The sequence below is a fragment of the Elaeis guineensis genome, chromosome 2, assembly GCF_000442705.2.
Source record: "Elaeis guineensis isolate ETL-2024a chromosome 2, EG11, whole genome shotgun sequence".
Lineage (NCBI taxonomy): Eukaryota > Viridiplantae > Streptophyta > Magnoliopsida > Arecales > Arecaceae > Elaeis > Elaeis guineensis.
This window is the reverse complement of record NC_025994.2, coordinates 105,394,064-105,446,416: the sequence shown is the minus strand read 5'-3', so window position 1 is coordinate 105,446,416 and position 52,353 is coordinate 105,394,064. Positions and strand designations below refer to the sequence as shown.

The window sequence follows — 52,353 nt, the reverse complement described above, 5'->3', positions numbered from 1 at the left end:
TACACTGTTTTGTGTAAGTTCTGTAAGAGGCTTAGTTGTACTGATCATGTACATTGCTGATTATATATGAAGTTCACTATTCCAACCAACCAAAAAGGAGGAGGGAAAAAAAAAAAGAATAGAAAAACCCAACTTGACCCAATGTTTGGGCCAGTTAGCCAGTGAGGAGGGCCTGAGTCTGGATCTTGCTCGGGTTTACCTGTGGCTAGGATGACTCAATGAGCCCCACGCGCCATGAGATATTTCATCCTAAGGGTGACTCGCTACAATTGGAAACCCTCTAATCCAGGTGGTTAAATAGCAAATACCCAAGAGGGTCGTTGGAAAGCCCGTCTCTCTCTCTCTGTGCGTGTCCGAGCGAGCCAGCAACCCTGCCGGTGTCTTCTTTCTTTCCACTGACACTGCGAGAGACAGAGAGAAAGAACTCGTGAGAGAAGTCCATGCCCATGCCGATGGCCATGTCCATGTCCGGATCCGGCGGGCCGTTTGGGGAGGGGGAGGGGGAGGGGGAGGGGGCGTCGCTGCCGGCGACGTCGGGTGCGGACGCGAAGAAGCGGCGGGTGACCTACTTCTACGAGCCGAGTATCGGGGACTACTACTACGGCCAGGGCCACCCGATGAAGCCCCACCGCATCCGGATGGCCCACAACCTGGTCGTCCACTACTCCCTCCACCGCCTCATGGAGATCTGCCGCCCCTTCCCCGCCTCCGCCGACGACATCCGCCGCTTCCACTCCGATGACTACGTCGACTTCCTCTCCGCCCTCGCCTGCCCCACCCCCGCCCCTCCCCCAGCCGACCCTCGCCTCCTGAAGCGCTTCAACGTCGGCGAGGACTGCCCCGTCTTCGATGGCCTCTTCCAGTTCTGCCAAGCCTCCGCCGGCGGTTCCATCGGCGCCGCCGTCAAGATCAACCGCGGCGACGCTGACATCGCCATCAACTGGGCCGGCGGTCTTCATCACGCCAAGAAGTGCGAGGCCTCCGGCTTCTGCTACGTCAACGACATCGTCCTCGGCATCCTCGAGCTCCTCAAGTTCCACAGGGTGAGTTGCTCTGTCTCTTTCGCTGGTTTTTTTCCCCCTTCTTTTTAACTATAGAGTCTTCTCGTCATTTTTGAACCCTGCTCCCCTTCCTCGCCGTCAATATATTCTTATTCTTCGTCGTCTTCTTTTTTCGAATCTATACTGCGGATTCGTCTTGCCATGGACGATTTGTATCTGTTTTTCTTTTTCTAGGGTTTATGAAAATATCGCAGCGAGCTGATCTAAGTTAAAGAAGATATGGCATTAGCTTTTTTTTTTTTTTTTTTTCTAGGGTTCATCCAATCCCTTCAATCATCGTTTAAGTACGGTTTTTTCAAAATATGGAACTAGGATTTTTTCAAGTGTTTATCTAATCCCTTCAATCATTGTTTAAGTATATATGTAGATTGATGGACTTATTCAAGAATCCGTGGATCTACTGTAGTTAATCATACTTTCTTGGCGGCATGAGAGAAAAACCCAATTCTTGCTTGTTAGAATTGACGAAAAAAAGATTCTAAATTTTGTGCTTTCCTCTTCCAGTGTTTGACTGAGCCTTGATTCTTGTCTGCATCTCATTCTAGTTAGTCTGACCCGGTTCTGGCTTTTGCAAAATGGCCCTAGAAGAGTTTTGGTACTGGAATCAGGAAACGGAATGCATTTAAAGCGGTATAGCTGATTACATATTGGTGTTGCATTTAAACTGGAAAGCATTTATATTTGTCCATATAAACTACATCAATTTGTCATTTTATTATGGCATTTTACTTTTGTAGCCTTGCTTCTTGCTTTTTAGCTGATTCAAATGTTGGGCAGCGTGTGCTCTACGTAGACATTGATGTCCATCATGGAGATGGTGTTGAAGAGGCTTTTTTCACAACAGATAGAGTCATGACTGTCTCATTCCACAAATATGGGGACTTCTTTCCTGGGACAGGGCATATCAAGGACAATGGTTTTGGGAAAGGAAAGTACTATGCTTTGAATGTTCCTTTGAATGATGGCATGGATGATGATAGCTTCCGTGGACTATTTAGGCCAATCGTTCAAAAAGTAATGGAGGTTTATCAGCCAGATGCAGTGGTTCTCCAGTGTGGTGCGGATTCCTTGGCTGGAGATAGGCTAGGTTGCTTCAACTTGTCAGTGAAGGGGCATGCAGATTGTCTACGATATCTCAGATCTTTTAATGTACCTCTGATGGTTTTGGGAGGTGGAGGTTATACTATTAGGAATGTTGCTCGCTGCTGGTGCTATGAGGTCTGTTGCATATTTGCAATCATTAAGCATTGCTGTAATTTGAGATGGTTATAAAATGTTATATGTTACCATGTTGCAGACAGCTGTTGCAGTTGGTGTGGAACCTGATAATAAGTTGCCATACAATGAATATTATGAGTACTTTGGTCCTGACTATAATCTTCATATTGAACCTAAAAACTTGGAGAATCAAAACTCTCCACAAGATCTCGAGAGAATGAGGTAATTGTTAACCATAGGTTCATCTGATTATTTCATTTATATTTCTTGATATTGTTATAAATATACTCTTGATATTGTTATGAAAAATGTATATTTATGAAATTTAATAACTGAATTCTTTTCTTTACTAGTGTTGATATGTATATGGTTTCTGAGAGGAGATGATCTTTCTTTAATGTTGTTGACAGTAGGTCAGATGATATGCAGTGTAACATTTCAATAGGTTATCAAATTGGTCCATGTGATGCAAAAAGGTTGGCAATAAATACTTTCTTGATCAAAAAGTTATAACTGCATGAGAAGTTTGCTAATGGAAAGATGTTGTTCCACATGTTGAACTTCCATTCGCACTTTGTCTTATGGAAAGCAGTGTTTAGTTACTCGAGCATCAGCGAGATTTCTTGTTTATATCTGAATGATTTGTTTACTTACACCATGAGTTAACTTACTGAAATTCAGTTACTCGGAGTAGCCAGGCATATTTGGCCATTCCATGCTTGATTTTTTTATCCATTCTTTTTTCCTTGTATTTTGCCTTTTAGGAAACAAATATTTGTAATTTGATATCATGCTCTTTCTGCATTGATTGGTTTATGACATGCTAGGAATGTTTTGTTGGAGCATCTTTCAAAGATACAACATGTTCCGAGTCCGCAGTTTCAGGCCAGACCTCCAGATGCAGAAACCCCTGAGGAGGTAGCCCCCCCTTGCTGCAACCAAATTTACTTGCATCCTTTTACCTTTTCGTTTTTAAATGATTTTATATGACTCAAAGAATTTCTTTAATGTAGGAAGAGGAGGATATGGATCGCAGGCCTCAAAGTCAACTATGGAGTGGTGAATGTTATGATTCTGAACCAGAAGAGGACCAAAAGCCTCAACATGGACATTCTAGCATTAGTGATATATCTGCAGTGCACTCTGATAATGTGGTAACTGCAACTACTTATTAAACTTTATTTTGAACAGATCTGATATGATGTTTTTTTCTCTCCTCTAAGCAAATTCATCAATGGAACTTTTAGAATGTGTTCTTTTTGAAGCCAACATGCAATTATATCCACAGTAATGACAAACAACCTGTGATTTTAAGCTACACCCTGGCAATAGGATATTGCTCTATCATATGCAACGTGAGAATGATAAAACACAAGTGATATGCATTCATGCATTATGCATCAACATGCATCAGCATCTTCAACATCTTTTAACTTATGGCAGATGTATATACCAAGAGGTTGGTCGTAAAATACTTCTAATGCATGATGGATTAAGAATGTTCCAGATGCCTGGTGCAGGAATAAAAGCTGTTTGAGTTATATTAGAAGCACCATTCATTGTCAGGACTCAGGAGGACATAGAAGTTTTGATAATGATTGCTTGTTGATCTGATGGAAACAATTATGAGGAAAGACATTCTACACATCCATTTTTTAGGAGAGATGACCATAGACCATGACCCAATAATATGCGATCATAATATGAGTTGTTGTTGTCTTTGCCATGACAGCAAAGATAACATCAAGGCAATGGCCTTCAATAACTTGATAAGCTTTACAGTGAATCATCGAAGCATCTATAACTTCCACTTTCCAAATGATGGGGACCTTATAAGCAACTACCATGAATTCTGTAATGCTGTGTTGAACTGTCAAAGTAGCTTTAACCATCTGGAGTTTCTTCCCTGCTGATAGGGATCTTGTGGGAAGAGAATATCTTATCTACATGTATCATGAATGCCTCAGTATCGGTGACTTCCCTTTAGTAATTAGAATCTTTTACTTGTGGCACCATGTCACTTTTTCATGCCTTGTTTCTGCTTTTGCACCTGCTTCCTCATACTTTTACCTTATTTAAAATGAGCAGTGAACATTAATCAGTCCTATAAGAAGTGTGCTATCCATTATGTTATTATTTCCATTTTGGGCCCATTCTTTTGCAGGTAAAAGATTCGCCTAAGAATCCATACTTTTCTGGATAAATATTTTTCAGGCAATATTTAGATAGAAAAAAAATTTACTTATGTTCTTTTACATATAGAAAAGCGGCTTCGGAATTTGTTGCCCATAGTCTTTTACATTACTATATTTCTAGATAAGTTGGTAAAATTTATCCATATTTTTCATGATATCCCTTATGCTTTTTAGATTTGACTAAGTTATTAAGCATTGAATGATGGAGACATTGAAAATGAGGATGGGCATTTTAGGTACAGCATTAAATGCCTACTTTACTGGCTAATGGAAAAATGATTTAACCATCCCTGGATGAGCAAATTTTTTTTTCATTTTATGGATAAATGTTGCCCATGGTAAAGTAACTTACCCATCTTGAAAAGTGTGAGCACATTGGGTAAGTTGGACAACAAAAAAATTGATCAACTTTTCCATGGTATTTACCCACAAAAGAACGATCCTTTTAGGTTTTTATTGCATTTGCTAATACCACCTCAATTTCTTCTTCAATTAATTCAACTTCATCATCTCTCCTTTCTATATTTTTGGCATGTCTACTTCTACATGCTCATTTTTACCACATATCTAGCGTGTTGGGACCCTCTTTATTATCCAGCACAAAGTCGCATAACATTTTGTGCCTTACTTGCATCAGTCACTTAACTCCTTAAAAGTTCTGCAGTCTTAAGTCTACCAATTCTAATTCTATTAGGGTCTGTTTGGTTGGGATATGTCAAATTACGGGATAATCTGACAATTCTTGAGAATCATTTATCTGAAAAAATGATTGCGGAGGAAAACAACTTTTACTATATTTGGTTGGTGAAAAAATTGCTCTAAAAAATGACACTGAAAAAAAATTACTACGTTTGGTTGGAAGGTAAATCTATATAGGAATATGATCAAATTTATAAATATATCCTTCAATATAAAATAATTTTTTGATATTAGGATAGCATTGTCATCTCCAAGTAGTTTTTATATAATGATTATAATTACATAGCTCTTTACATAATGTTATCTTCATCTTAATTTTTTTACAAAAGCTTTTTATTGAATGAATTTGAAAAGATATCAGAACAAATTTATTGATTATATATGCAGCTTTATTGAGGATATTTTCATCAAATATGGATTACCAGCACTTGGGAATTTACCAAATACCAACCTCCCATGGTATTTATTTTACCTTCTCTCTCCGAAAAATAAATAAGGATCCCATCAATTTTTTACCATATCTCTCTTCCATTTTTCATACCAAATATGGTAATTTGACATGGAATTCATTTTCCCATGCTAGATCATCCCTAACCAAACAAACCCTTAGAGATTCTAACATCTATCGCCCCATTATTTGGTATGATAGTTTGAGATACTGAAACTATTTTCATTTCATGCCTATGATCTTTGATCACCTCTTTTTCGTTTATGTTCTTTCCCAATGACTCTGTATATTTTCTATTAGTACTAGGCCCTTATCCCAAATTTATTCTTCCATGGTTTCATTTTTGCATGCAACATTATCTTCACTATCTGCAAATAATATACAGCATATACTACGCAGTCAACTTCCAAATTAGAATAGTAAGTTATCTAGTACATTTTGCTTGATTGTTACTCTTGGTTTATGCCTAGATGATTATGAAATATGACTGTGGTTTGGCCCAACCATCACCATGATCGGAGTTTCTTGTCTTGTGATGGTTACATCACACACCACCGTATATGTGCTTGAAATTTCAATGAAACATCTGCCTGCATGTTTCTTCTTGAATGCCCACCAAATTACTTCATGGTGTGTTCTGTTATTTACTTTCTTCAAATTGGTGAAGTCATGAAATTTTTTTAACTAGAAGCAGGACTTTAGTGGCCTGTAGTTTATCCAAGGTAGAAATGGGACATGATCTTCTGGAATACATAAGATCATGAGGGAAGCTTCCAATGTTTATTAACTTGTAGATTACCACCTTTGTTATTTCATTGATATTTTACCATGTTTGTCAGGATTACCTGTAGCTTTCTAGGAAATTATGTTATGTTTTGTATGTGTTTTGCCATATTAGAATGCTTACTGGGTTCATCAACTGCAGAGTCAAGGGAAGAAAGAATAAATCCAGAATTGTCAAATATAGTGCTGCAGTTGATTGATAATAATTAATAATCTGGAAAACTTCTATTTATTACTTCAGATATCAGTGCCTAAATTTTTGCTAGCCAATTGTAGAAATCTTTTAATGACTCATATCCAACTTTTTCTCCTCGTACCTCAAATGATTCCGCTTATCTACTAGCCAGGCCTTCTGCCAATTCATGATTTAACTTGGTCTTCTTCCTCTCGACCTTTCTTCATGTCCATTATTGAGATGGAGGAGGAATAATCAAATGTACATAGGAGATTTAGTCGAATCAAACTCTTCTTTTGGTTTTCTGCCTAACATAGTTTAAGACATTGAAACTTTTTCAATGTTCTAGTTGATCTTCTGGTTTGTTTTAATCCAAGGCTTAAATATCTGTACCGAACCCCATGCCGTTTTTTCATCAGATGGTATGGTATCAGTATGGCATCAGTTTCGGTGGTACATATTGAAACTGAAGACATCAAAAAGAATAATTTAACCATTAATACCAATCAGTGTGGTCAATACAATATCTCTGGTTTGCCCTGGTGCGGACAGGTACTGCCAGTACATAATAGTACAGACTGCTTCGGCGCCCCAGCATCTGTACTGATGCCAGTTTCGCATTGGAATGGTATAGTACGGTGGTACTGTCCCATTTTGGCAGTTTTGAATCCATGTTTCAATTAGTTATAGGGGTTAGAATGGCTTTAAACTCATGAGTCAAGCTTCCTATTAAAGTTCTTTTTGTTATGCAGCTCTTGAAATATCTTTTTCTTTCTCCTAGTGGCAACTAGGTCAGTGGGTTGGGTCTGATGCTTGAAGACAGCCTCAAGCATCTGAATTATCTGATGCTCATAGACTAGCATGATCCTCAAGAGATGGCACCTCCTCATCCCCCAAAGGACAATGTTGTCTCAACAATGTAGCAGTGGACTTTCTGAGGAAATGTGAAAAAGTTCTATTTGGTGAAGTCATCATACTGCTTTGCTGTTCTATTGATGCATTTGATTTCAGGATAAAGTGGCTGTAATCTACCAAAATTTACAATTTAACCTTATTGTCCTAAAAAGCAATGGCACCTTGCAGAAAATTCTTGTTTAGCTCATAAGGAACATTGTTATGTTGTGTTTGTGACCACTTGGTACCCATGCAAAATATTGTACTGTTTGTAAATTTGACTACGGTATCCTCGTAATCATCATCATCATCATCATTTTTTTTTAAAAGCTTTTATCTGGTCATCAACTAAATGAGTCAGCAATTGTTTACAACCGGAAGATCAGGTTATGTCTATTTGAGATTAAAACTTCAGCTTTAGTTTCAGGGGTAAAAACATGTTCATATTGCAGGACCGGCTATAAAAATTTGAAGCAGCTGAGCAAGCCAATTACCGTTTGTCAAGGATCTACATCAAGAAAGAATATGGACAAACCTTCATCCATGAGATCATCGTTACAATTGTGCACTTATCTGCTTTGTTGTATCTGAAAGATGAAAGACGCTGATGTTCAGCAATGGGAGGCTGTCAATTCTTTTTGCAGTTGAGGTATGTGTCTGGAGAAATTGTTGTGCTATTGCATTTTGCAAACACAAAGCACGCCCCCCAAACACCCGCGCCTCTCCTGAAAAAGGAGAACAGAAAATGGAAAATAAACTCGTACATGTAATGTAGAAGTTGAAGTGCGTATATTCTACTGTCATTGCTCCTTTCCTCTGATGTTAAATGACCTCCATGCTCTTGCAAGAGGACCGCGATTCCAAGTTTTTGCCAGCAGGGATGTAGAAACAGTTGGTAGAGTCTTCTGTGCGTAAATCTAAATCACAGCCCATTTGTTTTTGAAAAATTGAAGCCTAACTGAATTTTAAGCATCTCATGCCATTGGCAAGGGATTTTGTGTGTGGTTGCTTCATTTCCGAGATTATGGAATTGGACCAGTCTAATGTCTTTCTTGTAACAGGAAGGACAGAGAGAGGGTTATATATATATATATATATATTAGAATTAGACCTTGTAAATTGTGTGACATGGTATAGATTTCATTCTAAGACCTTCGTCTTTGAGTTTGGTACCAAGTATAAAGGTCTTTCTACCTTGCATGTGCCATAAAATTCTTTTGTTTTTTTATCGTTCATGTGTTACAAATATAGCATCTCATATTTGGTGGTGGATGCATGATTCTCTTTCTACCTCACTCTCTTCCTTGCATTTTCGTGGAATTTGTTGGCTTCATGAAGATTTGGTGAATATGGCCAATTGATTATAGTATGAAATTTGTTTTCTTGCATTATGTGAGCCCCCTTTAGATTGATTGTGACTGAGCACTGTTGCAGACTTTGAGCAGCATTGCATCTTAGGATCGAGTATGCAAGAACTACATTAAGAACTAATAAAAAGTTTTTAGGTCGAATTTAATTCTGTCGAGTCATTTTGATAGGTTAATGGTGTGTCCTTTATTTTGGGCACAGTTAATGGTGTGTCTTTTGATGTGATGGATAAAATGGATTGAGGGGGGTTTTGGTTGAAAGGAGTTGGGGCTGGAATGGGAATATATGATTCCCATTTGAATTATTTGGTTGAAGAGAGTTCTATTCCATTTGGGGATGAAATGAAAATATTTCAATCCTTCTAAAACTCAATCTCAGCTCTTCTTTAAAGATTCAAATCTTCATTTTGATTTTAATTTCAATCACGAATCAAATACTTTAGAGATATAGCCAATCATAGACCAAATATTTTAAGGTTATGGCTATTTTGATTATGGTTCCAATTGCAATCCAAGATCAAATATTTTAAGGTTATGGCTATTCTGATTCTGGTTTCAATTGCAATCCAAGATCAAAGATGATGTGAGTGGGGGTAATGGGATTACAATATTTGGTTATACTATGATGATCTTACATGGTAGTAATTATAAATTATCTACACTCTTCAAATCATCGTCCAATTTAGTGATGGGATATTCATCCTTGAAGTGGAGAATTTAAGATTCTTGGTTAGTGATCTTAAGTTGAAATTTGAGGATAAAAAATATTTCTCAATCTAATGAAAAAAATTTATATATCAATATATTATATTATATTATATATTATATTTTTAATATATATTATTAGTCATAATATTGTCATATTATGATTCAATGTTAATTTGAAATTAGAATAAAAATATCTTATTTTACTTTATATTTATGTAATAAAATTATTTAATATATTACTTCTATTTATCTTACTTTTTAATCGAAATAAATATTTGTGTTAATAAATAATATATTGTAAATATAAATAAAAATATTAATTCTATAATAATAATTAATATATTTTTATAAGATTAATAATTTAATGATCAATAAATATATCTTTATAGAATATATTAATAGTTAATACATTGATAAATATATTAATATTTTATTATAATATATTTTATATTATTAATAAATCTATTTTATGGAATATATGAGGGATGGTTTTGGTATTATATAAACAGTAATTTTAGATTTCTATAGGTTACTAAACAAGTTACTTGTGGATATTTGGAGATTTTTAATCACTGAATTATGGTCTATCAAAAATAGTGATATTTGATCATTAAGAATCAAATCACTTCAGGATTTGGATCATTGGTGATTTTATATCACCATGATGATCCTATTTGGATTACCAAACACCACCTAAATATATTAAATTATATCTAACAGGTTGGTTGTGTTTGGTTTCAAGTTTTTGACTTATTTATTCAATAGATTAGATTGGAATTGATAATTTTGCTAGAATGTCATTGTGATATAGGGGTTGTTTGGAGTCCTACGCAAGCGGAGGCGAACGTAGCTTAAAGTGCAGATGCGGGCCCGCCTATTTATTTGGATGCTTACAACTCGAATTAAATATTGAGTTACATGTTGGGTTACAATTCTGGGCAATCTTGCAGTAGGTCGATTGCATTCAAAATGATCGTGAGATGACTTAGTGTTGTTTGAATATATATATATATATATATATATATATATATATATATATATATATATATATATTGAAAAGAATCTCTTTATTCTATCTCTAACAAAGACTTAATATCTCACTTTATGTCATCATCTCCCTCCTCCCCATTGCCCCACCTTAACCTCGTCTCATACCAAACTTCTGCTTTGTTTCACATCTCTTCTATAGACCTTGTTTACAACACCTTCATATCCATGTACTTTGAGTGCTTCAACCTGATATTGTGCTTGTAAGGTGCTCAATAGAAATGTCCCATTTTTTCTTCAAAGTCTCTTCTAAATATAAGAAATTGCAGTTCCACTTAAAGTTTTTTTTTTTTTTTTTGATGTAACAGTTCCACTCAAGCTACAGTCCAACTTCAACTACAAGGCTTTAAACAGCTCCATAATTTTTCAGATCTTTCTATTGTCGATACAAGCACAATACAAGATATTCCCGTGCTACCTTTGGTTGGGAGCAATGCTGTAGCTCTAGGAGTGGAAGAAAGACCACAATACCCCTATTGCAACGCTTAATTCTTTTAAAAGCCGTACAGCCATAGATAGGCACCTTTCCTTGCAATACTAGGACTTATACAGGAGAAATAATTAATAAAATGAAAAATGATTAATCAATCACTTTCAATTAAATGCATCCAAGAGATCTTATATCATGAATACTTCACAATTTTTTATTTTTATTTTTTTTTTGTAACCCATAATGTCATGTATGATGTATGCACTAATTCTTGTGAGTCAGCATGGCGCATGAAAACTAGGTTGTATAAGTAATTCTCTCATTCACGTCTAAAAAAACTATAATTTGTCTTGGTGTGGACCTGCTATCTCAATTAGATCAACAAAAAAAAAAAAAAAAATATTTACAAAACAAAGAAAAAAAGAAAAACCTTATAAACATATATGGTTCAACAAACAAGAAGGTGAAATCCGGCTCTCTTCTGCGTTATTTCTCTAGCTCTTGCTTGCACAGAGGACAAGAAGATATGATTCTCAGCCATTGATCAACACATCGTAGATGGAAAAGATGCGAGCACGGCAGTTGTCTCACCTCCTCCCTGTCTCTATACTTGGCTAGACATATGCAACACTCCTGCCCACACAAAAAAAAAAAAGAAAAGAAAAATCAAACAACATCAAATAGTCATACAGACCTGTGGATTGCTACCATAAAGGTTCTTTCTGATGATCCAAAGAATGTTTGCGGTCATCCAACTTACTGTGTTCTCGCTTGCAGTGTCACTCATAGGCTCGACTTTTTTGAATTGCCAGTGGGGTAGCCTCGATATCTGATCATCAGAGGCTCCTCGGTCCGCAGAAGCCAAGTTCATGTTATATCCTAGCGTGTTACTTATAAACGGGACACAGCAGCAGAGCAGCACAAACAGCAGGAAGGGGAAGGAGTAGACAATAGCATTCCAAGCAAGTAGCGTCAGGCAAAGGACATGCAGCTTTGGTGCTCTGTCGAAGGACCCATTCCGGGAGTCGAACATCCATACATTGCCCATCACGAACCATATCGCAAAAAATAGCTCGAGGAGCGTCCTGGACTTGTTCATCAAATTAGAACTTCTGGTACACATAACGGTAGATATGTTGGCATAAAGTTCGGCTGAATTAAATAAGAATTTTCCTTCATTCGTGGATGGAAAGATTACCTCGATTCCTCGGTGTTCATCTGCTGCTCTAAATCAGAGACATGGCTGACGTTAGAGTGGCGGTAACGCCAATATAGAAGGGGAAAGCTGAGGAGATTCCCCAGGTTGTACCCAGACAGCCAGATTCTGAGAGGCCAAACTGGATTCTCCTTCTGAGATACGGCCATCGTTACTGTGATGACAACTATCTGGAATACCAGAAGTAGGAACTCAAGGGCCAACCATGGGTTGGAATTGAATGGGTTCGAGACTAAATCGGACCTCGACCCGTTCTGATACTGAAAGACTCTTCTCAGGAAGCTGAACCATCTGGCTCTAGACATCCTCATAACCATCCTCATTAGGAATGCGAGAGGCAGAGATCGGGCTGCATTCTGGTGGCCCTCCATGATCGGCATCTGGCCTTCTCTGGCCAGAGATGGTGTATATGTGGGTGGGAAGTAGTAACGGGTGTTCATCCAGATAACAGTGCTTCCTAGAAGCCGAAGGACCACCACCAAAATTCCCAGTTCTTACAGAAGATTGGCTAGGAATCTCTCAAAGGTCCCATCTCCTCCGAGGACTGCATTGGAGATCCTACGATGAATAATAGTTTACTGCTTTGTTTGGAAGGCTTGAGATTTTGAATTTGAGACCACTGAGGAATTTAGAATACTCCTTCGTTGGGGTAAGAGATGAAGAGGAACGGAACTGACAAATTCTTCTACGGCAAGATGAAATATAAGCTACACATGTGGGTCTTGTTAAGTTGAATACTGGTAAGGTGGGATTGAAGGGAAAGGAAGGTAGGGAGTTGGGTCGAGATGGTGACCAAAAATCTAACGATTTGCTTCCGTTCCAAGGGTATCAGGGAACTAACCGTTGGCCTAACCATCTCCCTCCACTTCTCCATTTTGTTTGTTTGTTTGAAACGCAAACCGGATTTAATTGGTGACAACCACCACCTCTTAGCTTTTCCTGGATTTGTGGGATCGTGGAGGACGCGTTTGAATAGATCGAGAAAGACACGATGGGTCGACGAGGCTCTCAAATGAATCTAGATCATCTCGTCGATAGGACTCCAAATGACATACGGGTTGTCCGTCGGGACTCAAATAATCTATTGAACTCGTGGGACAACCTTTTGCTTTTTTCATGTTGGTAATTTTGGAAGCTTTCATGAATGGACATGTTACAGGTAGATCGAGAATTTGGCAGGTGGGGGACAATGAGATCCTATCGCATAATTACAAGCATTTTTATGAAATGATCCGCCACTAAATTTTTTAGAAGAAAAAGTACAAAATGATAGAAAACTAATAGGTTAGTCGGGCGTATGGTACTATAGAAGTGCAGGTAGACTCTGAACTCTGGTGTTCTATTTGATAAGCTCATGGCAATCGAGGATCATCAATTCAAGTTGTAATCACAAGTAAATTTTTCTTTGTAACATATCGTCTAAGGCAGCAATACCAGAGTCTGCAATTAAATGCTACCACCGACTAATGCCATATATATTTCGTGCGAAGACCGTTCTCAGAGTTTACAAAGGTACAGCATGCTGAACTTGGCTTGCAGATCTGTCCAGCGACACAACATAAACCTGCACTTTAATAATGATAAAATCTAATCGAACACAATTTTTCCATTGAAAACAAGACATCAGGGCGTTTCCTGCTATAAATCCCAAGGAAGTACGAACGGCCAACTGGAGAGTCAAGGCCATTGAGACTAATTCTCACACTTCCCTATTAAAAAATTAGAGAGAGAGAGAGAGAGAGAGAGGGGTCTCGTAACAAGGGAACCGTAAGCCAGAATGCTTTCAAAGAACCATTATAGATGGCGAAGGCGAACCCATATGGACCCATATAGACCTGACATGGGCCGGGCAGCCCGTCCGGCCCATTAGTGTCGGCCTGTGATTTAAACGGGCTTGGATATGAAGAATTTATATGAGGCCCGACCCAACTTGAGGTTATGATCGGGCCTGAAAACCTATGCAAAAATTAGTCCAACCCGGCCCGAGAGATCCATATGATTTGTCACATAGAATCTTTACTGATTGAGAGAGAAAAAAATAGACAGACCTCTTGGACGGGTTTAGATAGCCCGTCCATCATCTAGCCAGACCTAAACCCAATGATCGGGCCGGGCCAGATCTGGATTGAAAAAAAAAACTGCTAATATTTTAGCAAGGCCCAAACTAAGCCCGTCCAAGTCCACCCATTGCTCAGGTCTAGGCCCATACTTCAAGATTATTGTCATCATTATCGTCCAAGAGAATCTTCCATTACTGCTCACTTCTAAGCATTCGGATGTATTCAACTTAACAAGATGAATAAGTAAAAAAGCAATTTGATAAGAACAACACCAATCATTATTTAAGACACTTTCGGTCTCCCAATCTAACCCCATGACATCTGTTTGAGCTTTCAGACCCCTTAAAACGAAGCAGTTGACCCAATTACCGATCAGTGTTGCTACAACATTTGTTTATATACAATTTCAGAGAATGGAAGAATTAAAGTCACTGTTGCTAGCTTTTAAACATCGAAGAAAATTAAACGGCTCATACACTTGATGACAAATAATAATAATAATAATGGAAGCCTCTCTTAAAGACATTTAGAGTCAGCTGTTCTAATAGAATAAGTTACCGGCTAATTAAATTCAAGTGATAAACAATAAAATAGTTATTATTATTATTATTATTATTATAGGGGAGGCGTTGAGAAGTGCCACCCGGCCTTTATTACAGAGAATTAAAAAAATGCAGTGAGTGTTTTACACACGTGTAACACTAAGAAGATAAGCAATAAAATGGTGAAAGCAGTATCACTAAAGATATTACACCTCAAGCTAAAGGCTTTCCATGTTGCAGGATTACCACCCACTGAAATTTATAAGATCAGAGACATTTTTCCTCTTGCACATTGACCATTGGCGTCTAACTGCATTGCACATTGACCATTAGCGTCTAACTACAAGATCGGAACAGTGGTGTCGCAACTAAAGAATATTAATCAATAGGTACTTATTTAAGGTCATTTTATTCCGTAATACTATCATCAAAGAAAATGAACCTGAAGCTGCACATGCCTAAATAAAAAAGAATAAGGAACCTTGTCGTAAAATAACAAAACTGTCAGTGATATGTGACTGAAATCTAATGGGAGCAAAAGTGGGGGCAAAGACATATAAAAAAAGCAATATATATATATATTTTTTTTAAAAAAAGAACTTGGATCCAAGTCATTTAAACAAACTCTCCAGTGCAGCAGAATTCACCTTCTGTAATAACCACTGTCAAGGCAGTATCGAATAGGCAAAATCAAAGTAGATGGCGTATGACTTTATTGGTGATTATGGTTATGCCCACATAGGTTTAGAAGCCAGAAAAAGGTTCCAAAGGCACAAAAGCAATTACAACTAACAAGCAAAATGACATGAACCTCATGATATTTATCAGACCAGGACATCGGATGCATTTACTTTGGGATCTTCCAGCAAAGGATGAGTCTGATAACAGTAGCATGTATCAGAAACATCAGCCGACCTTTCCCTGTAAGCATCCCAAACAATTAGGGGCCTTCAGCCGGTGGATGCACATAGCTTTGCAACATATTTATGGTATTGGAAGACATAATTATACCAGATTAAGGTTTTGATAAATTTTTAACGATTTGAACCATGATATTACTAAAAGACACTTGGATGAATGGATGTCCATGTCTTTAGACCAAATTCACACTTCTCCACGACTGGTTAAACTAGATGAACATTTTTGACATATTGACATATTTCTTTGCACATCCACTACTTGTACGATAACTAACATGTTTACATTCACAATTTCTTGAACAAAACATATTTGCCTTTGTCATATTGATTCTACTAAATTTATCTATTTCCATGGTCAACTCCCATTATAATGCATACATTTCTTAAAGAAAAAAATCATGATGTAATTTCTCCTCCAACCACTTCACAACAAGCAATACCGCTTCTGATCTCTGCCAGAACAAATAGAATAGACATTAAATGGAGATCTTTGTCATAAAGCCAAACCATGCCCTATCCCTCTTATATCACCATCTGATCTCAACTTTTCTGTTATAAGAAATAATCTGCACCTAGGCTGCCCTAGAGAGAATGCTAGTTCGAAAACTTCTACTGCAAATGGAAAGTTTCTGTAGCCAGGATACATTGCAATAATCCTAAATACTTTTTGGATATTGTCAAGTTATGGGTCAAGCTGGCTTAGGAAGTAACATCGGAATCTGCAATCATTTAGAATGTAAAACCCCCCCTGGACTTCATCATCATTCATGCCCAAACTGAGATAATGCACCTTTAAAGATTGGGGAGACCTAAGCCCATATAATCTTTAATAGACTAAAGAATTAGTATTTGTCATATATATCAACAACCTCAAAATTATTGGATACAGTATCCTTGTGATATAGATCTATCTTAGTATAATTACCACTAATGGATATATCTTCTATATATTGTTCCAAGGGAAAAGGTTGGGCAAGGTGATTATAAAAATGTTTAGTGTCAAGAACGGAAACAACTGAGTCATAGCTGAATGAGAGAGTGAAGGATTTGGCTCGAAATAAATACCCAGTCATTGAAGCATATAAACAATCTATGCATATAATAGCAATCGACCTTTTGATTCATTTCAATACACAGTCCCCTTGAAGGTTTTTCTATGAACATGGTCCTTTTGAAGTTTTTTCTATAACAATCACTCAAAGTAAAGCACTTTGGATAGAACGTGCCATTGCTCCAGCAGAGAGTGTTCATTTGTGCAGATTCTTGCTACATTACTAAATTTATGCACTGATAACAGGATAGCTAACAGTAAAATAAAAGGGTTCATGAGGTCAAGCCGATAGAAAGATGATTCTACTTGGAAAAGAGCAATGGAGAGAGAAAAAGAAAAACAAGGATATATCAAAATCTACCAAGAGCAGAGAGAGAGAGAGAGTCAAAGCTTGATAATTGATTTGATTCCACATTCTTTAGTCTCTAAATCAAGTTGGTAGCCATATATAGGGGAAGGTACACAAACCATAAGTAAATTGATCTCAAACCAGAGATTATTCATTACCATCCTAAACTATACAAAGGAAACCTGAAGTTGTCCTGACACAGACCAAGTTCCTCGTTTAACCTTACTTCAAACTTCGAGCAAATTGTCAACACCCATAACCACTTATTAAGAAAAGGTTTATAAATGAAAAGTAATGGGACTGGAATTTAGCTTCCAATATTTGTTCATATCTTTATGACCTAGAAAAAAAAAATTAAGTTTCAAGATTACACTGTGCCAATACTCTTAGAATCTCAAACATGACACAACAGCACTTGGAATTTTCAAAAGGTAAATGTCTTGCTTACTTTACTCTTATCTAGAGAGCAATTAATGCAAATGATGACACTACAATATGCTAGTCGAAAATACAAGCATAGAACCAACATGATACTTATTGACTTCTGCCTCCACAAAGAAATGAAATATCCTAATTGCAGAACAGTGACATTAAATACCATACTGATAAATCTCAAGTTCCTATACATGAGCATATAACTTCTATATGCATTCACATTTTATGCGATGTATTTTGTTGGAAAGAGTACAAATTTAGAGACAAAAGAACAAAATAGCAAATAATATCTTCTATTAAGGTATCAATATGTCATTGTTAAGGTTTTCGATATCTCAAACATACATGTTCACATAGAATCCTGTTTAATATTTTTTGTCGGATAATAAGCAATTTGAATAATATAAAACACAGGTTGTTGGTTATAACAATGGTATTGCAAATGAACAATCAGAAAAACATCAAACAAGAGCTATAAGATGGAACAAGATGGTACCTGAGTTCCTTATAAATAGACAGCAAGTGATCCATAGCAGATGCAATGGCATGTTAATTGATCATGTGAATGCTCAAACAAACAAGGACCTCTAGGCCCTATCTGCTTAGATTTCTTTGATCACAGAGATTCAAAGAGCATTATCATGCTCAAATTGTTCTTTCTTCTTAGACCACAAAAGGTTAATAAGAACACCTATCTCCATTAACGATCGGATAAAGGACAATGTACTTCTTGCAAAATCTATACTTCAGCTTCATCATCGGGATAGGATATGAAACTCGCTAGTTTTCATATCCCCAAGCTTTTTTTTTTTTTTTAAAATAATCTTACCTGTTATATATGCAAGAACCCTACAAAGGCTAATGTATATAATAATTCCAACTGTTTCCTCAACTTCCAAAAGAAATTCAACATCCAGTAACAATGCAGAACACATGGTACCATGATAATGCACTGATACATTACAGACAGACTAAAAGATATAAATTTAATCATTTCACATACCATGCAAGAGGAACAATTACTATGTTTCTGTGCTGTATAAAAGATCGATTTCCAAAACAAGGGAATCCTTGCTACATAACAAGCAAACCCTTTTTCAGTTGGTTTGTGAAATAGCAAATTTGTCCCTTCTTTTATTTCGAACAGCACAGCTGTCCGTGTTACTAGGTGCAATAATTATATCGCAATCAATAAATTTTCTAACATTTCAAACTATTCAAAACAGTGATATGAGAAAGGAGAAAGATAAGAAATGATTAGAAGAAGTTGTTCCCATTTTCATAAAGTTTAACTTTCACTCAACCATTATGGAAATAATATATGCAGTGTTAAACTACTTCAAAGAGAGGAATGAATCCACTATAGAAAACGCCCAGCACTACTAAGTTTGCCCCATCAACAGGACAGCAACGATGAAAAGCCCTAAGAAAACTCTGAAAGCTGTAACAAGACCTACTACTTTTGCTTGGATGCCTTCTTCTTTGAAGCCGCAGCGGTGGCCTGTGGCTTCGGGTGGCGATCAGCCTCGCTCGGGTCCAACCATTTCAGCGGGTGGCGATTGAAAAAGGGCCAATTGGGCACCGTAATCAATGCAGTCAGGAAAACTCCAGAGGCATAGATAAGCATCATCATCTGGAAGGATTCGATAGCATATCCGACCGCGAAAGCAACAACCGCGAACACTACGAGCAAAATCTGCATCAAAAATTCCGAGTGCTTCTGTCCTTGCCAATCCATCTAGCAAAAAAGAAGGGAAGAAAATATCTAAATTCAAAAAAAAAAAAAAAATCAGAGCTTTGCATAAAAACCCTAAAAATTTCAAAATACAATTAAAAGAACCAAATCGTAGCAGGATTGGCGATCCATTAACTGAAATTAAGGGATCAAACACCCTAAGATCACAAAGGTCAAGAAAAGAAACAAAGGGATCAATCCATAGCTCTTGATTTGAAAGCGTGAATTGAACGTTTGTTCACGATTCGAACTGATGTTTGAGAGTACAACAACAGGAAAAACAAAGCCTGATTAGTTTGGGTCGGATCGAAGAATGAGAAGAAGAGGGCATCGTGAACTTTGAGAACTGGATCAGAGAGAAGCCTAACCCTAACCGCCCCATGGCCATAGATGAAGAGGGTAGCTTCTTACCGCGAGAGGCTGAGGGGGAACTGCGGGGTCGGAACGAGGAGATGAGGAAAGCGTCGGGACGACCGGCTTCACAAGCAGGGGGATGGTTGTAATTTAGCTGGCATACGTTTCCTACGCTTTCACAGTTGCTGTAACGCGCCAGACTGCGGCCAGGGTCGGGTTTGATTAGACGTCACCAAAAACCGGCGCGTTTTGGACGGGCTAGACCTGATTTTTTTCAGCCCGACGAACCGAATCGGACCAAAATTTTTGGCCCGGCCTAAAATTTGTGCCCATCCTTTGAGCAAGCCTGATTTGTATTTACATCCATCCAGCATGCATCCGATTTGAATCTAATTATATATATATATTTTAAATTTTATTATAGTTTTACAAATTTATATCTCTAATCTAATCCTTAAATCAACCTTCTTGCCTTACCATGCCTCCTCTTTGCATTGTCCGTTTCATCTCTCACCACTGTTGCATCATCTCCTCCCTCTCTAGCCACCACCATGTTATCCACTCTTTCTCTCACCATAGTCACATCATCTTCTCCTCCTCTTGCTGCCATTATGATTTTAAAAGCTCGAGGGCTAGCTCGACATTCGAAGCTGCTAAACTTGAGCCTAAGAAGTAAATCGGAAGCCTAGACCGGATCGGATTTGAGCCCAGCTATTTTTAGTTATATATGGGGTTGAACTCGGCCCCATCCTAACTCAACCCATCCGATAACCATGTTTGTATATCATCGGGGATATAACATCAATACTTTGTGAGCCTAATCTAAACACGAACCAATTTGCTAGGACATCAACAATGATTGATCCAAATCCTAGATATAATCGATCAGATAACTTGTTAGTCAATTGAGTATTCAGTGTCATCAAACAAATAAGCAAGCAAAAGATATATAGGGAAAAAAGAAACAATAGAAGAACAAAAAAATCAAAAGAGAGATGCATAGAGTTACCAAACCAAACCTACACTTGTTATGTAAAATATCCTACGTGAATCTATAAATCAAAATATAAGAGCATAGAAGTTTAATATATCTAATTTTTTAATATTTTTCTCTCTTCTTTTTTGTTAGGATTATAGAAAGATATCTTAATTTCAGTGTTATCGTATGAGAGATAGATTATGTACATAAGAGCAGTTGTAGGTTGAGTGGAAAAAAAAAATCCAGAAGCCCTACCAAAAACAAACTAATTATTTTTTGATATTAAAATAAAAAATCCGTATCTATCCATCTACTTCAATAATATCATTTAGCAAAAAATATTTTTCTTTCACAAGTAAAAGATATGAAATAAAAAGAATCTATAGATGAAAAATATTATGCACAAAATCCCTTGAGTTGGAATTGGACGAGGCTTCGAGCAATACCTTGAAAGCTATAATAAGATGAAGTGAATTACAAGAGAGAAGAGGAGATGATAGTGGAGAGGTAAGAGTGAAGCCAATGGATTTGAGAGGCTAACCGAATGTTGGTCAAATTACATGGTTATATGGCTGGTTGAATGTTGTTAATGAGGATAGTAAATTCATTTTTCTTAATAATAGGTCTTACATATTGCTTAGTTCACTATGCTATGTCTTAGATCCGCATACAACTACATAAATTTTACTAGGTGCATTGGATATGCATGGTTTCAAATTAATGTGAGAGAGAGAGAGAGATTCCATTTTGTGGTTTCCCCCGTGATGGTGGAAAGGAGTAAACAAGCAAAGCAAGTAGCAGGGATTGTAGGGAAAGAGAGGGAAGCAAAGAAGTGATTTGGAGGAGAAGGATAAAGAGAATGGCTAGTAGAGTGAAAGGATACAAAGGATTGGCAATGAAGATGACATTATAAAGAGGCCAGCAAAGGTGAAGGTGGGAGGAGGTACTAAGTGGCTCATAAGAGTAAAATTAGAAGAGAAGAATAGAAGAGGGTTAAGCATGGTTGGTGATTCCTTTTCTTTTTAAGAGTACTACTATGCTTATCCAAGAATCTTGTTGTAATGGATGCAATCTAGAGCTTTAATCCAATAAATAAGGTTTGATTGTTAGTCCATGGCCAACGAATTTAGCTATTGCTGATTTATGGAGATTTGTAAACTATAGTCTTGTCAAAAAGATCTTGGTAAAAGATCATATTTTTTTCTTCTCATGTAAAACATTCATCCTCTTATCATGTTTGAATTATGCTTTACACTTTTTTGGGTAAACCATAGTCTTTTTTGGCCATTTTTTAAATTTTTTTTGTGACATATAATATTTCATATTGCAATATAAATAAATTATATCTCTATTGATTTTCTCCAAAGTTTACATGCAAATATTAGTACTGAGTGTTTATTCATTGAACTTGAAAATTATGTCGAATTTTACCTGAATATACATATTGCTGCTTAAATCAGTTGAGGCCGGAAGACAGACGTTTGAGGTTGGAAATCAAACACCTGGTCCTAGTGCAGGGATGCTTGCGCTAGAGCGACCTGCAAAATAAATCTCAAATCGGAGGTTGTGGCTCCGACGAAGATCCTTTGATGCTCCAGTCAGAAAAACAAAGAACAAAAAAGTAGCAACAAATTTTCTGAGAGAGATTCGATTTGACTTACCTGGGTCATCGAAGCTCTGATTGTTTTATATAGAAAGATGTCAGACAGCTGGATTGTTAGCTGTGAGATCGCATGATTCCGAGATTGCTGGACCGTTGGACATGCCAAATTGGATGAGATAATTCAGCCCTTGATCACTCCCATGAAGTGAGGAGATCGTTGCCGATAGCATACTGAGTGAAAAATTTGAATATCCCTTTTGAATAATCTTGAAGTTTGTGCCTAATTTTTTTGACCTTGTTGAATGAGTGGTGTCACCTCATGACAGATGAGAGTCCCATCTATTAATTACATAGGTTGTCAATCAGAAGAGATTTTAGCCTTCATGTGTTCTCCACGTAGGGGCATTTATTACTTTTGACCTCAGCTCATATTAGCATAGATGTTCAGGATATCTTGTATCAGCATAGAGGAGCTCATATCAAGATCAGCTCAACTCATATGAAGATAGCTCTTCACAGTATGCCTCTTCATAGCATAGTCATAGCTCATAGAGCTGTAAATCAGAGGCATCCATGATACCACCGTAACATATCCCCCTACTCCTGAGTCTGAGAATCAAGCAAAAGAAGTACTATTGACATGATATCTCGATCCATACACTGTCTTTTTTATTCTTCCTCTAGCATCCGATTAGTTATCTCTTACGAGTGGCATTGTGTACCTGCGACGATCTTGTGCCTACGGCATCTAGCTTTTTTCGTCTTCGTGAGAGATAGTGTGTGTCAGTGGTGAGCTTGTGCCTGCTGCATCTTACACTTTTCATCTTCTCGAGTGACTCAGACTCTTCAAGAATTTTATAAATTAGCCCCATCTCAGAATCGTCGAGGTCTTCTCGAAGATTTGATAAATTAACCCTCACGAGTGACGTTGTGTGCCTGCTACATCTAGCACTTCTTGTCTTTTCGAACGACTTAGGCTCTGTAGGGATCTTGTAAGTTAATCCTGCCTCAAAGTCATCGAGGTCTTCTCGAAAGTCTAATAAGTTAGTCCTCACGAGTGACGTTGTATGCCTGCGGCATCTCGTACTTTTCATCTTTGCACGAGAGGTATTGTGTGCCAGTGGTAAGCTTGTGCCTATGGCACGCACTCTCGACGGCCTTTTGAGGATCTGATTAATTATCCTTCATGAGTGGCATTGTATGCCTACGATGATTTTGTGCTGCGATATCTAGTATGTCTCATCTTCGCACGAGAGGCATTGTGTGCCGGCGACGAGCTTGTGCCTGTGGCATGAACTCTCGACGGTCTTCTGAGGGTCTTATTAGTTATTCCTCCGAAGATTTTCTAAGGATCTCCCTCTGCTTCTCGAATAATTTAGGCTTTGCAGGAGTCTTGTAAGTTAGCTCCGTCTCGGAGTCGTCAAGGTCTTAAATTGTGGATCTGCACACAAAAAATGAGGAAATTTGTCAAACCAGCTCTAACTGGGCCTTTTGATTTTTTAGTCAAATCATACTTTTGGAGGTAAATGGATTGTTGTTACCCATTTGAGCTAGTTTGCTTCTCCTTGGCTTGCTCAGATTTATCTTCTGATGATATTGACCCTATGAGGCTAATTTTTTGGAGGTCGTCTCATGCGTTTCACCTCATCTTTATGGCTTTGGTTTGATCTTTACTTCAATTTAAATGCTTGAAGACCTGTTGTTCAAAAAGAACGACGCAGAATAATAGATAAGGTTCAAAAGCTTTTTACCATGAGAGTTGTGAGCACTGTTTGTAAGCTTTTTGGATTTTGCTTGACTCCTGTTGTTTGCCTCAATTTAGGCTTATTTTTAGCTTTGGATTAGCCTGATTTTTACCTTAGATCTGCATGCTTGGACCTTGGATTTGCATGTTTTACCTCGGTTCTACATGCTTGGACATCGGATTCACATGCTTTTACCTTGATTTTGAAGGATTTACCTCGGATTTGAAGGATTTAACCTCGGATTTGAAGGATTTATCTCAGATTTGAAGGAGTTTACTTCAGATTTGAAGGATTTATCTTCGGATTTGAAGGATTTACCTCAGATTTGAAGGATTGATCCTCGAATTTGAATGATGTATCTTGAATTTGAAGGATTTATCTTCGGATTTGAAGGATTTACCTCGAAATTCAATCAGAGGTCGAGAGCTCGGATGTTCGAAGAAAGCATGGAGTGGCGTAAGCTCGGAGGAAGAAGCTTAGAGCGACGCGAGCTCAGAGGAAGAGCACTTATGGCCGGCTCAGTGGGGATCAGGGCGATGCTGATGAGAGCACCGGCAAAGAGATTGCAGACGTTGCTGCTGAAGGCGGTGCACAAATAGGCCTTCATCAAATGAGGACGAAACAGAAGAGAAGGAGGTGGAGCTTCACTACGTGGTGGCCCTTGCTATCGCTGGTGGTACCGGCCGCCCTCAGAAGATCGAGCTGGTCGACAAGTGTCTCCATCTGGGCTCGCTTCTTCGTGCAACAACCAAAATTTGGCCTAGAACATCAACATCTCTGCCAGTGGGAAGGCTGCCCATGCTGCTGAGCTCGAGGATATGGGGGGAAGGGGAGGACCTCAAGGTCGCTCGCAAGCTGAGTTCTCCGATGCTGTCGAAGGTGAAGCACATGAGTGGGGGAGGCTTTAAAGCCTTCGAGCCTAGCTCTGATATTGAGAGGAGCTCGCACGCCACAGGAGATGCCAGTGGCACCGCCAAGAGAGGTATCGATTGTGTCACTGAAAGGGATGCGCGAGCAGTTTGGACTGTCTGAACAGTGGCCATCAAAATCTGGACCTGCTGGAAGAGTAGGTCAAAATGATCTACCGTGACCAGCACTAATTGGGTTGGCGGAGGAGTCTCCATCATTGGTGGCTGCGCCAATGGTGCATGACTTTCTTCAGCACCAACGGTGGTTCAAAAGGCGGTATATTGCCTCGATCATTTGGTGGCAGTTTTTATTGATCACATGTTACGAAAAGTAGGCCGTTCCTCTATCTGCTGCTGCTTAAATCGGTCAAGATCGAAAAACAGACATCTGAGGTCGGAAGACGGATGTCTGATCCTCGTGCATGGATGCTGGTACTGGAGCGACCTGCAAAATAAGTCTTAAATCGGAGGTTGTGGCTCCGACGAGGAATCTCTGATGCTCAAATTAGAAAAGCAGAGAATAAAGGAGCAGCAACTGATTCTCTTAGAGGGATTCGATTTGACTTACCTGGGTTCTCGGAGATCTGGTTGCTTTATATAGAAAGATGTCAAACAGCTGGATTGTTAGCTGTGAGATCGCACAATCCCGAGATTACTGGACCGTTCGACATGCCAAATTGGGTGAGATAATTCAGCCCTCGATCACTCCCGTGAAGTGAGGACATCGTTGCTGGTAGCATACTGAGTGGAGAATTTGAATAACCCCGAAGTCTGTGTTTGATTTTTTTGATATTGTTGAATGAGTGGTGTCACCTCATGGCAGATGAGGGTCCTATTTATAAATTGCATAGGTTGTCAATCAGAAGAGATTTTAGCCTTCATGTGCTATTCACATGGGGATATTTATTGCTTTTGGCCTCAGCTCATATCAGCATAGATGCTCAGGATATCTCGTATCAGCATAGAGGAGCTCATATCAGGATCAGCTCAGTTCATATGAAGGTAGTCTTTCACAGCATCCTTCTTCATAGTATAGTCATAGCTCATAGAGCTATAAATTCGAAGCATTATGATGTCCACTATAACAATACATATCTGAACTTTGGCTATATATATTTTAATTTATGGCCGAATTTTATCCGTATTTTATTTTTAAATACAATTATACCTGAACGTTTATCATACGAATTTCTGCTAAATGCTAAACGGCGACGGTGCTGAAAGTGGGTCGGATCCCCTGCCCCGGATTCGGGTTTGCACTATCGGCATCAGTAGTTGGTTGGTAAATGAACCCAGTGCCCGTCCCCGTGTCGGTTGGCGAGTTTCCGTGCCCTAGCTAGTTTCCCCCCTCTCCATCCCCCGATCGCCGACCTCCGCGCTCCGGCCGCCGGTTTCGGACCCCCGACCGCCGACCGACGACCACCGACGGCGAGCGTCCAGTCCCGTGGACCAACCGGTTTCCATCAGCTTTTGTGCCAGGTACCTGCCCCTCTTTCCTCATCCCTTTCTCTCTCAGCCTTCCCTTGTCTTCCCTTTTCCCTTTCCCGTATCTTCACGTCACGATCCTTTTTCTTCTCACATTGCCAAGCTTTTGCTCCTCTTCTTGGAATCTCTTTGGAGGGGAGGAAGCCCCATGGAATGACTCTGGTATTTCATAATGAAAACTAGTAACCTACCATGTTAAATTTTTGCCAGGAGTGAAATCATTTGGTCATTATGTAGGGGTCTGTTGGTTCACTGAACTAAAAGAATGTTTTGTGGGCTGTTAAGACATTCAGCTAGTATTGGATGAAACTACCATGTTTTGGGTAGTACTAGTGATAACTGGGTTGATTTTATGTTAGCTGCTATGAATAGATTTTAGATGCAAATCCTTGTAGGGCAACTTGCTTGGTAGCTTTCCTTTTCTTAGTTGATACTTGAACTTTTTTATGTATGTGACTACTCAAGTGAAGCATCAAACACTATACTTGCACACACAAAAGACTTGGACTTGACCAAGATAAGATATGTTAAAATATCCTACACTTTCTCTATTCCACGATGTTGGTATATAAGCGGTCAAGACTGGTTATCAATCTGCTCTTTGGAACAATCGGAATTTTGAAAGATAGCACGCACATTTTCTTTAAAAGAAACCCTATTTGGCTTTGATAGAGCTGGATGACTTGATTTGATTCTCCAAAGCCATGGTGATCTTTTTCACAAGGAAATTCTAGATTCATTGCTTAAGGGTGAAAATTGACTTAGTTACAGGAACTTATACTGATGGAAAGGGCATCTTTAGCAAAGGAAACCGCATTTCATCAAAAAAGGAGCTCATCTAGTAGTTAAGTTGGAGTTGGAAGAAAATAATAGGTGGATAAAATGGTTTTGTCCCAACTTAAAAAGAGGTTCGACAATTGCCACAACCAACAAATTGGATGAAATTATTAGATTAACTGGATCAAATGAATGATTATGTTTATTCACCAATTAAATAGGAGAAGACTTGGAATGAATTTGGATCTAAGCCACCAGTCCATCTTGCTTTGACCAAGAGAACAGGGACAAGCTTTTGCCCATTCCCCTGGAAAATCCAATCTGTTTTACTTTGGTGGCCATTACAAGTAAAATAGTCCCCAGTTTTTGCGAGCTTCAAATCCTCAATCCGCTGCCAAGACAAATCTTTATGGTAGATAAAGACACCGGCCTTATCTTGCTATGTGCACACTTATTCATCACTAAACGTTGCAATTTTAAGCTACACAACTAATTTGATGGGATTGCTGGCAAATGCTTTCCTTTGCTTAATGATACCCCCCTTGCCAAGTTGGGCATGTAATGCTCGACAATCATGCTCGAAAGTGGTTTTGTTTCTACCAAGAGATTCTTTAGTAGCAGATGAGTGGATTTTGACGTCTTGAAAGACGTCCTTCCCCAACGTAATATGTTCTCTTTATTTAAGGTTCTCCATATTCTGATCACAGTTGTATATTTTGAGGGAAAGAATAACACTTTGGACATGCTTGTTTGGAACTCTTTAAGGCCTCTACTTAAATTTTAGTGAACTTATGTCAACAATCAATTCCAGCACATGCCTAGTTAGCATCGACTGGATGGTAGTAATACTGTCTAGTGTTAATTACCAAGAGCACATATAATCCATTCCCTCCATTATACCCTTCTTAGTATACAAAATTTTTTGGTAGCAATAGATTGCTTGAAATAAATTATAAGTTAATTGCTAAAAAACAAGTGGTTAATCAAGTATTTTAAAACATGAATAGGTTGACTAAATTGACCCATTTGACCTGCAGTCACTAACCATCGTGGATTGGTCAAGTTAAAACCCAAATTTTCAGTTCACCTATTTGAATTGCTGACCTGAGTGATTCAATCATTTAAACTGTTTGGTCGGCTATTCATGTAACTTGCACACATTGAGAGAGATAGAATTTGTTAAAAAATGCCAATTGATTTCTCACCTATTAGAAGCTTAATTTCTGAAACTCTAGGATATCTTTGTTGATGCGTTACCTAAACCTAGCCTAGTGCCAAGTGGGAGGAAGCTGCTGAAAAGGACCATAAGTGGCTTGATGGTCACTTAGGAGAGGCCAAAACTAGGTTGATCTCTTTGATATGGCAATCCTCCTCCTCCACCAAAGGTTGGGGAAAGTTGGGTTGCGTGGAGAGTGTTGGTGGATGGGAGGACAATTGAGGCAGGAGCGGATATTGGGAAGTGGAGGTATGTAGGGATATTAGGAAAAGCGATGTCATATTCATTGGTTAATTTGCAATTTCATCCATATCGAAACTAAGGACTCTTGATCTGAACCCAAAAACAGCTCAAGTCAGGCTGCTAGTTAAAAACACTGTGTTTATAAGTGAGAAGATTGAGGGTTCATAAGTGAGAAGATTGTTCTTGGACAACTACAAAGTAAACTTTGTGGTTTATAGGGCCTTACAATGCCCAGCCATGAAGACATTTGTTTTGTGTCAAGATAGCAAGGTCAATCCAGGCCAATAACCTGCTAATCTGACCTAAAGATAATTTCTGCTCTGCTAGATCTTCATCCACCATGCAAAGGTATGATAACCATGTATTTCAGGATTTTGGTGATGTTTCGTTTGGGCAATGTACGTGATCTTGTGTTCCTGCCTACATTAGTTGGAAAGGGGTTGCTGTCGTAGAAGGCTTCAATATCCGATTCTCTACTCTGATGTTTTAAAGAGCTAAACAATAGTAGTAGGTTTGATTATTCGAAACCATTGATATAATAAATAGACAAAAGATGATATATAACTAACGTTCAATCTTGTCACCAACCAAACTTTAGCATTGGCATCACTTCGAAGGATGAACAGAAGCCACCATTGACCCTTAGTTATCCAATGGAGAAGAACATTTATCCGTGAATTAAAGCAACCCAATCAAACTTGGAAAGAATGATACTTTCTCCCATCACCTATTACTTTGCTCAGCCTTCTTATAAATGGAGACACTAGTACAACTTTTCTACAACATCTGATTCAGCTTGAACCCCAATTTAACAAAAACATGGCAGGAGAGAACCAGCCCTTAACCAGTTCTTCCAGAACCACAACAAAGAAAACAGTTGGTGACAAGACCTTCCAAGGGATTGGTAACCTTATCAAGGTCCACCTTAGTGGAACTGTCTTTCTCTTCCAATTCCTCAATTCTCTTCTCAACAACAAAGGCAGCTGCCACAGCGTAAAACAAGTATTTAACTGGTGCCCTCCTGATCATATGTGGCTTCTCTTGTTGCTTTGCTTCCTTCACCGACGGCTACATTGGAAGCAATGGGAAGGTTTACCATGGAGTGGCAATGAAGGTTTTCCCTATCCCTTGGCAACTGTCAACCACATGCTCCATTGAAAAGTTTATAGACAGAAGTCTTGTCAATAATGCTTATTCATTTAATGACTAGTTTATCCCTATAAAAGATTACAAATCAAAAGGTGTCTAGCACCAATAATATTGTCAATTTAATTTGCTCCACTTTTTGTAGATCTAATATGCTTATGTAGTAGCTTTATATAAAATGTATTCATAATCTTGAAACCTTCCTATGAGAGCATAGAAATAAAATTTAAAATGTTTTTTTCTTAATTTTTTATAACTGGCTCCCGGCTTCTGGACTTGTAGAACCTGATATTATCTAGCTTGTTTAACAATTTAAGAAATCCATATGCTCTAGAGTCTAGACTTTTAATGCAAAAATAGAAAATATAATGTAAATTGTTTTTAAATTATTGCTTTAGTGAAACATGTTGAAGTTCTACAATATCTTGCTTAATTCATACATTTAACCACTAATATATGCAACTGATCAAAAAAGTCACCTGCATTTTAAACATTCTTCAAATCTTTTGTATGTCTCTTGACGCTCTGTGTTTCCACTCCCCAAAACTGATGTAGGACAACTTTAATCATGCAAGAGTGCTTGTGGGAAGTCTGCCCAATCCCTGTGGAGAAGCTCCCCTCTTTCATTTGAACATATGAAGAAATGGCTCAAAAAAAGGAGGCTAATAAGCCATACATACTTCAGAACTGTTCCAACTGAAAACTGATTTGTTTTAGCTAAAACTTGGAGTAAATTGCTAGTTGGTTGTAGGGGCTTGTAATTTGAGGTGAATAATTGATGCTGTATGGTTGTTACAGTGTTGGTATCCTAGAGAGGTCAATCCATATTTTGTCATGTATAGAAACTTTAGACAGTTGTTGGTCACCACACAATGGTTTTGGAGTGTTCTGTTGCTTCCACATGTATAAAGTTCTCAGCACTTCTACGTTCCCAAAACTTTAGAGGAGATTAATCAGCTGATGCATAAGAACTGAGATGTGCTACTCAAATTATCTTAGAAAATTAAATAGTTCAAAATCAACTGCTACTTTATGTGGCCTATTTGTATGTAAATTTTCAGTGTATGCACATACAAACATTTGTTATTCACAATTTAGTCACGGCCTGTTTCTCCATTTATGATTAGTTTATTATTTTTACAAGAACTTCTTGAACTCTTCGGTCAAAATGTGCAGTTGACTTTTAGATTCTGGTCTAGGATTTTGATCATGATTGGTTCAGCCACTGAAATAAACATGATTCCATCTTAGAATGGTTTGTTATAAGTTGGTGTGAGCTGTTTGACATGCAGTCCTGTTGTTCCTCCATCCATCTTACAATATCTCCTTAATCCTCTTTTGGAAACGAGAATCTTATATCAATTTGGTTTCTTGGAAATTATTTTGGACAGTACAGGAAAAGATGTATCTCAGTTATTTTTTGGAAATTATTTTTTGATTATAAAATTTGATGATTGAATGTAATTTATCCATATTAGAAAGGAGGATTAATTGAAAGGCAATCACCAAAGTAGATCTATTTATGTGAAGTTTGATGACCTACAGTAGAAATGGAAATTTATTTTGATTTACTAGTGTTAATGGTGGATTGAAACTGAAAGTAATTTCCATATGCATCCCATCACCAACAATAGTATCTTGATGACATTCTCCAGCAATCATTGCTGAAGTTTTCTCTGCTGCTACTGGAGTGGGATACTCTGGTTGACTAATATTTGTGTCTTGCAATTCTTAAACTGTTTTGCTGTACTCTTTTATTTCTTTTTTCTTTTTAAGAGTTTTTTTTTTTGATTTCTAATAAGCATATGCATTGCCCATTAAAAAATTAAGTTACATGGAAGATATAGAAATTTTAGAAAATGCAGGATTTAGCTTGGGGTTGTGGATTGCATAGTCGCATGAGTTGGCCTAGGTTGCTAATAAAATAATATTCTAGACTTAATATAAATTTTGACAGCTATGATCAAACCTTGGAAGAAAATATTTATGCACTTTGTTATCTCCTTCTCCAAGCATGCATTAGCTTCGTTGGACTCCTGATCCATATTAACATGGCTTGACAAGTACAATGTTTGTTACCATCTTACTGACAAATTTCTTATTTTACCATGGATTACATCATGCTTGTAACATCAAGATTATATGCATCGCTTAATTTTCATGGGAATGGTTTTGTTGTGATTGTTATGAAGTTCCCATCTGTATCACCATAAAATGAGTAAACATTGGATATCAGCCTTTTAGGACCAGAATACTCCTCATAATTTTGCATCTTTGCTTGTTATCTGACCAATGGATGAAGGACCATGGAATGAACTTGACTGAACCATCCGAGGACAGATTTTAACATTATGCCATTTATATTTTCCTCTTCCCTGGTTTTTATGGCTGAATTTGTTTATTGTATTCACCTGGAGCTTGGCCATGTAACCGTGCATTACATTTTGGTGAGTAGCCTTAGGATGCTCTGATCTCACTGTGGAGCCAAGCTGGGGAAAAACACTATTCCTTTTCTCAGGCCCTTTATTTATGTAATCGGTGGTAGAATATCTATGTTAATGAAAAGTGATTCTCATATATTGACCGATCATTCTCGAGACCACTCATTTGTTGTCCTGAATAGTTGATTAATTCTTGTTCCCTTCTTGTCAGTTACTTGTCTTACACAATCTATTCTCTTCAAAATATTATTTCCAGGTGAAGCAATCCAGCTTTGAATACCTCACGCAGAGGGCAAGATGCTCACTGCATCTAGTGACCATGCTTTGGCCATTGCAGGCCCAAGGCCCAGAAATGAATTGACTACTGTTCCTCAACCTTTTCAAGTTCCAGGCCCAGGTGGACAGCAGCGGACCTCCAGTCTTGAGTCACCAATCATGCTGCTCACAGGTCACCAGAGTGCTATATATACCATGAAGTTCAACCCAGCAGGAACTGTGATAGCATCTGGATCGCATGACAAATATATCTTCTTGTGGTATGTTCATGGGGACTGCAAGAATTTCATGGTCTTGAGAGGACACAAGAATGCAGTTTTGGACCTCCAGTGGACCACTGATGGAACTCAGATAATCTCTGCAAGCCCTGACAAGACTCTTAGAGCATGGGATGTCGAGACAGGGAAGCAAGTTAAGAAAATGGCAGAGCACTCATCTTTTGTGAACTCGTGCTGCCCTTCACGCAGGGGTCCCCCTCTTGTTGTGAGTGGCTCTGATGATGGGACGGCCAAACTCTGGGACCTTCGCATGAGGGGTGCAGTCCAGACATTTCCGGACAAGTATCAGATCACAGCCGTCGGTTTCTCGGATGCAGCGGATAAGATCTTCACTGGTGGGTTAGACAATGATGTGAAGGTGTGGGATCTTCGCAGAAATGAGGTAACTATGACTCTCCAGGGGCATGGGGACATTATAACGGGCATGCAGCTGAGTCCTGATGGGTCTTATCTCTTGACTAACGGCATGGACTGCACGCTTCGTATATGGGATATGCGCCCCTATGCTCCACAGAACCGATGTGTGAAAATTTTTGCTGGGCACCAGCACAACTTTGAGAAGAACCTCTTAAAATGCAGCTGGTCACCTGATGGGAGCAAGGTCACTGCAGGGAGTGCAGACCGGATGGTTTATATCTGGGACACAACATCACGCCGCATCTTGTATAAGCTTCCTGGGCACAATGGATCTGTCAACGAGACTGCATTTCATCCTACTGAGCCCATTATTGGATCTTGCAGCAGTGACAAACAGATCTATCTTGGAGAGCTTTAAATCAGAGTCTGCGTGCTTTGGTAGGCTGCAGAACTTTTGAGGAGTTTTGGTTGATGCACTAATCACCAGGTGCCAATGGGTGTAACCAAAAGAAATTAACGGTGGATGTAGTTCCTTTACAGTTTGATGACGATGTAATGAAAAGAAATTAGTTGAAGTGATGGTTTATTTATAGTTGGATCGGTTGTTTGGTCTAAATCACAATATAATCTAATCTTTTGCGAGTGGTAGTGGATGTTGAAAACAGAACTGGGTGACTGCTGAATTTGTTTTGATGTTTTGTTGAACTTCTGCATTGCAGACTGGACTGCTTCGATGGTAGGTAATCTATTTTTCTTATGTTACTCTTATCACGCTCCTGATGCATCATGTTCAATGTGAATGATGTAAATCTTGTATTGTTATTAGATGTACTTCATACATCAACTTCTGTTGGTTGGCGCATGTGTGATCTACAGGTCTGCTGGTCTCATATCTTATATTATTCCTTCTGTTTCTCCACAGGATATTAATCAGTATTGCGCCCTTTTGATGATGGTTGATGATTGAATGAATCGGCTTCTTCACAATTACATGTGCGATTCCTTCTGTTCCCCAAGATGCATATATGGTATATCTTTCATGCAAATGAATGATCGATCTTCTTTCATGATGTCAAGTGATATCAACCATTGGATCATGATTTGCACAGCTCTTAAAGCACTGCAATATTTTTCTTCCATCCATCGTTGGCTGACGCTGCGAAAAAAAGGTGAATTAAGATATAATCCGAACCCATATCCAATGACGTGCTGGATTATGCCCAAATCTATGCACGCCCATGCTTTTTACTGTTTATTTATTTATTTTAGAAACGGGAGGGCGTTGTGCCTGCATGGATTTCATTGAGGTGAAGAAACAAACTGAAAAGTTCTTGGGTACTGAAATATAAAATGGAGTCGGTGGGAAAAGAACAGAAAATGTAAGCGGCAAGCAGAGTAGGAACCATCTCATGCAGGAGTGCTACCATAATGTATATAGCGGCAGGTCACAACCTGTCAATGTTCTAACGGCGACAACCTTTGAAGCTTTCTTGGATGAAAGTTGAGAAGTCCGCACCATTGAACCTGTGGTTTAAACGTCTGTCCAAAAATGAGAAAAGAAACAGACATGTTCCCACGTTGCTTCATGTGGGAGAGTGACTCGATTTCCCAAGATTTTTTTTTTTCCAATTCAAGATCAGCGTATACCGTAAAGTTGTCAACGGGTCGGGTCCAGGCCTGAGACCTGCGGGTATTTATCTGTCGGGTCTGGATCTAGTACTAGCATTAGATCCATTTATCCGAATTCGATAAACCATAATGTAAATGGGTAGGATCTGAATATTTAATACTCAGACCTTAAGACTCGATAATATAATATAATATATATATTAAAAATATTTAATATCTCACTCGAGATCCTCTCTGTCTCTCAGTCTCCCTCTCTCTCTCTTAGTCTCTCAGTCTCCCCGAGGACCTCGACGGCGCCTCTCCCTCTCTGCCACGAGATCCGCTCATTGACGGCCAAACCCCGACACCAACGTTGGCCCTCGACTCCCTCCTCCAGCTCCTTGCTTTTGATCCATCCAAACTCGCCGTCGGCAACGAGGTTATGGCCACCGCCAACTGCAACCTCATCACCCACCTCGTCGCCACCATGCACTCCCTCTCCGCTGCCTTGGCTGAGGTCGATTTTTTCGAGATCCGCATCTCCATCCCCCACTCTCGGCATCCTCTTCGCCTCCGAGCCCCCATCCTCCGGCCGCTTCTGTTTAGGCTACGGCCGCGCCATCTTCGCCTCCATGCTCGATTTCCATCGCGAGGCCAAAACTCCTTTCGTCGTGAACACCCATGCTCGCCAGTGGTCGGACCCAACACCAAGATTGTGGATGGAGGAGATCCAGACTGTCTCTCCCCCGCAAGATCTGTGCCCCCTCTCTCTGCCTCGCATCATCTCCGCCACCATTCGGGCCGCCTCTCTCCTTTCGCTGTCGCGTTTTGTGGTTTCGTTACTCCGTGCGCCCTCTCTTTACCTTGCATCGTCTCCGTCGCCATCCAGACCGTCTGTGATGAAAAGTTTCAGATCCTAAAATCGGATCCGGATACTCAGAATCTATTAGGATCCGAGTCTGATACCTTAAGGTTAGACCCATCAGGTATTCGGATCCGGATCCGATATCAGTAACTAAAATCGGATCTGAGTTTGGATATTCAGATTTCAAACCGGACCTGATTCGTTGACAAATCTAATGTACTGTACATGTCATAAACTAGTTTGGTGTAATCCAAATACTAAAAGCACTATCATTGTTGGACTTGAAGTGGAACTTATCTCACATTGCAGGCTTCCTAAAATTACGTAACGTTCTATGCTATAGATGCAGATTTCCAAGAATAGAGAGTAAAAGAGGCTGCTGTTGGAGAACAAACATGGGGTCAAATCCAATCACGGTTGGTGTGAAAGCTATGGTTAATCATGGATTTCATATTTAGAATGTGAGTCTGAAGGTGTTTGATTTGTTGGGACGAAAGGATCATAAATATAATTATATTTAAAATAAATTTTATCTTTATATATTAATTAAAGAGGTAATAATTTAACAATATCAAACCCAAGTGAATATAAAACAAACCAACCACAAAGTTATCATATTTGAGTTATGGATCTTTCACTATATAAAATAATGAAACTACTGTAAATCTTTTCTAAATTAATTAAAGATTATACAAATATATATCATTAAAAATAAATTTTGACTTCATAATAAAATAATCATCATCAATAAAATGATATCAATAATAAATAAGAATAGATCTCATCAAACACGTGGATGCTTGAAACAATTTGTGAAGAAGGCTTTTCAAAGATCAGAACCAATCAACTTGAAGCTTTCGATGTCAGAAACAACGTACTAGAATTTCATCAAAATCGGAATATGATTAAATATCTAGTCTCTTGACAAAATAGCCTCAAAATCTTTTATTTTCCTTCTTCTCCCCTTATCGCAGCCTTTGTTTTTCCATGTGGTTTTGGATTCTGCGCACAGCCTGCGGCTTTTACACACTCTCTACAAACCTCGTTGCGCACATTAAATAGCCACTTAATAGAATCCTTTTAGATCTCTTCTTCTCCCTCTCCTTTTTTTCTTTTTATTTTAATAGGATTCTAATTCCATATGAGGAGGAATTTTCAATAAATCTCCCTCTCTTGACTTATGTGGGAGATTCTACCAACTCAAAAGTATGGTTTGAATTTTATCTCACCAGTATGGCTTTTAATCACTTTCTCTTCTGTGCATGTGACATAGCCTTTTGGAAGCATTCTGGTTCTCCTCCATAAATAACCATCATATATTCATTCGGAGGATATCTTTGAGAAGACTGATACCTTTTGGTAAATTTTCTCAGCTACTATTCTATCATTTGCTATATAGAAGCTTGCTCACCATGCTCATCTGATACACTGTCACTACGTGTAGGCTCATCATTGATCATATCACCATCCTTTGTAGTCTGTCCATCATCAACATCTGCTCTAGCTTGAGACACAGTAGGTGGATCAATAATTTTGTAGTGAACTTTGGCTTATCTACTTTTTTATATCCTCAATGGTCTGATCCTCAAAGAATACTACATCTCGTGGACTTTGGCTTATCTACTTTTTTATATCCTCAATAGTATGATCCTCAAAGAATACTATATCTCGACTTCTGACTAGCTTCTTCTCTACTAGATCTCATAGCCTATATCCCAACTGCTCATGTCCATAAGAAAGATGTACTCCTTTTGACTTGCTGTCAAGCTTTGACCGCTCATCTTTAGGAATATGAACAAAGGCTTTGCATCCAAATATTATAGTCACAAGAAATTGATTTTCCTATCCATACCTTCTTAAAAACATCACTGTCAAGGGCATATGAAGGAAAGAGATTAATTAAGTTAATCGCAGTCCTTATAGCTTCACCCCAAAAAGAGCCAGACAACTTCAAATGAGAAAGTATGCATCTCAATTTTCTTCTCTTCTCCTTTTCAACATTAGCATGGAATTCTTTAAAGATGTCGAATACCTGATCTTTAAATCTCAAAGCAAATGTCCATAATTTTTGAGAATGGTCATTAATAAAAGTAACAAAATATAGTGCACCATAAAGTATCTTTGTGGTTATGAAATATACATCAGTGTGAATTAATCTAACACATGTGATCTCCTATATCAAGAAAGCTTATGAAATAAAATCTTATGCTGCTTGCCATGTAAATAGTGAGTGCAAGGTCTTAAATGCGCACCTTTTAAAAAAAGCAGATTATGCCTGGATAGAGCATCAAGTTCCTTTTCACTTAGATGGTCAAATTGCCGATGTCACAAGTCTGTAAAGATCTCAACTATATTTATCTTTTCACTGCACACCTTAGCTTGCAATCTGAAAAAATCAACCTTTTTTATCTTTTGTTACGATTAAGAAATCTTTAGTAAGCTTCCATTTTTCTTCACCAAAGCAAATAGAGTAGTCCTAATTATCTAGGACATAGACAGAAATCAAGTGCAATTAGATATCAGGAACATGCCTCACATTTTTTAACAGCAGTCTACACCCGGTGTTGGTCTCCAAGCAAACATCTTCTATAACAATAATTTGAGCTACCGCATCATTTTTCATCCTAACATTCTCAAAATCACCTTTGGAGTAGGACGAAAAGAAATCTCTTTGAGATGTAACATGATATGAGGTAACTGAATCAATTATCCAATTAGATTTTTAGTATGTGAGATTAATGCATTTGTCATCTCAAGCAATTATGACCTCATCATCAAATGTAACTGCAGTCTAACTTTATGTCTCTTCTTTCTTTCTACCACTTTTATCCTAATTCCTTTTGTACTTTCTACACTCTCTCTGAAAATGTCATAGTTTATTATAGTAGTAACAAATGACACCATTTTTGAACTTTGACCTCTAGAGTTCTCCTTATCTTTCCTATTATAGGACTCACCATCTTCTTTGCTGAAGGAGGATCTATTTTTGCTTCTCTCCTTTGCTCTATAACCAGTGCCTCAGAATCTGTACCTGTCGAACCCTGCTCCTTTCTCCTATTTGCTTCATTTAATATATTATCCTTCATCATAGTCAGAATAAATTTGCCACTGGCAGTGGAATTCCTCAACATCACCATCAATATCTCCCAACTGTCTGATAAGGAACTCAGCAAGATCAATGTCTGCACCTCATCATCAAGAAGCACTTTCATTGTAACCAACTGATTCAGGATCTCCTGAAAATTATTTAAGTGCTCTGAAGCGTTCTGTCAATACTTGTACTTCAGGTTCACAAGTCTTTTGATTATGTAGACTTTATTCTGTGTATTCTTCCGCTAATACAGATCTTCTAATTTCTTTTAAACCTAGTAAGCATCTATCTTTGTAGCAACATCATGGATTACACTCACATCAATCTATTGTCTGATCGTAGCCATGACTTTTCTATTTAACTTTTTCCACTCACTAGCCTTTATATTATCTGGTATTTTTTTCTGTAATTCAATCGGCTTAAACAAATCTCAACAATATAATAAATCTTCCATTATCATCCTCCATCAGGAATAATTCGATGAAGTCAATTTAACCATATTGGATTTATCCTCTATTTTAATTAACATAAACCACAGTGACTGTCTCACCATGGTACTCTGATATCAGTTGTTGGGTGAAAAGGCTATAAATATAATTATATTCAAGATAAATTCTATCTTTTGTGCTAATTAAACAAATAATAACTTAAAAATATCAAATCTAACGAATATAAAACAAACCAAGCATAAGGACATCTAATTTATGTTGTGAATCTTCTATTATATAAAATAATAGAATTACTATAGATCTCCTCTAAATTAATTAGAAGCTATACAAATACACATCATCCAGAATAAATCTTAACTTCATAATAAAATAATCATCATTAATAAAATAGATATCAATAATAAATAGAGACAGATCTCATCAAATGTATGGATGTTTGAAATAATTTATGGAGAAGGCTTTTTAAATATCAGAACTGATTAGCTTATAGCGTTCGATATCAGAAATAATATACTAAATTTTAATCAAAATCAAAATATGATCAACCATCCTATCTTCTATTTTTTTTTTTTTTCTTCTTCTTTTCTCTTTGCCTTGGCCTCTGTTTTTGCACGTGATTTTGGTTTCTGCGCTTCTACACATTCTCTATAAAACCCTGTTACCCATGTTAGATAGCCACTCAGTAGAGCCGACTCTCCTTCTCCTTCCTTCTTCTTCTTCTTCTTCTTCTTCTTCTTCTTTTTTTTTTTTTTTTTTTTTTTTTTTTAATAGAATTCTAATCCCCTCATATAGGGGATATCCAACATGATTCAACATATAAAATTCTTCAATGCTTACATAAAAAGCTCTTATAGCTTTATTGTTGTTACGTGAATTAGACGGGCACTATATCAACATGACATATCATACTTTATCCAGCTCAAGACCTATCAAACTTTGGGGAAAAAAAATCTACTTCGTTCTTCTTTTTGTAGATTTGGATCACTGTTATTTATGTAATCTTCATTCATTTATTTATTTATTGAAAGAATGATTTGGGGTATTAAAATATGCACACTCACACTCACATACATACATATATATATATATATATATAGATACATACGTGCATGTGTGTATATAGTGGGGCCAAGAGAAAAAGAATTTAAAGCGTTCAAAACTGGGCCACTTTTTGCAAATGAAAGAAAATGACTCGAATATGCAAAATGGAATTTGAGCACCGTCTTAACAAAATTCCCATATTCTTAGAATCATTCACGTTCCTTCCATCCTTTTTTCGAGATCTTTCAATCAGTCTAAATAACTTGTTTACTTTTCCATGCCGACATGTCAAGATCATTTGTTTGGTGAGAATGCCGACATGAGTTTGATTCTCTATACATCAATTTTGTAGTATCATGTATTCAGTAACCATTTGATTGCTAGTTTTCTTTTGCAGGGTAGTCATGGAGGACATGGGTATTAAAAATATGAAGAAGTTACTTGATGCTTTCCTTTCTATTGGTGTCCTTCATCTCTAGTCCCAATCAGCCAACAACAAGGCTTCCTTTTCAAGAAGAGATCATGATCCAAGAATGATAAGCTAAAGTAAAGCCTTGTGTCCCCATTTTCTCTCCCCCCATCCATCAATCTAATTTCTAGGACCTTTTCCTGTCCAACTGGAGACATCCTCTGTCACCATAGAAAGGGACGTTCTTTTCACTTTTCTGCTTTTGTTGTAGTGGCCCATCGCATTACACAATCTCCATCATTTAATTAAGCTGTACAAACGAAGAGGAGCAACTTGTCTCAGTCATTTGTTTGCTAGAATATCAATACTCCAAGTTGTTTCTAAGTTATGAGCATTTGCTGCAAGTTCTAGGTCAAAAGGCACCTACGTGAGGGTAGAGATCAAGATAATCTGACTTCAAATCAGACCTTTCGGGTGAAAGAGCTTAAATCGGATGCAACATTTTCATGATTTATATTATATGATCTTGACATGTGAAAACTAGAAGTCGACAATTTGAGTTAACACGTTCCGACCCGTATAACTGCTTCTAATCGATTCATGCTGAGACTAGAGACAACTGCGAACATGGCCCATTTTTGTATTTAAGTTGACTTAGGCTGCGTTTGGAGATTCTTTATTTAAAAATTATATATATTTTTTTTTCTGATGAATTTGATTTTTTTTTATATATATTTTTTTAATTTTAAAATTTGCTACGACGTGTTTAAATATGATACGAATTTAAATAATTCTACTCAAAGTAGAAATTTTCAATTTCATGATTTTAAGACCTTTTTGATATTTCATCTTACAACCAAACACTCCACATTATAAATTCATGCTGATACTTCAAAAAAAATGGAATATCATAATTTCTAGTGCATCTGGATGCAGCCTCGAAATATATAAGTTTGGGTGTGATTTGTCCCTTCCAACTTTATTCATATTCTTTTTTGAGAGAGAGAGTTTTTATCTTATCTCAGATGCTGTCTAACTTAAAACATTTGGCACTATATATCTTTAGGTGGTAGATTAGTAGATTAAAACACTGTTATAATACTCATCATAGCAATGATTCTTTTATTTTAATAATAAGAAAATTGGAATAATATGTTTTAAGACAAATAATAGCACTGTAGCCATCATAACGATTATAATTGTCAAGAATGATTTTTGGTGTCTATGGAATAGAACATTTTTAGAACTTGGACAGAGAGAACAAACCCCAAGAAAAGGATGGTAGCATTAACTCTATCTTTTTGATGATAAAAATCATGTGAGTTTTCCACACCATCAACCAATGGAATAAAGACAAAATTTCTGAATACCTTAAAAAAAAAAAAAAACTGAAATTATTAGGTCTATCACGGCAGGACATAGCTCAGACCTACGAAAAACATTGTTGACTAGCTATATCTACCTTGATGGAAATTGAGCTATAATCCGACCGGGATTTTCATTAGTTAAACATGTTAATGTCTTGGGGCCCAAAGTTGGCTTGGGGTAAGATTCTGAAGCTCGGGTCCAGTCCGATATTGAAATCTAAACCAAAGATTGCATCCCTCGGCCCAAATGGAAATTTAATATATACATATTTTACTCACTCTAGCCTAGACTCGGTCAAGACAAAGTCAATTTTCACCTAACCTTTAAACGGCACTGCCTATAGATGAACTTTATGCTTTATAGGTTTCAGTTAATTATATTAGGGCCTAAACATTCAGCTCAAAACTAGTTTTCTTAGGTTTGGCTGCTTAAGGCTGCTTAAGCTTGTCCTGATAGTGGGACCATTGCAGGGAGCTTTTTCTTTGATCCGGACTTAAAATCCTGATCTTGGATGAGCATGACTAACAACTATAGCTAATTTCATGGCCGGCCCTGGGGCGGGTCAAAGCGGGCGACCGCCCCAGGCCCCCAGGCCCCTTTTTTTTTTTTTTTTCTTCCGTCTGCGTCTGCCTGGGAGTGAGAGGGTAAGAGAATGTGATAAGTATTTCATGGAGATGTTGTGCCATGCACAAAAAATGTGAATCAGTAGATTAGATTCGATGATCCTTGCGAATCATATTTGTGACCCCTTGTGGCAAGCATCATAGGGTATCGAGGAATGTGAGTAAACCAATTTCAAGAGATTGACAGAGAGGAGGGAAGCAGGGCCAGCACAGAGGCAGGTCGAATTGGACGACTGCTCTAGGCCTTAGGCCTTGCATTAATATTCTAATGGGATGCAAAGTTGGTTTTCTACAATATTATAATAAAAAAAATAATTAAATAGGTTAATAATAAGTTTTACACGTTGCTTAACGAATATATCTATATAAAATTATTGTATGTGGATTAATTTTTTAATAATAATTAATATTTAAAATATGTTAATTTTTATTAGAGAAGGCCCCTTTTTTTCATTTAGCCCTAGGTCTAAAAAATATCAGAACCGGCCCTGGCTAATTTATAGGAAATATAATAGAAACATCGCCATTATCATCTATTGTTCATTTAATCCACCTCGCATGACCACACATTAATTAGAAAAGTATTTTTAAAATAATCAAGATGAGGATCAGAATAAATTAAAAGAATAATTAACAAAGGAATCAGATCACTTTGGTTTAAAGGAAAGGATGCCAACCCACTGAATTACAACGTCCACACATTTCTTTCAATATAATTACAATGCACATGCTGAATAAATAAATAAATAAATAGAAGCCAAAATGCCCACCTCTAAAAAAAAAAAAATTACCGCATGCATGATCAAATTGATGTATCCATCAATCATTGAGACACATTAGTATGGATTCCATTCATCCCATACTTATCTTAGTGATTGGCCCATAATAATTTATCTCAATAGCTAGTAGCATGCAAAGCCATGTCGATGCATGCAATGCACGCTATAATTTTTTTTTTTCAAAAAGCATTGCTTGTGCACAACTCAACGCTAAAATGTGATCTAACTCGACTCTCACAAGCAAAAATATAGTTTTTCTACAAAAATGAAAGCCAACACCTAATCTGTGTATTTTACCTGATCAAATCAGATGGAATTCATTAGCATGTGTGGTGAGACTGCACGTGCGGGGGAACTACAATGTTTGGTGCGTGGCCTAGAAATGTGTCAAGATTACGCTGTTGAGACGTAATTGTCGGAATATCATGTTTGGAGACGAGAAGTGGGAAAGGTATGATCAAAAGAGGCGAGAGAGCTTCGTGCCGACGCTCCGCTGGTCAAAGCCTAGATGACGTCGGATCGGTTCCGCCGTCCATGAAATAGTTACACGTCAAACGCAAGGTCCTCCGACAAGATGTGATCACCTCACTAGTGAGATAGATTTGGAATCACCCAAGTCTTTTACTCGGTCTGAGGGCTAGCTGATATATCCCCCCTCAGCCAAGTTTTGAAAAAATTATGTTGCTAAAGAATATACATGTGTACAAGGCTTAATTATGAGGCGGTCATTTGATTTGAGTTGAGGTTTGAGTTTAGATCCTGTAAGGATTTTAGCTTAGACAGGAATATGACTGTGTCGGGCATAAATATGACCTACTAACAGACCCTCCATGAGGTTTAATCTTTGATTTGTTTCTTAAAAGAATGAGATTCCATTCAAGAAAAATAAATTCATGAATTAGTGGTTCATCTGTAGCATGCTTTTCTTTAACAACAAAAGTGAAAGAAGATAACTCACTCATCGAATTGATTTTTTTAAAACTTTTAACCACCAATATTTTATTTATGTTCTTTTGAGCATTGTCTGTATCTTTAATAGAAGTAAATATTTATTCTAAATCTCTTGTTGTCTCTCTTCTATCAATTGCTAGTGTATGAATATTTCACAATTTGGTGTTTCTCAGTGGTTTTTTGAGATAAATTATAACTTAATTTAATGTTTGTTGTATATAGAAACTAGAAAGAGATCATCCTGGGAAAAGTCAGTTAATGGAGGATTACTTTCATGAGAGAAGGTAAGCTAACCCAAGGTCACTTGATGCGGATTATTTGTTTCCAGTCTTTCTCTGATTAGTTCTTTTCCATGCCTAATGGACCTAGAAAAGGATGGTTCCGCAGTACTCTAAAATATCTATGCAAGAAGTGGATTACAGTTAATGGAGTTGATTTGAATAATTCAATGAAGAAAGAAAGTGTTGGTGGGAAAGAATGCATGAAATCCTTGACTTTTTATTCTTCCTTTTTGCTGTTCGCTCAACTCTCTCCATTGTCTAGTCTCCACCTGTTGGATTGCAAAAAAGTGCATTGAAAACCTTTAAACAAGAAGCAGACAGGAAGCTCGGATATGGTTAAGGGTTCATGGACTTTGTTAGTCTTGTAGAGGAGGATTAATTCAATAATGGAGAACAACTAGCAAGCAAAAATCTCTCCTTCCTTTACATCTTCAAATGGTCTGATCTGTCAGCTGGCCATTTGTCTTCTTTGTTACACCTTTCCACCTCTCATCCATGGCATTGCTTTTCCATGATGGAAGCTTGGATTTGGAGGGGTACCTTTAGTTAGCAAAACAAAGGTCAATCACTAATCCATCAATTGGAGATAACAAGGAAACAATGTGTCAACCAGCATAATAATAACAGGACCATCTTTGAGCACAAGTTAGAAAATTCTACTCCTTATACTGCAATGATTGTCTTAAATACCGAGTCTGGCTCAACAAACCTTGGGACACTTTTTGAGTTAAAATCACCTTTATGGAGTATTATGTGGCACCGTTCCATTTGAGGAAACCTTGTTCTAGATAAATAAAAAAACTAGTAATTCATTTTTTATTTCTCAAGTGGCACATTTGTAAGGCACCAACTTGCATCATGAAAAAAGGATTAAAAAAAGGGAATAATATCACTGCAGCATCAAATAGCTAATGATGTAGAAAAGAAGCAACTTCAGCAAGCTTCAGGGTACTGGCATTTTGTTATAGTCATGGCAATGGAAAAAAAATGAGAATGACCAATCCCTTTCTTTTCTTGTCTGGCTAACTGAAACCAATAGCAAAAGAAAGATGTAGTCTGGTGGCGTGATCCAATTAACACAAATATTGTAAATAGACCTTCAAGATTGAAATTACTTGATTGATGTTTATCCAAATAAAAATGTGAAATTTCCAATAAATTCTTATTGCCAAGATGAGCAGGAAGATATATAATATAAATGATCCATCATTTGGAACTATAATCATTAATAACTCAATCTTTTCGATGAATTAAAGTAGCAGACTATCTAAAATGTAAATTATTACACTAATACCCATCGGTTAATTTCCTTTTATCTCACTATAAAGTATAACCATCCCCTACCTATCTACTTGTTTCCTGTGAAATTTTTTTTGGGATCTTCTTTCTGCTGGAGAAAGAAATTTTGATGATATGCACCCCAACAAGTCTTCTCGAGTCATGATAAAAATACTTGCATGTTGGTGCATGGTCTAAGATTTTAAAATACTAACTAACAGATCATGCAAAATATAGAATAAGACAAGTAGATCTTACGCCATCTCATGATAGACATAGGCCCTAAACAACCAAGGCACGTTAAAATAATGTCCTGCCTTCGCTCTTCTAGCCCTTCCCCGCCCGCCACCCTTCGATCCAGTTTCTATAACTTGAAAGAGGAGCCACTATAATGTTTCCTTTCCCATGGAGGCATGTCAAGGTCAAGCTCACGTAGGACGCAAGATCTTTGAGCCCACCACCTCGACTCCTTCCAATGACCGTGACACCCTTGTACGTTTCTTTTTTTTTTTAAAAAAAAGAAAGAAAATCTAATGGTAATCACTTTGAATATAGATGGTTTCCAGCCAACATCAATCTATTTAAACAATCTGTGACTTGATTTTATTCTTAAATTTGCCTTCACCGGCGGCGATTGGAAATAATCACTTTGCATGATCAATGTTTATCATGTGAATAGAAATTTTGTGGCAAATGCTCAAAAGAAACATCTCCCAAACTTTGAACTCGGAACATCCTCTGTCTAGGTGAGGGGGTCTGATTAGCTCTAGAATTAAACGTTCTAAAAAAAAAAAAAAAAAATCATTGTTTGCATTAATATAAGAACATTGAAGATTATGATGTAAGCAACGTGCAATTGTGATTATAGCCACCTATTTTAACTTTTTAATATTCATATTTTATATCAACATTTCATATAATTTGCAACTAAAAGTGGTACTATAACCCATGAATAGTTTGTTCTGCCCTCATGCAGCTCCTATTACCTTCCTAGGGGTCAACAATGGCAACCTTATAGAACTTTCTTCCAACATTGGGCATAATTACTACCGACATTGCCAACCTTAAAAGTAAAATTCAAAAAATTAGAACAGGAAATACCGAACAAACAAAGAGAGGATTAGATTTGTATAGGACTAGTGTGTTCCACCTTGCCGTGTATCTATCTCTTCTTCGAATTTTTAAGGGTGGCGATCGAAGTTGATATGACTATGATTCACGAAAGGCTAGCAATACGATTTTCCTAGCTGGCAGAATGTTGCGCGACTGTGGGGTTACGTGCGTGTATGAGAGAGATGCGATCTGGTGAGTGAAAGGGACGCCGATGGGCCAACCTGGTAGAGTGCTTTCTAAGCTCTCTCTTAGTTGGCTCCTTCTAGACCAATATCTACAGTTCTTCCAGTTTGGTTAACATTAAAATGTTACATCATTTGATGCTCGTAAGTTTCAGCACACCTCGACTACTCTTCTCCCCATCACGTACTATAATCAGCTCGTAAAATAATATCTAATTGTCGTAACATAGTTTTCTTTTTCCTTCTTACCCAGTATTAAAATGTAACATAGTTTTTCTTTTTCCTTCTTACCCAGTATTAAAATGTAACATAGTTTTCTTTTTCCTTCTTACCCAGGATTAAAATGTTTGAATGCTTAAATAAGATTTCGGTTCGACACTTTTAAGCCCACTCTTAAGACAGCTTTTAATATCACAAAAACATAATGACGCTAAAATTGCTCTTGTTATTCTTAATTCTGAATAAAACGGCTTATCTAAGGAAAATAGATGGAGGGATTTTTTCTGAACCTCAAATGCAGTCATTATATGGTTTTCTTATGAATAAAAGACTGGTGGTACTCTCAGACTACTTCCATTTCCATCAAAAAAAAAAAAAAAATGCAGTCATTATAATTGCAGACTTTGTTGGCTGGGAAACTACTGATTTTGGTAGTTGACTGGTCATCTACCTTGCGGAGAATAATGTGGATATGTAGGTCAAATCTCGAATCTATGGTTGTCAAAGGTGAAAATACAATTCAGAAACATAAAGATCTATAGGAAAGTGAACCACGGGACTTCATCAGAAACATAGAGATCTATGGGAAAGTGAACCACGGCAATTCATCAGAATTCTATGCTTGTAGTCATAAAGATGCAGACTGATGCTGTCTGTGGTTGTTATTGAGACTAATGAATGATCAGTACCCTACTATCATCTATATTAAAAAAAAAAAAAATCCTTAATTTTGTGCAAGGAAATAAGATAGTTATGAAATAGTTATACCCAACAGAATGAACCTTTGAATGCAACTAGATGTAACTCTAGTTTATTTTAGTGTATAAGTAATATGAAGCTTGCTTACCCTTAACCACTTGAAGCAGAGTTTCAAATCTAATGTCATTTCCCCAACCAACACAAAAGGCTTTATCTTTCCCTCCATCTCTCCTAACTCAAGTCCCCCCATCTTCCCCACTGTTGCTAACCTCTTTTCAGAATTTTTTATTCAGTCGTTTCCCATAATTGAAGATACCTTAAATCCCAATCCATTGCAATGCAAGAACATCAAAGCCTTGCTTAAAAACCACTTGATTGTTTCACCTTCCTGTGCTCCTTTCTCTTTCTCTCTGCCTGGCTATCTCTCTCTCTCTCTCTCTCCCCCCCCATCTCTCTCTCTTTCTCTCTCCTCCCCTTATCTCCTGTTTCTCTTCATCTAACTTCAGTCTTAAGCATAGAATTGCATCCCATACAATTCAGCTGCTAAATTACTTGAGTTTCCCTCCCACATACATCAGCCTATTAAATCCTCCAACCATCACAGAGCACTCCACATCGAAGCTCCACCGCAGATCCCGTCCCCCCCGAATTCTCGGTCATCGAATCACAGGAATGGGACGGCATTCCTGCTGTCTCAAGCAGAAGCTAAGGAAAGGCTTGTGGTCTCCTGAAGAGGATGAGAAGCTCTACAATCACATCATGAGATTTGGAGTTGGCTGTTGGAGCTCTGTGCCAAAACTAGCAGGTATATTTTTGCTCTATACCTTTTCACAGGCTTTTCTTATCATTGTCTTCATACAATTCATATCACTCTTTCCTTCCCCCAGGGTTGCAAAGATGTGGAAAGAGCTGTAGACTGAGATGGATAAATTACTTGAGGCCAGATCTCAAGAGGGGCAGCTTTTCACAGCAAGAAGAGGACTTGATTATATGCCTCCATGAGATTCTGGGGAACAGGTACAAACCAAACCTTGGGACTTCTCCTAGCAACCACATTTACATCTTAAATGCTTCAATTCTTGGTTATTGAACCTTCTCCTATTTGGAACTGCAGGTGGTCTCAAATTGCATCGCAATTGCCAGGAAGAACAGACAATGAGATCAAGAACTACTGGAACTCATGCCTCAAAAAGAAGCTTCGGCAGAGGGGAATTGATCCCAGCACCCACAAGCCATTGAGTGAGATAGAAGCACCAGTAGAAAAGCCTGGTTTGAACAATTCAAGCAGTAGTGGCTCCTTAGAGCATTTGCCAGTGAAGCCTGTTTTTGATCCCTTCCCCTTGATTGATATCCAGGCGGGTGTTGATCTAATGGAAACCGATTCGAACCTTTGCAGCCAAATTCAGCAAACTTTTAAGCCTTTCAATCAGAATGAACTGTTAACCAGCTCAGGATTCTGTGATTATAGCAGTCTCCTCGATGTTTCGGAGAATTATGGCTATGGGGAGAGCTCGAGCAACAGTAGTAATTGGAACTGCAATATTGGAACAGACACCAACTACGTGTTGGGCAATGAGGTTCTGAACTGGGTTTCCGACAATAAGGTATCCTCATTAACTCAGACACATAACAATGGGGTGGAAACTTTTGAACACAAGATTAGTCCATGGCATGAGAAACAGCACCATGTACAGAGCACAGATGATTACAATAGCTATCCGATGAGGTCGCTGTCTCGAGACCTAACAGAAGCCTGCCTTGATATACCTCGAGGGGAATTGGCGAGTGAATTCAATGTGGATTTCTTTTGAGTTCTTGACATTCTCCTGCTCTCCCTCTCTCTCAGACTTTCAAAACATTTGAAAAATTGTGAAAGATAAGAGGTCGAACTTTTTATCTGTATTTTGCTTCAGTTTTCTATTACTCTTTTCTTCTGTATTATGGTCATAGAGGAATAAATAATGTTATAGCGGTGTGGCCAAAATACATTCCTTTTTTGTTACTGGATCTTCAGAATAAGCATCATTTTTTCCTCCTCCATGTCAGTTTTTTATGTAGCTGGTAATTCTACTTTAGTGTCGGCACTCTCTTAACAAATTCACCATCATTAGCTCTGAAAATATATAAATATATATTTATATATATTTTTGGATGATAAGGAAAGAATTGTCACCCGGAATAGCTCTGAAAATGTCACTCACCACCTTCCACAGTTGTTGTTCGTTGCTCTGTCATCTCTGCAATATGAGAGTTATAAATAACTACTCTTGCGCTAGTTAGGAAAGCATTCAAGGCTAAATTTCTTAAGGAGTTTGTTAGCACTGAGCCACATCAGGTTGTGACAAGGTTGCTGACGTCCTTGTCATCCGACTATGAGCTTTTGCCTAGCCAAAGAACATTCTTGCATTCTGTGATACTCTTCATAGCTACTTTCTGTACACATGTTACTCGTCTCCAGTATCCGTTGGATAATTAGTTATTCCTTAATTTATCCTTACTGAATACAGGTCAGAACATCAAACCGTATAGTTCATGTTGGACCATGCATGATTTAGTTGATCACTTCAAAGCATCAATAAACCTCTAACTACCATCAACATTAGCTCATCAGAACTTTTTAAAATGTATGATTTTATTCCGGAGCTGATTAGATTTAATGAGTAACATCAGTCTTTTACAACACATCGCCTTCACGATATGTCATGACGTATGGAAGTGGATTTGCCCTCCAAGATGCTGCTATTTCATCTAGAAAAAGCTCTGTTCGGTTATTACATCATGAAGCCCACCAATATATTGATGATAAGATATATATATATATATATATATATATATATATATATATATATATATATATATATATGTATGTATGTATGTATATGTATATGTATGTATGTATGTATACATACATACATACATATATATATATATATATATATATGCGCGCGTGTGCACGTGTGCGTGCATGTGCGCACTTACTGCAAATGCCTTTGGAGCCTGTCTACCTAGCCTGGTTGATTAAGAGCTCGACTTCACTGATAAGTCTTTCTTGTAGATTAATTGGACTCTTTTAGCATGAATTTGGACCTCAAACCAGCAGTTCTAAGAAGCTTGTTTCCTTTAAACATGATTGCATATTTAGCGACATAGGATCTGAAACGAACAAATTGTTACTGATGAAATTGCTGTTTCAGGTTCATCAGTAGCACACTTATGTCTTTGGAGGCGAAAGATCTTAAGTTATTTGCACTGTGCCTCCCATCATCCCTCCCTCGCTGATTTTAACAGCAAAGGAGAATTTCTGAAGATTAGAGGTGGTCACTTCCATGTTTTCACTCTTCTATCTCCATTTGCTAGGCCATGGGCGCCCGAACAGATTTTTTACAGTTTTTTTGTTTTTTAGTTGAAACATAAGATTTATCGAGCAGCACTAGAAAGACAAAGAACAATGCAATAAGTCAAGTACGGAACACTGTAAACCTTCATAATTACAACAAAAATGGTAGACACACCTATACAGTAATTAACAAGGTTTTTTTAACAGGGTTGCGATCACTATGCTTTATTGCTTCAAAACCAAGTCTCCTGATTTTGCTTCCATGACCACTATGCACTATTTGAACCCACATCCTTGACTTACTAGGCAGAGAGATTTAACAAAGCCCCTGCTCATCAACATATCCCAGTATTAGACCGGCTTATTGGGATGGAGCAGCCCATAGTTTTAAGGTGATTATTGTGATGTTTCTTTTATAATATTTTATTATAAAAAATATTTAAGATATCGCAATATTACCATATTTTTTTATAATATATTTTATTTTTTTAAAAAAATATTTTATTATTTTTAGCTCTTCTTCTTTCTCACCACCTGCCTCCTTATTACCACCTCCCTTCCTATCGTCAGCCTCTCCACCGCCCTCTTCCTCCACTCACCTCTCCACCACACTCCTTCCTCCTCTACCTCACTCTTTACTGTTCGAATTTGCTGTCACAGATACCCCCTTCCTCCTCTTCCTCCTTCGACCATCTCTTTGCCAATTAGGCCAGCCGTTTGCATCTCCGCCACCACATGACGCCCCCTTCCTCTTCCTCCTCCGTCCACTTCTTCGTTACTCATCTTTTTGCTGCCACATATCACTTCCATTCCTCCTCCTCCTTTGTCCACGTCTTCATTGCTTATGTTCCCGCCAACACCTTCCTCCTCCTCTACCCATCTCTCCACCACTTGGGCCTGCTGCTGCATGTTGTTCTCT

At 37.8% G+C, this 52,353-nt stretch overlaps 5 protein-coding genes across 10 annotated transcripts; 3 read left to right on the top strand and 2 right to left on the bottom strand.

Annotated features, from left to right (window-relative positions):
• Positions 1-312: 312 nt before the first annotated feature.
• LOC105046137 (histone deacetylase 6) lies at positions 313-8,276 on the top strand. 4 transcript variants are annotated; one of them, XM_010924663.4, is made up of 6 exons: positions 313-1,043; positions 1,839-2,279; positions 2,359-2,501; positions 3,107-3,197; positions 3,293-3,433; positions 7,332-7,749. In XM_010924663.4, the coding sequence occupies exons 1-6, from the start codon at positions 441-443 to the stop codon at positions 7,368-7,370; spliced, it is 1,458 nt and encodes a 485-aa protein (XP_010922965.2). In that variant the 5' UTR covers positions 313-440; the 3' UTR covers positions 7,371-7,749. The 4 variants fall into 4 exon arrangements, with proteins under 4 accessions (XP_010922965.2, XP_019708726.1, XP_019708723.1 ...); XM_019853167.3 differs by lacking the exon at positions 7,332-7,749 and adding an exon at positions 7,926-8,276 and having other exon boundaries at positions 314-1,043; XM_019853164.3 differs by having other exon boundaries at positions 314-1,043; positions 7,361-7,749.
• Positions 8,277-11,327: 3,051 nt separating this feature from the next.
• Positions 11,328-18,706, bottom strand: LOC105046131 (E3 ubiquitin-protein ligase At1g63170). Of its 2 annotated transcripts, none has more exons than XM_010924651.4 (3): positions 12,224-18,706; positions 11,786-12,137; positions 11,328-11,658 (listed from the first exon to the last, which is right to left on the bottom strand). In XM_010924651.4, the coding sequence occupies exons 1-3, from the start codon at positions 12,679-12,681 to the stop codon at positions 11,512-11,514; spliced, it is 957 nt and encodes a 318-aa protein (XP_010922953.1). In that variant the 5' UTR covers positions 12,682-18,706; the 3' UTR covers positions 11,328-11,511. The 2 variants fall into 2 exon arrangements, with proteins under 2 accessions (XP_010922953.1, XP_019705998.1); XM_019850439.3 differs by having other exon boundaries at positions 11,786-12,110.
• Positions 18,707-18,852: 146 nt separating this feature from the next.
• LOC105046126 (signal peptidase complex subunit 1) lies at positions 18,853-19,900 on the bottom strand. Of its 2 annotated transcripts, none has more exons than XM_019848688.2 (2): positions 19,745-19,900; positions 18,853-19,336 (listed from the first exon to the last, which is right to left on the bottom strand). In XM_019848688.2, exon 2 carries the CDS (start codon positions 19,334-19,336, stop codon positions 19,055-19,057), a length of 282 nt encoding a protein of 93 aa, XP_019704247.2. In that variant the 5' UTR covers positions 19,745-19,900; the 3' UTR covers positions 18,853-19,054. The 2 variants fall into 2 exon arrangements, with proteins under 2 accessions (XP_019704247.2, XP_073108622.1); XM_073252521.1 differs by having other exon boundaries at positions 18,853-19,363; positions 19,745-19,892.
• A 6,319-nt stretch (positions 19,901-26,219) lies between these two features.
• LOC105046118 (uncharacterized) lies at positions 26,220-33,909 on the top strand. Its single transcript, XM_073252520.1, has 2 exons — positions 26,220-26,401; positions 32,487-33,909. The coding sequence occupies exon 2, from the start codon at positions 32,528-32,530 to the stop codon at positions 33,557-33,559; it is 1,032 nt and encodes a 343-aa protein (XP_073108621.1). The 5' UTR covers positions 26,220-26,401; positions 32,487-32,527; the 3' UTR covers positions 33,560-33,909.
• Positions 33,910-48,514: 14,605 nt separating this feature from the next.
• On the top strand, positions 48,515-50,143 carry LOC105046112 (myb-related protein Hv33-like). The gene is made up of 3 exons (XM_010924618.4): positions 48,515-48,902; positions 48,985-49,114; positions 49,212-50,143. The coding sequence occupies exons 1-3, from the start codon at positions 48,770-48,772 to the stop codon at positions 49,906-49,908; spliced, it is 960 nt and encodes a 319-aa protein (XP_010922920.1). The 5' UTR covers positions 48,515-48,769; the 3' UTR covers positions 49,909-50,143.
• The last annotated feature ends 2,210 nt before the right edge of the window (positions 50,144-52,353 follow it).

Bases quoted from the DNA above. Each gene is read 5' to 3' on its own strand.
- LOC105046137 (XM_010924663.4), top strand. From the start codon at position 441: ATGCCCATGCCGATGGCCATGTCCATGTCCGGATCCGGCGGGCCGTTT. The intron at 2,502-3,106 runs GTAATTGTTAAC...ATGACATGCTAG, and splicing joins CAAGATCTCGAGAGAATGAG to GAATGTTTTGTTGGAGCATC. The intron at 3,198-3,292 runs GTAGCCCCCCCT...TCTTTAATGTAG, and splicing joins ATGCAGAAACCCCTGAGGAG to GAAGAGGAGGATATGGATCG.
- LOC105046131 (XM_010924651.4), bottom strand. From the start codon at position 12,681: ATGAACACCCGTTACTACTTCCCACCCACATATACACCATCTCTGGCC. The intron at 12,138-12,223 runs GTAATCTTTCCA...TATGTGTACCAG, and splicing joins ATGAACACCGAGGAATCGAG to AAGTTCTAATTTGATGAACA. The intron at 11,659-11,785 runs GTAAGTTGGATG...TTGTGTGGGCAG, and splicing joins ACACTGCAAGCGAGAACACA to GAGTGTTGCATATGTCTAGC.
- LOC105046126 (XM_019848688.2), bottom strand. From the start codon at position 19,336: ATGGATTGGCAAGGACAGAAGCACTCGGAATTTTTGATGCAGATTTTG.
- LOC105046118 (XM_073252520.1), top strand. From the start codon at position 32,528: ATGCTCACTGCATCTAGTGACCATGCTTTGGCCATTGCAGGCCCAAGG.
- LOC105046112 (XM_010924618.4), top strand. From the start codon at position 48,770: ATGGGACGGCATTCCTGCTGTCTCAAGCAGAAGCTAAGGAAAGGCTTG. The intron at 48,903-48,984 runs GTATATTTTTGC...TCCTTCCCCCAG, and splicing joins CTCTGTGCCAAAACTAGCAG to GGTTGCAAAGATGTGGAAAG. The intron at 49,115-49,211 runs GTACAAACCAAA...TTGGAACTGCAG, and splicing joins CATGAGATTCTGGGGAACAG to GTGGTCTCAAATTGCATCGC.